Below are 72,089 nucleotides of genomic sequence, written 5' to 3' on the forward strand. Positions count from 1 at the left end.
GGAACTCCCAGTGCTCCGCCCTAACGGCCAGATCTCAGTGCAACGGGTATAGCAGAGATGGAGCGGTGTGTGTCCCCAGTCTGCCCAGCCATGGTGTTAACACCAAAATCTACAATCAAGAAATACAAGAAATACAAGTATTTCCTGATTTATCTGTTTATTTGTTTTTATTTTACTTATTTGTTTATTTTGTCTATTTATTGTGTTTATTTATCTTCTTTTGTTTTATTTAATTTTATTTATTCATTTATTTATTTGATTCTTATCTTATTTTATTCATTTATCTATATTTATCTTTTATTCTATTTTATTAATTTATTTACTATTTATTTATTTTTATCTATTTATTCATTTTTATTTTATTCTATTTTATTTATTTTTATTTATTTATTTATTTATTTTCATCTTATTTTATTAATTTATTTACTATTTATTTATTTTCATCTATCTACTTATTTTTATTTTATTCTATTTTATTTATTTTTATTTATTCATTTATTTATTATTCTATTTATTTATCTATTTATTTATTTATTGTATAGCAGTGGTTCTTAACCCCTGGGTCACGACCCAAATTTGGGTCGCCAAGCCATTTTATTGGGTCGCTAAGGGTTTGCAGAAAATAATTATTTTCCCACTACAAATATATTATAATTATATACTGTAATAATTAAAATACATGATGCCTAGTTTTAGGATTCTAAGCAGACCATGATTAAATAAAAACTCCAAAGCAGAAAATTTATTTGAAGTGTTTTGAGATTTCAATGTATATCTATGTAGGCTTGGGTCGCGATGCTTGATTTGTGCAAAATTTTGGGTCGCTGCCAAAAAAGGTTAGGAACCACTGTATGTGTAGCAATCACTGCGTATTTCAGTCTGGGAAGGATTAAGTTGTAAAAAATTGTCGTCATTTCCTCAGCCATGTAATAAAACGATACTTTTATATTTCTCAACAGATTACAGATATCTCCAATTGCTTTCTTATTGTGTATGAGAGGGAGCCAAGATAAGAGGGATGGAGTGGAGGGAGGGAGGGAGAGAGGGGTGGTGAATGGGAGTGGAGTATGTGGGGATGAAATGGGTGGGAGTGGATTTATGCCTTTGGCTACCTCCCTTGTAAGGGGGAAAAAGCCCTTGGTATATGTATATATACATATATATATATATATATATATGTGTGTGTGTGTGTGTGTGTGTGTGTGTAGGTGTGTGTGTGGGTGTGGGTGTGTGTGGGTGTTTCAGGCGATAGGTCGTCTTTGTAATTATGTAGATTAAGTAATTTTCTTCTTTTGCCTTTGTAATAATTTCAATTCGCATTTTTGTAGTCCATCTTTTCAATTGGCCCATTTTTCCAAAACTTTACACTTCTTTGTGTTAAAATTAATTATCTACTCATGTCCTCATTCATACACTATTCAGGTCCATTTGTAACCTTATACAATCCTTATACAGTGTGTGTGTAATACACCATGGTCTTGGATCACGTGTTGAACACGTGATCGACAGCTATTTCCCTCCAGGAAGAGAGCTCAGAGCTCGTATGACCGATCTATGGGTAATGCTGTGTGTGTGTGTGTGTGTGTGTGTGTGTGTGTGTGTGTGTGTGTGTGTGTGTGTGTGTGTGTGTGTGTGTGTGTGTGTGTGTGTGTGTGTGATTCACCATGGTCACCATGGTCTTGGATCACGTGTTGGACTCGTGATCGACAGTTATTAACCTCCCGGATTAGAGCTCAGAGCTCGTATGACCGATCTATGGGTAATGCTGTGACCTTACACGCCCACGAGAGTTGGAGTAACAACCCACAGCGCAGCGATACTGAATTTATTTCAACCCTGGGCGGAATTCGAATCCGGACCGCCGTAGTGGCAGCCGGAAACTCTACCAACTGCGCCACGAGATATGTGTGTGTGTGTGTGTGTGTGTGTGTGTGTGTGTGTGTGTGTGTTAATTTATGCCCCTACCAAACAAGGCAGAAAAAAGTAATACATACTTACATTTACCAAGGCTTTTTCCCCCTTACAAGGGAGGTAGCCAAAAAGGAAAAGGAATAAATTCATTCCCACCCATTCCATCCCTGAATACACTCCACACCCCTCCACCCTCCCTCTTATCTTAGCACCTCCTGGATGACGGGTTATCCCTGCACCTTGTCCACTGCCCTGGGTCAGAAGCAGTGTCGCAAGACACAGCACATCCACAGCAAGGCCGCTTCATTAAATCGGCGACCCCCCCCCCTCTCCGTCCCCCATGCATAAAAGGCATTTGTATTTCGCGGGTAAATTATCTAAATGCCGGACAGTAATTTAGTAAAATTTATTTATTGTGCCAGATGTTAACTATGATATAGTAACATGCAAAGTAATATTCTATTTAATTGTATTCATTATATATTTTTCTCATAAGATTGTTGTTGGCATGGCGTGATTTAAGGTAATGTTGAATTTTAATTCAAAGTGCTCATCGTGATAATAAGTAGCTGGTGCCTTTATTGTAAACATTATTATCTTATCTCCATTATATTAGAAATTTATTTTGATGAGATCAGAAATAAAAAGTACCATGACTTTTTAATATATTTATTCGTTGTGATTCAAACGCTCGAATGTTGGCTTATTCATGAATTGGCAACTCACCCCAGTGTCAGTTGTTTTCGTTCGGGGTGCACAGCAGATATAAGTCGAAAGATTACTGTTAGCAGCGCACTATAACACGTCTCCTGGTTGTAAATACACAAAAGAGAAAATGCCTCTCGTGTACTTCAGAACAAACCTCCTTAAGTCGCAAGTTACAAGAGAATTTCAGAAACTACTGTCAGCAAAAGTAGCATCGACTTTACAGAAACCAGAAGAGGTAAGACAAACGTTATGAAATCATAGTAGTAGGCCCGTCGTCTCGACAACATACAAGCTTGAAACTATTGATTTCGTGATCTTTAATGTCGAACTTGGTGATGACAATTATTTTGTCGAACTTTAAGAGGAAGATGGCAAAGTAATAATTCTCATATCGTTAATGTCATGTTTGAACAATTGCACTAGTGTCGAGTCATCACACTGGTAATTTTTAGAACAGAAAGATGCGCCAATGAACTATTAATAACCTTCCCTTTTTTCGACGTATGCGCCAGTGATGATAAAGTAACAAAACATTCTAGATTTTAAGTTCGAAGTAGAAAGTTGCATAACTGTCCACGTGCATGGCCTTCAGAGTCCTTTTGCTCAGCATTTTTACCAAACCAGTTGTTTTGTCAACGGAGTCGAGACATTGAGGCGACGGCGTCCCGTAATAGTGACTTACCTCTCTCTCTCTCTCTCTCTCTCTCTCTCTCTCTCTCTCTCTCTCTCTCTCTCTCTCTCTCTCTCTCTCTCTCTCTCTCTCTCTCTCTCTGTCTGTCTGTCTGTCTCTTCCTCCCCCAACTCTCTCTCTCTCTTTCTCTCTCTTTCTCTTCCTCTTCCCCTCCCTCCCCATCTCTCTCTCTCTCTCCCTCCCCCCCCCCTCTCTCTCTCTCTCTCTCTCTCTCTCTCTCTCTCTCTCTCTCTCTCTCCTCTCTCTCTCTCTCTCTCTCTCTCTCTCTCTCTCTCTCTCTTTTTTTACCATATATCTTCCTCCCCCAACTCTCTCTCTCTCTCTCTCTCTCTCTCTCTCTCTCTCTCTCTCTCTCTCTCTCTCTCTCTTTCTATATCTCTTCCTTCCCCCAACTCTCTCCTTCTCTCTCTCTTTCTCTCTCTCTTCTTCTTCCCCCTCCCTGTAACGGGATGGGTGTAACGGTATCGTTACATGATCTCCACCGAGCGTTACTTGTAGACACAAGATGTAACGGGGTCGTTACATCATCTCCAGAAAGGGGTTACTTGCACACACAAGATGTAACGGGGTCGTTACATCATCTCCAGAAAGGGTTACTTGGTATACACCTTTTAAGTTTAGTTCTTTATTCTTCACACTTTAAGAAACTTAGATTACACGTTCAACACAGTCTTAACACTTGGGCACGTCACAAGAACCGACGACGGTCCGCGTCTTGCTAGAGAGTTTTGCTCTCCGGAAGTGCCGAATGGACAAGTTCTTGAGTTGCCTTTAATCGTGATCTTAACATTAATCTCTAGTTTGTCTGTTGTCCCACATGGTTGGGGCAACTGCATTAATTACGTATTAATCTCTACTACCATACATGTTAATTATATATCCAGGGGAGGACCGTCAGTATACGTAATATCGTATGTCAGTACTGGGTGGCTACTAGATTGATCGCGTGTGTTCGTGTGTGTGTGTGTGTCGTTTAGTGGTTGACAGTGCTGTTCACACGAGCACGAAGTGTTGAGTCGGCTAGTTTGAGAGGAGTGCTTAGGTCAGCGTTGTGATGCTTGACCGTCGGCGAATAGTAAGTGAGTGAGGAAGTGGGTTATATGACTGGGCGATACTACTCGTCATGTATATGAGGCGTATACATCCCTCTCCATCTCTCTCTTTCTCTCTCTCTCTCTTCCTCTTCCCCCTCCCTCCCCATCTCTCTCTCTCTCTCTCTCTCTCTCTCTCTCTCCTCCCCCTTCCTCCCCATCTCTCTCTCTCTCTCTCTCTCTCTCTCCTCTTTCTTCCTCTTCCCCCCTCCCTCCCCATCTCTCTCTCTCTCTCACTCACTCACTATCTCTCCCTCTCTTTTCCCATCCACTGTCATATCTGTCTCAATCCCTACTCCCGCCATCTCTCTGTCTGTCTCTCTCTCTCTCTCTCTTTCTCTCTCTCTCACTTTCTCCTGCCATATATTTCATTCTTTCCCACCCGCTAAATCATTTTCTACCTCCCTCCGCCTCTCTCACTCTCACTCTTGTCTCTTTTTCTCTCTCTTCCCCCTCTCTCCCACTTTCTCATTTATTGTGTGTGTGGACATCTAAACGTATCATTTCAACGAGCGCCAAATGAGCTACCAAACGTTGAGATTGATAAATAGACGAGCAGCGGGCTGCGCCCGACCCTGCTACGCAGGAGCTCGGCCCTTCGGGTGAGCTATCTTTGCACGCAGCCAATCGGTCGTCGCGTTGCTATGACGTAACCACTCTCTCAGCCAATCAGGGGCCGGAGGGGACGTGTCCCCTTAAGGCAGTGTTTCCCAACATTTTCGAAATGATTACCCCAAAATTCAATTTCGCAGTTATCAATTACCCCATTGAACATATACGTGGTAATATGGGATTTTTTTTTTTTTTTTGTCAGCTGATGAACTGCATGGGCTATATAACCTGCTGTTGGCTGTATATATTTAAGGATCCAACACAAACGCAAAGTTTTCCACTTTTAAGTATATCAACATCAACCATCATAAATGCAGAATGTTCAATACAACAATAATAATACATATTATTCAGGCTACCTCTTCTCACACAGAACATCCATTACCCCAAGAATATGGGTCCATTACCCCCATGGGGTAATTTACCCCGGGGTTGGGAGACATTGCCTCAAGGGATGTCCGGTTTCCGGTGTGATTTAGATCGATATCAACAGGGACTTTTATTAGTATGTAGATATTCCTCAAACGTCATCTATACTTGTCCGCTGAAGAGCAACGTGTACTCGGTGTGATAGACGTTGCGCTTTGAGAGGTTACTTAAACGAGGTGATAGGATCCATATGTATTAATCTGCATCAACAATAATTTAGTATTGTTAACGTGGATTTTATATCAAGTTAAGTTTTCGTAACCGTGGTTTTTATGTGACATGAAAACGTCGCACATGTAAAGGTATATGTTTTTTTTAATTCTATGCTAAAAGACTTTTCTAAATATCATAATTTAATACAAGATTTGTATTTATTTCATAGCTTCTCTCAATCTACATTCTACCTCCACCTCCACCTCCATTTCTCCCTTTCCTGCCACATTCGCAGCTAAGTACCTAAAACTATCCACTTCCTCCAGTCGCTCTCCCTTAATCCTCACTTCCAGTCTGCTGCCACTTTCACCCCTTGTACATCTCTTCACCTTACTTTTACTCACATTTATCTTCAACTTTCTTCTTTCACATACTCTCCCAAACTCTGTCACCAACTTCCTAGATTCCTCCTCTGATCGTGCTACAAGCGCAGTATCGTCCGCAAACAACAGCTGGCTCATCTCCCACTTTTCTTCATTTTCTTTAACCATCTCCAATCCCTGACCCACCACCCTTGCATTTACCTCTCGCACCACCCCATCCATGTACAAGTTGAACAGCCAGGGCGACATAACGCATCCCTGACGAAGTCCCACCTTTACCTCGAACCATTCACTCTCTCCATTTCTAATCCTGACACATGCTCTACTACTCTCGTAAAAACTCTTGACAGCTCCTAGAAGCTTTCCTCCTATCCCGTATATCTGCAAAACCTCCCACAGTGCCTTCCTGTCTACCCTGTCATAAGCCTTTTCCAGTTCCATAAAAGCCCAAAAAACATCCTTACCTTTTCCTATAGCTTTCTCACATATCTGTCTTACCACAAAAATCTGATCTGCGCAACCTCTACCTGTCCTAAATCCACACTGTTCCTCACCAATTACTCCCTCTATTCCTCTCAATCAAGATATTCCCATAAGCCTTCCCAACTACACTTAATTAACAGGCTAATCCCTCTGAAACTACTACACTCACACTTGTCCCCTTTTCCCTTGTAAAGTGGAAATATACAGGCACTCCTCCAGCCCTCCGGCACTCTACCCTCTCTCAAACATTAAATAACCTCACCAGCCAGTCCATCATCACTGTACCTCTTTTTTTTTTTTTTTTTTTTTTTTTTTTTTTATTTTTTTTTTTTTTTTTTTAGACATTCTGCATAGTATCCATTGAGACCAGGTGTCTTACCTGCTCTCATCATCTTAACAACTGCCTTCACTTCATCCTTCCTTATTGCTCCTCCGTTTTCCTCACCCATCATGGTCATTTTCTTAGCACTTCCCACTGGAACTGTCTTTCCCTCTCTATCCTCCTTCACATTTAGCAACTCACAAAAATACTCTGCCCATCTCCCCCTTACTACTTTCTCTTCCATTATCATCTCTCCATCTGCACCTTTTACCTTTTCTTCTCTACTTGATTCGCCTCCTCTTCCTCTTTTAATTTCTTTCCAAACATCTTTTTATTGCTTTCAAAATTTTCTGTCATACTCTTACCCCATTTCACATCTGCTCTCCTCTTTGCCTCCTTTAGCTTTTCCTTTAATTCTCTTTTCTTTGTACCTCTCGTATGACTCCCTCGTCCTATTTTGTAACCAATCTGTGAAAGCTCTCTTCTTCTCTTCTACAACCTTCTTTGTTTCCTCATCCCACCATTCACTACCCTTCCTTCAGTTTCCTCCTGTCTTTCTTGTTCCACACACCATCTTTGCGCACTTTGTGACTCCCTCCTTGAACCATCCCCATTCCTCCTCCACACCTACCTCTACCCTATCCTTCACTCCCTCCTACTCCTCTCTCTCAGCTTCTTCTTGTACTCCTTCTCCTTTTCCTTTTCATTTAAAGAGTTCACTCTAAGCACCTCCCTACCTTTTGTCCTTTTCCTCTTTCTCCATCTATCCTCCACTCTCAACTTACCTTCCACCAAAAAATTATCTGATATTCCCCCACTCTCTCCCCTTAGAACATGTACATCCTTAACTCTTCCTATTTTACTCCAATCTACCACTACATAGTCCATTAACGCTCTATCTACCACCCTTCCATCCACCACCCTCTCCCATGTGTACTTATGCTTGACTTTCTTCCGAAACACTGTATTTGCTATCATCAACTCTCTTTCTAGACACATCTCCACCATCAACTCTCCACCACGATTCTTTCCTGGAACTCCACATTTCCCAACCCTAGCATTAAGGTCTCCCAATACTACTCCATTGACGTTCCTCCCTAATCTATTCAAAAAGATTCCCTTTCTTCTACACTCTTCTCACTACCAGGCCCATATGCGCTTACAAAATTCCACATCTCCTTTCCCAGTTTCACCTTCATCCACATTATCCTTGAAGAAACCTTCCACTCCACTACACGCTTACCTATCTCTTTACTTACTAGTATAGCCACCACTTCTCTCCCTCGCCCTCTCTTCACTTCTGAGAACCTCCCAATTACACTCCCAAACTCACACTCGCCCTTCTCTCTCAACATAGTTTCACTCAAAGCCAACACATCCATCTTCTCACAAACATACTACCTATCTCTTCCCTTTTACTCTCATCTGTACCACATCCACGCACATTAAAAGACCCAAACATTAGGGTGCTGGTTGGAAAACTCATAGACCCCCTGTGGGGCTACAGGGAGAAGGATGCCTGTTCCCAATCCCCGCCCCGTTTTTCTCGCCCTTTACGATCCAAGTGGGAATACTTGGTGGCAGTATTCTTTTCCCCCCACCACAGGGTACGCGAAAAAGGAAATGACATTCAGAGAAATGGTACAGGACAGCAACAAGGGTTTGGGGTACAGCATAACGGAGGGACAGTAGCAGTATAATAAAAGTTTCATCATTTCTCTGTGAGCAGAGTCCTTCTCTATCACATACAAAGTGATGTGTGGCTCTGGTCCGTAGAGGCGCCCCATATAGACCCTAAAGTATCAACTGCATGCTACTTTGTCATAACATGCAGCCAATACCCCCAGACGGATGCATTTAATGTATTATACATGTAACAATACAATTTAATTTTACATTATAGTTACTGAAGGGGTAATATTTAACATGCTTCTTAACACATTGAACAATTGGTTTGTAATTCTGTATTATAAATGAATTAATTCAATAGTGAGTCCAAACACAGCTGGGCGTCAATTACCTCGTTTAGGCTACTGCCTAGTTTAGGTCACCTTTCAAGGCAAGAAGAACATTACTTGGCCAAGCCGGCTCCGGCGAGGAGACTTAGCTTGTAACAGTTATAAGTTCAGTTGATAGTACCTCCCCATCTCTACATTTTTCCTAGCTTCCTTTTCCCTTCCTCCCTCTTCTCTCTCTCTCTCTCTCTCTCTCTCTCTCTCTCTCTCTCTCTCTCTCTCTCTCTCTCTGATCTCTTTCTCCATCTGTCTCCATCTATATAGTCAAATCCAACAGTCAAGCAGCCTTGAACCCGCGATATCATGATTTGGGTATTTGAAAGACATCACTGCCAATAGTCATTTGTTTCATTATATATATATATATATATATATATATATATATATATATATATATATATATATATATATATATATATATATATATATATACACGTGTGTGTGCGTGTGTGTGTGTACACATATGTATGTACACATACAGCTAAAGAAGGTCATCTCCCTTTCCTGGGCATTTTAGTCACTGCCAACAAATCAGGATTCAACACCGCAATGTACATCAAGGAAACAAATACAGGACTTTGCCTAAATGGCAACAGTGATTCCCCGCAGCAATACCTGAAGTCAGCCATCAACGCTTACATCCGTAAAGCATTCACACACTGCTCATGATGGGCAAACACGTACACGGAAGTAGAAAGAATTACACAAGTCTTAGTCAGCAATGGATGCAGAAAGAGAGGTGAATAACTCGATCAAACAAACCGTGGACAAATTGTTCTCCCAGCAACAGCCCCTGCTGGCCAGTCAAAAATATAAATGGTAATTATAAACCTTACTACAAAACCTTAATGTCAACAGAAGAAGGAAGAATAAAGGACATAATTAAGAAGAACCTCATATTTAATACAATTAAAAATAAACTATCCGTAATTTGGGTAGCCTCTTTACCATTTGCGGACACACCCCTGTAAGCATACGGGAGAAGTTAACCATCGAAATGCCCGTTCTTCTTCTTCTTCTTTACGTTCTTCTTCGCGTTCCTCTTCTTCTTCCTCTTCGCGTTCTTCTTCTTCGCGTTCTTCGCGTTCTTGTTCGCGTTCTTCTTCTTCTTTACGTTCTTCTTCGCGTTCCTCTTCTTCTTTACGTTCTTCTCGGCCTCGGGGTGGAACCCCAACACGGGATCCCTATCGTGGGATTAGAGTGCGGGGCGCTGCGCCCGAAGGCCGCTGTTTGCGCAGCCAAGCCCCCGTCGAAGCCAGAGATGGCGAAGCCTGCGGCTTGTATTATGAAAAAAAGGGCAACTCGTAACCAGGTACCAGCTGATCAAGAAACCAACGACTTAAGTCCCCAAGTCACTTACAGACATGCAGCCGGTTTTGAAATGTTCAAAAGGTACGGGAGTTTCGGGGTGTTTTGCGTCACAAGGCTGGGGTCACGCATTCCCGTACATAGCTCCCGTCAGCCTCGTGTAGCTAAATTTTGGTTTCCCCCGTATGAACATTATTTTTCACTGGAGACAGGAGACTGGAGACTAGTACGGGTAGCCTACGGCTGAAAAATAATGTTCATACGGGGGAAACCAAAATTTAGCTACACGAGGCTGACGGGAATGTGTGACCCCAGCCATGTGCAGCACAACACCCAAAACATTTCAAAACCGGCTGCATGATGGGGCGGAAGGCTATGACCTCCGTACATTTACCGTCATTATTATTTTTTTTTTTTTTTTTTTTTTTTTTTTTTTTTTACACAACAGGAAATGAACAGCTCTTTCAAGGGATACTGACGTTAGGGGCTGCCGACCACAAAATTTAGCTGCAGGAGGCTGACGGAAGCTATGTACGGGAATGTGTGAACCCAACCTAACATACAACGGAGAATGGGCAGTCTTACATCGGAATGACAAAGACTAAACTCTCGAGACGCCTAGACTCGTTGACACGAGGCTAGTTTAGTAGCCGTTAGTACCAGCGACTTGTAAGCTATCCCTTCTACTTGCCCAATGTCAACGAAAAGTTAGTCAACTTGCCTCCAAACTATCCTGGTCGGAAATTGATGGCGTCTTCTTTTCGTTATTTCAGTTTATGCTGGTGCATCGCCATAGACCTTTCTACCCAATGTTAACGAAATTCCTTCTTTGTGTCACAGTTAACAAACTTGTAAAACATTTTAGGTTGACCTTTGCATTTATCAATAACACAGTTTTCAAAGTTCTTATCATGTCGGCGCGTTCTGGTGTAATCATGTCAAGTGTTCTTGCCCTTTGGTCTATTGATCTCTCTCCATTATGTTCTTGTGTGTACGTGTGTGTATCTACGCCGCGTGTACTGTACAGATGTATGTACATGAGTTATCACTAGGGTGGCCAGACGTCCTATACCAGTGGTTCCCAAACTTTTTTCTGTCATTTCCCCCTTGCACCCAGTTCAACCATCCAGATTTCCCCCTTTCATGTGTATGACGGAAAGAGTAGTTAAAACACACTGCGACTATTTACTATTTTATTTTTCAAATGTACATATATACTGTTAAACAGGCATTCTCTCTCTCTCTCTCTCTCTCTCTCTCTCTCTCTCTCTCTCTCTCTCTCTCTCAGACATGAGAAAAGTCATCTGAGTTTTTTTTAGTTAGTAGGTAGTGTAATTATTTCCCCCCTGGTAGGTTCGAATTTCCCCCCAGGGGGAAATTTTCCCCAGTTTGGGAACCACTGTCCTATAGGGAGGACAGTTTTCCTTTTGAGCTCTTTTCCTCCATCCGGCGCAGCCTCACGCCGGACGTGTATTTGTCCTCCTTTCTTGGGGTGTGACAAAAATAGATAGATAAATAAATAAATAACCCTAGGTATACAATAATACATACATACATATACCAAGGCTTTTTCCCCCTTTCAAGGGAGGTAGCCAAAAAGGGAAAGACATAAAATCACTCCCACCCATTTCATCCCTAAATACACTCCACACCCCTTCCACCCTCCCTCTCATCTGAGCACCTCCTGGATGACGGGTCATCCCTGCACCTTGCCCACCGCCCTGGGTCAGAAGCAGTGTCGCAAGACACAGCACATCCACAGCAAGGCCGCTTCATTTAATCGGCGACCCCCCCTCTCCGTCCCCCCTTGCATATAAGGAGAGGCCGGGGAGAAATCCCTTCGGGCTGCGTCAAAATTTGCTCACACATACTACCTCACCCCCCACCACCCCCGCCCATTCCTCCTCATGTATACAATAATGCCGTACAATTAAATTATGTGGGAGTACCCAGGCCAAGGTCAACGTCGGAACTCGGCACCCGAAGTAAACAGGAACTGCACAAGACCAATGTTGTGAACGTGTGATTGCATGATTTACATCTCATACATTGGGCTGCAGTCCTGGTGTGGCCACGGTGCAGTGTGGTTTGGTAATTGATTTATGAGGTTAAGGAGTCTGAAAATGCCGAAAAGAAAGAGGGCAAAAATACAAAAATTAGAGGGCAGAAATACAAGAAGAAATAAACCTCCAGGCAATCAGTGTGAGGATACAACTAGGTTTTGTTTGTGTTGTAACTTAGTAAGAAATACCCGGTATGTGTATTTTGTCGGTTTTATTAGAAGTGAAAAATACGATTCACTTCCAAGTTTATATATATATATATATATATATATATATATATATATATATATATATATATATATATATATTACTGTATATTATAATCATCGATATGCAGTGTCCTCCTCTTTGGAAATTTGTAAATGACCACCCTAGTTATCACACTGACCTTCCACGGGCATCACCAGCACTGATAGTTGAGTTCATTTGAATGAAAACGACTTCGGTTGTAATGTTTTATTTTTCATATCTCCAAATATCAAATTATATTTCCGTCATATATAACAAGGATTAATGATGAACTGTTGAAATGTTCTTAGATAAGTCTAGATATCTGTAAGCGAAATCATATTCTAATTATTCAAATGGAGGTTGGAGGTAGGATGTGGGAGGGAAAATAACCCAGTTTAACTTCTTAAAAATTACAAACATGGCCTGTGAATATTATGATCCCCTACAAAGTTGGAAAAGAATTTGTCCATACCATTTATTACTATCAAGATTTTGATAACCACTGTAAGATTGTAGTAGCTCATCTGTATATGATTGCCCTCGATTTCTTATGAAAACACATAAGACAAATTTCATGTAATTTACGTGACCGTTAAAGAATTTTATTATTTATTTTATTATTTATTAAGTATCCCAGATTGAATAATGAAATGTCGATGTTTTCGTATATTACAAATATTTCGGGGGACTACAATACGATAGTTTTGTGATACCGTCTATACCGCGGCGTACCTTTTAATTCATATTGCAGCGCCGGTTTTCATATTTCTTCGTACGCAATCGTTTACCTTGAAGATAGCTTATCTTCTGGAGAAGAGTCTAGACTGCGCCGAATAAGATTTACATCACTGCATTCTTTACTGTTATTGTTGTTACTATTATTATTGCTGTTCTTATTGTTACTATTATTATTATTATTATCATATATATATATACATATATATATATATATATATATATATATATATATATATATATATATATATATGTGTGTGTGTGTGTATATATATACATATATATGTAAATACATATATATATATGTATATATGTGTGTATATATATACATATATATGTGTATATATATATACATATATATATGTAATATATATATATATATATATATATATGTATGTATATATATAAAATATATGTGTATATATATATATATATGTATGTATATATATATGTATATATATATGTATATATGTATATATATAAATATATGTATGTATATATATATAGATATATGTATGTATATATATATATTATATATATATATATATATATATATATATATATGTATGTATGGAACCTATCGCTAGATAGAGTTTGATAATTACCTCGTTACCGTTGTAGCAATGAAACCTAATGCTCTGTTTGCTTTATTCCTGGCGCGCACACACAATTAAGGGACATTTAGACGGTCAAACGGTTTGACAAACCCGGTTTGTCGAACCGTGTGAATAGGGTATTTGGTTGTCAAACACGTTCGACAAACGTGTTTGACGACCAAATACCCCATTCACACGGTCAAACATCACTTCAAACACTTGCCTGACAAACCGGGTTTGTCAAACTGTTCGACCGTGTAAATGGCCCTTTACAGGGCAACTTGGGCGTGGAGAGCACAGAAGTCGTATGTCGACATCGCTATGTTTGTCACTATGTGTTGCAATTCTGCATTGAATAGTGCGCATATTTTTATATCCGTCGCATTCAATGGCTATTTAACGTGAGAAAACACACTAAAGATCAATCAATCTTAATATTTTCCAGTGGTGGACAGCGATAAATTTTGCGATAAAGCGATAATGATAAAGCTATAATTTTTCCGCTAAGTCCTATAACGATAAAGCGATAAATTTCTAAGATACCTTAAAGCGATAAGTACTCTTTTTTTGCTACTTATGCATTTAAAAACCTCTTTTTTACACTTAAAACACCATATTTGTTTGCCGCGTAACAATGAGCCTGTAACCTCACGCCGTAACGGTTTTTCGTCTTCTACTTTATCGCTGGATTTATCGCGGGAAATTTGAAAGCGATAAATATAAGCGATGAAATTTTCCGGTCTTGCGATTAACGATATATTTTCGGTTAAAGCGATATTATCGCTTTATTGCAACGCCCACGACTGATATTTTCTCCCTTGAAATCCCGAGATGGAGAATATCCTACTCATCTTATCTTGTGTTCCAGTATTTTCTCCTTAGCCCGGCCATACAGTTTAAACTGACAGTTACAACTGTTCAGTTATAACTGTCAGTTTAAACTGTACGTGTGTGGCCGGCCTTAGCCGAGCCTAGCCGTTCCAGGCCGAGCGAAGCCGAGCCTAACCGAGCTTTTCCGAGTATAACCGAACCTAGCCGTGCCAAACGTAGCCTAATAAAAGGGGTCTAAATTAAGATGTCCTAGACACCGGTGTACATAGGAGATTGTCAAATAACCTTGGGGTTAGTCATAATAAACTAATAATGTACCAGAACGAAATGAACGAAGAACTACTCTGTGCTTAGTAACCGATTCGTTAGAGAATGTAATATTCTACTGCTGTTGTAAACTTAAAACTGATGCTTACGCACGTAGACGATAAGGTGACTGAGATTGTGTTCTTTAGGTCTTTTATCACGCACCGGCTATCCCTCTTGTAAGGGGAAAGATACAGAGCAGATATGACGATCCTTATGAAGATATTGGACTAAGGAAGTGGGATCTTTTTTTGGTATACTGGTTTCATAGGTAAAGCGGTCATATGCAAATCATTGTCTCCCTACTTTAGCTCTTTAGGACCCCTGAGGGGATACAGCTGTTTCAAAGAGGGGCCCACAAACACCAAACCTAGTAAGAATTGGATGCCAGGCGATTTTATTCAGTGTCGAAATGGTTCACAAAAAGCCCAGTCAACAGCATCACATGAGCGAGAGATCTGTGACCAAATGGGTCGGGAGTCAGTAACGGGTGCCAGGTATGGAGATGCATGGGGAGGAGTGGGCGACCTTGCCTTCTCTTGTCTTGACGTGCATCTGGTACCAAGCGGTGTAGATGCTCTAAGTATTCTATATTTGACTTTTGTAACCACGTAGCATCAAGATGAAACTGAGCGGTGAGGCTTCCAAATTTGGATGGTGTGTGTGTGTATTCACCTCGGATCTGCTGCAGTCTCTCGAGACAGCCAGACACCACCCTACGGCAGTGAGCTCAGAGCTCCTTATTAGCCGATCTCTGGGTAGGTCTGAGACCACTCACACACCACACACCGGGACAGCAAGGTCACAACTCCTTGACTAACGTCCCGTACCTACTCGCTGCTTGGTGAACAGGGGCTACACGTGAAAGGAGACAAACCCAACTTATCTCCGCCCGACCGGGGAATCGAACCCCGGTTCTCTGGCTTGTGAGGCCAGTGCTTTACCAATCCGCCACCGAGCCGTGTGTGTGTGTATGTGTCTGTGTGTGTGTGTGTGTGTGTGTGTGTGTGTGTGTGTGTGTGTGTGTGTGTGTTTATTTACCTAGATGTATTACACGGGAAGGGAGCTATGCTCGTGGTGACCCGTCTTCGTATCTTTCAGCATCAAGATTTTTATTAAAATCTTGAATTTCTTAAAAGTGTGTATTTTCCTAGTTGTATTTTACGGGAAGGGGAGCTATGTTCGTGGTGTCCCGTCTTCATATCTCGTTTTATCTAGACTGTTTTTAAATTCGTGTATTGTTTTTGCACACACCACTTTCTGTGTGTGTCCATGTGTGTGTGGGGTGTGTGTGTGTGTGTGTGTGTGTGTGTTTTGTTTGTTTTGGCAAACCCATCCTCAGACGTCAATGTATTATTGGCTCAAAGACATACCAATCCAGGAGCTGGCACTAAACACCTTTGTGGACAGACTCTTATGAACAGACTAACCATAGGAGTTATTGAAGACAAAGAACCTCTTCCTGGGATGTCCATATGGACTAGGTCTTGTAGGAACGATGAGACTAAGTTCAGCACGGAATATGGATGTATCCTCTGTTCGAAACGAGTTCAGTTATGAATTTCAGGAGTGTAGTAACTCGCCACTCTTCCTGAATTTAAAATTACCTACTCTTGGTGCCCAGAAACATCCCAACCCCCTCTCCTTCTCACCATACTCCAGGTAGGGCAGTTGCCCTGTCAGTTGTGATGCCTCGCAAAGTTTCTCCATTGGGTTCGCTTCTCTGTACCTCTCTTCATCTTCTATCGTTTCCGTTGTCTCTCCTCTCGTTTCTGTTACTTCTCTGATTCCATCCTTCCATCTCTTCCTGGGTCTCCCTCTTGGCCTTGTCCCTCAAAGAAAGGAAGAAAGAAGATAAAACGAAAAGGAATGTGGATCATATAGAGGGAACTATCCGGAAAGGTTAAAGTATTAATCTGGGTAAATGTTTTGGCGAGTCTTATGCTCAACCTTAGAGGGTTTTCTGTTTTCATCCTCATCACGTATCCATACCATCTCAATTGACTTCTCTCCACAAATGTTAATATCCAGTATTAACCCAACCCCCTCTGAGCATAATGAAAGCGTCCAGCGTTGAAAAAAAATTGTCTCAAGTGCAACATGAACGCAGATGGACATACATGCTCTATCTCTCTCTCGAATTTAAAGCTTTAAGAAACGAGGACACCATTGAGGTTAGACGTTGTAATTTACGGTATATGCTTAGATGTGCGGAAGAAGAAAGGAGTACAGAAAATTAGAGAAAACAAATATTCTAAGTATGAAGTGAGCAAATGAAAACAAGTACTTTGTAAATTGAGACCAGGATGGACGAAAAAGAATCGAACTGAACAAGCTTATCAAATGAAGGAAGAAATTAGAGAAAACGAAAAGGAACGTGGATCGTATAGAGGGAACTATTCGGAAAGGTTAAAGTATTAATCTGGGTATAAATGTTTTGTCGAGTCTTATGCTCAACACTGGACTAGGAATGGTTGGTTGGTTTATGAGTTTAAGGCTCAAAAGCCAAAAACTGGAGCATCAAGGGCTATTCAGCGCTATGTGGACAAGGAATGGCTGATTAACTTGCGAGAGGCAAGATAACGACGAAGACCGCGAAATCGTCGCTTTTATCCTTTCATGCATTCACTGGAAGAGGTAAGTCATTGCTGGGAACCGGATAGAAGTGTGGAACTCGAACCCCGTACAAAGATGATACAAGTCCTTCACACTTGCAATTGTATGGTAATAATCTTCGATTTTGTTCCTACAGAGAATCTCTGTGTCCGTGATGACCGAGATGGAGATGATGCGTGGAGGCTCTTTCGATCCATTGTGCGAAATCGAAATCTCGTCGATCGGCAAGGGAAGCCACGAGCGGAACCAGCCTTACGTAGAAACCCTAACGGACTTCGTCTGTGAACACATCGGAGTCGAGCCGAAAAGGTAAGAGGAAAATGCCTCTTGAGTATAAGATTCCGTTGACCATTTTATTATACTTTTCCTAGTTGTATTTTGTGGGAAGAGAGCTATGCTCGCAGTCACCCGCTGTCGTATCTTTCCGCTTCCAGTTTTTTCTTAAAGTCATGTATAGTTTTAGTACTCACGTGTCTGTGTGTGTGCGTGCGTGTGTGATTCACCATGGTCTTGGATCACGTGTTAGACTCGTGATCGACAGTTATTAACCTCCCGGATGAGAGCTCAGAGCTCGTATGACCGATCTATGGGTAATACTGTGACCTTACACGCGCACACACCCCCAACTCCCCGCCCATGAGAGTTGGAGTAACAGCGATAGTGAAATTATTACAGCCCTGGGCGGGAGTCGAACCCGGACTGCCGCGATGTCAGGCGAGAACTCTAACCACTGTGCCACGAGGTTGTGTAAGGACAAGTGTCTGTGTATTCAGACTTGCCTTTGGATCACGTGTTGGACTCGTGATCGACAGCTATTTCCCTCCCGAAAGAGAGCTCAGAGCTCGTATGACCGATCTATGGGTAAGGCTATGACCTTGCACACACACACACACACACACACACACACACAACTCCCCGCCCACGATAGTCGGAGTAACGACCCGAAGCGCAGCGATACCGAAAGGATTTCGACCCAGGGCAGGATTCGAACCAGGTGCTGACGCACCTCCGTGCTGACAGTCCAGTACTCTATCAACTGCGCCACCGTGTGTGTGTATGTATGTTTTTTTTTTTTTTTTTTAGTCTTTTCTCGGTGCTGTGTGAAACGTGTAGATAAAAGAAGTTCGCACAAACGTACACGCACACATGTACACATATTCATACACACGTTCTGTCTCCCACAGTCACATGGATACGAACACACGCAGGCAGGCAGACGCGCACACACCGACTTGCTGGCGTAGTGGTACTGAGCTCGCTTGGTAACTCAGCTGTCTGATTTTCGATCTCTGCCAAAGGTTGAAAAACATCACAGCACTGCAAGCTGGTACCCTGCGGTTGATGTGTGTGTATGTATTCACTTGGTCTTTGGATCACGTGTTGGACTCGTGATCGACAGCTATTTCCCTCCTGGAAGAGAGCTCAGAGCTCGTAGGTCCGATCTATGGGTAATGCTATGACCTTGCACACACACACACACCCAACTCCCCGCCCACGAGAGTTGGAGTAACACCCCTCAGCGCTGCGATACTGATATTATTTCAGCCCCGGGCGAGGATCGAACCCGGACCTCCGTAGTGGCAAGCCAGAGCTCTAACCACAGCGCCATGAGAGATGTATGTGTATATGTGAATGTATATGTGCGTGCGTGCGTGTGTATTTACCTAGTTGTATTTTACGGGAAGGGGAGCTATGCTCTATCCCGTCTTCGTATCTCATTTTATCTAAACTATTTTTAAATTCATGTATTGTTTTTGCACACGCTACTTTCTCATCTAACTTGTTCCAACTGTCTATTACTCTGTGAGGAAAGCTGTTCTATTTCAGATCTCTTCTATAGCTGTCTTTCTTGATTTTCTTTCCGTGTCCTCTATTGGAAATTACGTAAAAGGTGACGTCATATTGAACTCATTTATTGAATTCTGGAGGTTTAATTTCATTAAAGTAATAAATTATGTATATTTAAATTATTGGATAAAATCTGAATAATTAATAATTTTAATAATCAGTTGCTACTGATAATTTGTAGTCTATTGAAAAATTTAAATATTTGAAATAAATACCGAAAATTCTGGTCGGTGAAAAGGATAACAATGGTCGCGTAAAATATAGATAATGCTTACTGCTAGCAGCCAGCTTCATTCGAATCTCTGATTCTGTAAAATCAAGATGCTGAGAATTTGTGTCAACAAAAATTACTGAAAAAATCAATTACATCACAGTTTAAAATAACGGATAGGCTCAATAAGACGAAAGAGAGTACCGTAAGTACATACTCAGCCGAGTTAAAACCAGTCTATCAAGAAGGTAAGATTGAACTTTCTCATTTTGAATTAGTCTAACTAAAGTAATAAATTGTTTGTTTGTTTGGATGAGGAAAACAGATCCTTTTCCAATATATTTAAAGAGAAGTCCATTAACATCAAGACTCGGCATAATCTATCTAACTCGCCGTAGCTAAGTTTACCTCCGTGAATTGATTCAGTATTCGAGCCTGAAAGTGGGCGTATTTGTTTATAGTAAAAGAGTACCCGGTAATTGATTTACTTAGCCGATTATTATTGAAAGGCTTAACATTCGTGAGTAAATTAAGTTGTCTTATATAATAGCTTCAGGAGTTCAATTAAATGAGTTGGTCAAGTTCGCCTAGTATATACTAGGGCCTATTTGTTCTTAGTTGAAACCTTGTGTCCAGGTTGAAGTTTGTTTATTTGAATTATGGCCTATGTTTAGTGAAATCGAATTGTTTTAGTTTATTTACAGGCTAGTACAACCTGAATATTTTTTGTACTTTGTATAAATACAGTCTAATCATGACTAATGATAATGAGGATAATGTAAACCTTGATAAAGCTGGATTTGAGACTGCATTGGCTAAATTGAAACTGAAAAGAAAAGTTACTCTGATTCTTAATAAATTAAAGGATTCACTCAATAAAAAGACATTAAGCATTTGTTTCTGTAGTAAAAAATTAATGTTATTGATCAAGTTATAAGTGAAATTAAAGTTAAAGAACAAATTTTAGATCTTGTAAAGGAAAATGAAGTAGATGTTAAGAAATTTGACACATTCACTAGTGAAGTAGATAAGCAAGTAGGCTATCATATGGAAATAGATGAAAGTCTATCAGAATTTCAGGATTTTAAAACGGCAGGGAATAAATCCAATAATCACTCTGCAAGCTCAATAGATGCTGATAGATTTGTTGAAACACTCGATAGGCTAGACCATTTTGATACTAAACCGCCTCCCTTATCATGTGGCATTTTTGATGGAACAGAAAAGGATAAATATGCCTTTTCTTCTTTCCTCAGTCAGTTTAAAAATGTCATAGGTAATAAGGAGAGTGTGTCCCAGGCAGTGAAGTTTAGTTATTTACATAGTTATCTTAGGGGTTATGCTTTGAAAATCATTAGCCATTTGTCTATCATAAATGAAAATTATGATACTGCACTAAAATTATTGAAGGATGAATTTCTGGATGTACCCTTTATAGTGGATGAAACTTTCAGAAGAATCCTAAGCGCTACAGTTCCTCAAGGATATGACAAGGAGTTTTTTACATTAAAGTCATTCATCACTGAAATAAGAGCCTACATTTTTTAATTAAAGTCTAATTATGGCTATGATTTTACAGTGAAAAACTCTCCTGGAAATTTACTATTGAGTCATATTCTCTTTAATAAGTTGCCTACAGCATTCAAAAGGGAACTGGTTCATAAATACAATACCAACTATCCTACCTTGACTGAAATCTTTGAGTCATATAATGACATTATTAAAACTGATTAAGACCTGTAAAACTACATACATATATACATATACCAAGGCATTTTCCCCCTTACTAGGGAGGTAACCAAAAAGGAAAAGTCATAAAATCATTCCCACCCATTCCATCCCTGAAAACACTCCACACCCCTCCACCCTCCCTCCCATCTTAGCACCTCCTAGGTGACGGATCATCCCTGCACCCTGTCCACTGCCCTGGGTCAGAAGCAGTGTCGCAAGACACCTCCACAGCAAGGCCGCTTCATTAAGTCGGCGACCCCCCCTCTCCGTCCCCCCATATAAAGGAGAGGACAGGGAGAAATCCCTTCGGGCTGCGTCAAAATTTTGCTCACACACACTACCTCACCCCCCACCCCACGCATCACAACATCCTCGACTCACCCCCGTCCTCTGTCCTCTCCCGCCCTTCCTCAACAGACATTCCCCTCCCCCCAGAAGCCCCACCCCCACCCCAGGATGCCCCCCCATGCTCACCTCCTCCACATCTGCCCCCCACCTGTAAAACTACTTTGCCTAAATCTGATCAAATCAATAAGGCCAAAGAAAATTCAAAAAATGCACCCAAAGAAAATAAAAGTTCTCTTCAAAATTTTAAGACCAGTCAAAATAAGGTTGTTCCCTCTAAAAACCTTATTTGTAAATTGTGCAGTGCATCAGGTCACTCTTTGGGACAGTGTGAAAAATATTCAACTCTTAAGGATAAGACAGAGAGAGTACAGGAGTTAGGTCTCTGTGCTCATTGTGCTGCATCTGGTCATAAAGAAGATGAATGCTTTGGCAAGCAAAATAAATTAAAATATGGTTGTAAACACTAATTCTCATGGCCATATAGCACCCCTTTGTCCTGAATTTAAAGGGCCTATTACTAGTAGTAATCATCTTTGTTTAACATCTCGACAAAAATCCGAAAATGATTACCGTACATTTCCCCTACTGTAACTTTGGAATTCATTCGTGGTAAACAGAATAAGAAAATCAGATGTCTAATTGATACAGGGAGTCAGCGATCTTACATGTCAGCAAGAGTTGCTAAAAAGCGGTGCACGGATTTAGACTCGTTGAAAATGATAGATTTCAATATAAAAACATTCATTGGAGCTGAAGTTAAGAGCTTTAAGCAAACCTTAATAGGTGTTAAAATGAATAAGATAATTCAAATGCCATTTCTTATTGACCCTTCACTCAGCATAAGTTTTGTTGTACCTGGTATGAATGAAGCCCTAAAAAATATAAAAGATCAAGGTTTTGAATTGGCTGATGAAGCCTTTGGATTTAATCAGGATAATGAATTAATAGAGGTGGATGCATTTATAGGTGTAGACTTGCTTCAATTCCTTCCAGAGCTGCATGGTAATTGGAAATAAAGTAATTCCTATTGGTAATGTCAATCATTTCTTGACTAGGAAACAGGCTTCTCAAATTAGTAAAAAACGGCAAGTAATGAAGTTAAAAATTATCAATGTCAGAAGTCTTCTAAAGTTCATGACACCTCAGTTAATCTGATACTTACATACATATACCAAGGCTTTTTCCCCCTTACTAGGGAGGTAGCCAAAAAGGAAAAGGCATAAAATCATTCCCACCCATTCCATCCCCGAAAACACACCACACCCCTCCACCCTCCCTCCCATTTCAGCACCTCCTAGATGATGGGTCATCCCTGCACCCTGTCCTCTGCCCTGGGTCAGAAGCAGTGTCGCAAGACACAGCACATCCAAAGCAAGGCCGCTTCATTAAATCGGCGACCCCCCCTCTCCGTCCCCCCATATAAAGGAGAGGACGGGGAGAGATCACTTCGGGCTGCGTCAAAATTTTGCTCACACACACTACCTCACCCCCCATCCCCCCGTCCATTCCACCTCATGCATCACAACATCTTCCATATACAACCATTCTCCATTCACCCCTGTCTTCTGTCCTCTTCCGTCCTTCCTCAACAGACATTCCCCTCTTCCCCAAAGCCCCCTTCACCCCATCCATCCATCTCATCCTAGGACGTCCCCTCATGTTCACTCCCTCCACATCTGCCTTCCATACCTCCTTTACTAGTCTTTCTTCACTCATTCTGTCCATGTGTCCAAACCATCCTAATACTCTTTCATCAACCCTATCTCCCAACTCCCTTTCCACCCCTGTTCTCCTCCTCACCTCCTCATTTCTCACTCTATCTAGCCTAGTAACCCCCATCATACTTCTCAGACACTTCATCTCAAACACATTCAAGCTCCTTCTCTCTTCCTCTCTTATGTTTCATGTTTCTGCTCCATACAGTGCTGTTGGCACAATCACTCCTTCATACAGTCTCCTCTTAGCATCCATTCCCAAATTTCTATTCCTCATCACACTTTTTATTCCACCAAGGCATTTACTCGCTTCTCTCAATCTACATTCTACCTCCACCTTTACTCCACCTTTTCCTGCCACATTTGCACCCAAATATCTAAAACTATCCACTTCCTCCAGTTGCTCTCCCTTAATACTCACTTCCAGATTACTGCCACTTTCACCCCTTGTACATCTCATCACCTTACTTTTACCCACATTTATCTTCAGCTTTCTTCTATCACACACTCTCCCAAACTCTGTCACCAACTTCCTCAATCCCTCCTCCGATCCTGCCACAAGCGCAGTGTCGTCCGCAAACAACAGCTGGCTCACCTCCCACTTTTCTCCATTTTCTTTAACCATCTCCAATCCCTGACCCACTACCCTTGCATTTACCTCTCGCACTACCCCATCCATGTATAAGTTGAACAGCCAGGGTGACATAACGCATCCTTGACGAAGTCCCACCTTTACCTCAAACCACTCACTCTCTCCATTTCTAATCCTGACACAAGCTCTACTGCTCTCATAAAAACTCTTGACAGCTCCGAGAAGCTTTCCTCCTATCCCGTATATCCGCATAACCTCCCACAGTGCCTTTCTGTCTACCCTGTTGTAAGCCTTTTCCAGATCCATAAAGGCCCAAAAAACATCCTTCCCCTTTCCTATAGCTTTCTCACATATCTGTCTTACCACAAAGATCTGATCTACACAACCTCTACCTGTCCTAAATCCACACTGTTCCTCACCAATTACTCCCTCTGTTCCTCTCCTAATCCTCTCAATCAAGATCCTCCCATAAGCCTTCCCAACTACACTTAACAAGCTAATCCCTCTGAAACTACTACATTCACACTTGTCCCCTTTTCCCTTGTAAAGTGGAACTATACAAGCACTCCTCCAGTCCTCCGGCACTCTACCTTCTCTCCAGCAAACATTAAATAACCTCACCAACCAGTCCACCATCACTATACCTCCTTTTTTAAGACATTCTGCATGGCATCCATCCAGACCAGGTGCCTTACCTGCTTTCATCAGCTTAACTGCTGCCTTCACTTCATCCTTCCTTATTTCTCTGATACTTAATCCAATTAAATCATATTTTAATCCTCTAGAAAACATTCTAAGTGATTCAGATGTTGAAAATGAGATAGAATATCTCTTTAGTTTGGAATCTATTGGAATTAGTAAGAATGAAATTTATAGTTCAGAGGATCAAGAACAAATTGCTAGATTTAATGAAGCTATTCAGTTTAAAGATGGCCATTACCAGGTTAAGCTTCCTTGGCATTCGGAAAAAATAGAACTGGTCCCTTCTAATTTTCAGGTTGCCAGAAAAGTTTTAGGGAGAGTCTCAAAAAATCTTAAAAAGTCAAATCTTTATGAAAAGTATGAAGAGGTCTTTGATAAGCAGCTTCAGGATGGAATCATAGAGCAGATTGAAATAGACTTTTCTAATGAAAAGGTGAATAATCACACTTGGATTCCACATAGGCCAGTCATCAAGATGGAAGAGCAGGTCTCAACTAAGATTAGACCAGTTTTCAATTGTTCACTAAAAACTTATAAGAATCTACCTTCTTTGAATGAGGCTGCATATACTGGAGTTGATCTAATGGAGTCCTTGCTTAAACTGTTATTTTGCTTTAGAACTATTAATATAATCTTGCTGAGTGACATCAAGCAGGCCTTCCTGTCAATTAGGCTCAGCCAAGAGTTTGACAAGAACCGCTTTTGTTTCCTTTGGGAAAGGGATAAATTGACTGCTTATAGATATAGAACTAGTATTTGGATTTACATCATCACCCTTCATTCTACATTATGTAATGAAGAGACATGCCAGTAAATTTCCTCTTGACAAATGCACTAACATTCTTTCCAGTCAATTCTATGTTGATAATTTAATACAGGTACTAATTTTAAGGAAATGACTGACCTTTATCTTCTTTGCTATGAAAGAATGGCTCTTGGAGGTTTTATTTTAAGATCTTGGAATTCAAATTCACTTGAACTGAGACAACTGATAGAAAGGGATGGCAAATTGGTTGAACACTCAAATGAGACAGAAAATTCTAGGTTACAGATTTAATCCTAATATGGATGAGATGCAGCTTGCACCTGTTGAATTTCACTCTGTCAGTACTAAAAGACAATTGTTGTCCGAGACTTCAAGTTTATTCGATCCACTGGGGTTAGTCTTACCCATTAGTATCAAAGGAAAGTTATTGATGAGGAAGGTATGGCAACACAAATTAGGATGGGATGAAAAATTGCCTGAGGACATAATAAATGAGTGGGATAATATCAAACCAGACTTGAGAAAGCTAATCAAGTCTCCTTTAATAGGCAGGCATTAAATGAGAATGAAGAGTATGGACTTAATATTTTTAGTGACAGCTCACAAAATTGCTTTGGGTTTGTTGCTTATGGTACCAGTAAGGAAAGTAGTTCCCTCTTATTTGCTAAAGCAAAAGTGGCTCCTGCTAACAAGGAAAAAGAACATAGTATCCCAGTCTTGGAGCTACTTGGAGTGATTCTTGCTTTAAAGTGCATCTCCACTATTTTGAATGCCTATTCCAATATAAGATTCAACTATATTAATATTGCTGTTGATGCACAAGTTGTGCTCAACTGGTTAATAACCAGACTAAACTAAAATCTAAGTTTGTCAAAAATAGAATAGGTGAGATGGATAGTAAACTACAACAGCTTGAAAGGGATTATAACATTCCCATTAGTTTTAATTATGTCAAAACTGAAAATAATCCTGCTGATCTCTTAACAAGAGGATTAACCTACAACAAATTCATCGATAAATTTGAATTTTGGCTCAAGGGACCAGATTGGATGAAATATGATTGAAATACCTGGCCTAAATACCCATTGTTGAGTCTGGGTTTTAATCAGATAAATCAAAATATCAATACTCACAATACCATGCAAGGAAAGGAAGTTGAAATCAAACCTATTTTTGACATTAATAAGTTTTCAAACTATAATAAAGTTATGAAAATCACTGAGTGGATTTGTATGAAGAGTGGTGAAAACTCTCATGAGAAGGCATTGGATTATTGGATCATGATAATCAGTCAGTCAGTTTTGCTAATGAAATTAGCTTCCTTAAACAAATGGATACACTCATGTCAAGCAACTTCAGAAGATTCAGAAGTGCCTTCCTTAGTATTGAATTTAAACTTGTTTCTTGATGAAAAGGGCATCCAGAGATCACGAGGATTTCCAAATCACTTTATTTTGATTATAATGTTCACAATCCTGTACTTTTGGGAAAAGATCACCATTTCACCGTACTTTTTACCAGATTTTGTCATGCTCAGGTACAACACATTGGAGTTAGTACTACCTTAAATTTCCTAAGGTCCCAAGGATTCTGGATACCAAAGGGTAGATCTTCTGTTAAAGCTTCAATTAAGGACTGCAAAATTTGCCAGAAGTATAATGCAGTTGCCTATAATTACCTTAAAGTAACCAGTATGCCTAAGCAGCACATGAATCTGATCAGACCTTTCAATCATGTGGGAGTTAATTATACAGGTCATGTGTTTTTGAGAAAAGATAATACTAATGCTTTGAGTAAATATTTTATATTGATTTTCACTTGCCTTAATATCAGGGCTGTCCATTTTGAGTTGTTGCCTGACATGTCAACTAAGAATTTCATTCTGGCCTTTCAAAGATTTTGTAATCAGTATACTAATCCAACTTGTATAGTGATAATGCCCGATCATTTGTGAAAGGGGGAGACATATTAGAGAAAACTCTCGAGTCGAATGAATTTTTGGATGAACTCTCAAAAAACAAAATCAAACATGTAAGAATCCCAGTATATTCAGCATGGGTTGGAGCAGCATGGGAACGTCTTATCAGAACAGTAAAAAACTGTCTGTATAAGGCAATTGGAAGATCTAAATCAACATATTTTGAGTTTCTCACTGCCCTTTCAAACATAAAAAATGCCATTAATTCTAGACCTCTCACTTATAGAGCCAGTTCAGAAGAATTTTAATTTATGACTCCAAATTCATTCCTCAAACTTAAAAACATTGGTTCATTGATGTTCAAAGATGAAACTGATATTTGGGTTAATGATGAAAATCAGGAAAATCTTGAAAATGCACTTTGCAAGCAGAATGAGATGTTTGAGGAATTTAGAAGATTGTGGTATGAAGACTATCTTCTGAGTTTAAGGGATCATGCAAAAAATCTCTACGAGAAAGAATGGTCTGACAAGATAAAGAAAGGAGATGTAATTTTGATTAAACATCCAAATAAACCCAGACCCTTTTGGTTAATGGGAATAATATTAGAGATAATTATTGGGCATGACAATAAGGTTCGGATTGTTAAAGTGAAACAAAATAATGGAGAAATTGCCTTCCATACAATAAAGAACTTGTATCCCATGGAATTAAATATCACTCTTGGAAGTCAAAACCCATCACGACCTTCAGAGGTAGATACTGGAAACAACTCAATTCAAACAAATCCTCAAGCTCCATCTGCAAATAATAGAGATCTCAAACCAAAAAGAAAGGCTGCATTAAAGCAGCGTGAACCTATGAAAAATAAACTTGATTATTCATAAATTATAAATTGGGTATTAGGTGTTGGGTAAAACGCTACACCCTGGTTCAGGGGTGAGGATGCATGTGTTTAGGTGGTGGTTTAAATACTGCACCCTTAATCTAAGGGTGAGAATAAAATGTTTTATTAAAGATTGATTTGAGGCATTAAATCTTATTGATTTATTATATTTGTATTTATATTGATTTGGACACAGTTAAGGTTTCATTGTATTGCATTTGTTACACATGCAATCTCTTGTCTGGAGTATATTAGAAATTATGTAAAAGGTGACGTCATATTGAACTCATTTATTGAACTCTGGAGGTTTAATTTCATTAAAGTAATAAATTATGTATATTTAAATTATTGGATAAAATCTGAATAATTAACCATTTTAATGACCAATTGCTACTGATAATTTGTAGTCTATTGAAAAATTTAAATATTTGAAATAGATACCGAAAATTCTGGTCGGTGAAAAGGTAAGCAATGGTCGCGTAAAATATAGATATTGCTTACTGCTAGCAGCCAGCTTCATTCGAATCTCTGATTCTGTGAAATCAAGATGCTGAGAATTTGTGTCAACAAAAATTACTGAAAATCAATTTCGGAGGAACATTTACCCCCAACTGTAAAGAGAAATGTAATTTTTGCAGGAAAATTAATTTTTCCCTGATACAAACCTGAGGTACTCCTTACAATAGGATACTTTCGCGTAGCACGAATATTTCTACTGCGAAATTAAAATCCTCACTCTGTGGGTCTGGGCACAAGTCTCGCACACTATAACCATTCTTTGAGCCAGGTATGAATTAAGCACAAGGTTTGTCAGGCAAGGAGAAGGAACTGTTTAGAGGGGTGGTTGAGGAGGGCCATTAAAGGTAAGGAGTACCTCAGGTTTGTATCAGGGAAAAATTTTCCTGCGAAAATTACATTTGTTCCGAAGAATACAAACTCTTCGGTACTCCTTACAATAGGAGACTCGGACTTAGGAGGGAAGGAAGTTGTTATCTAGCCTGGGAAACCGCTGTAAGGAAAATCTAGTGTGCTAAGACTATGTTGACCAGACCCCTATACATTCCCCTCACTTTGAAGTGCACCCCTTTCTGTTCCCTGGAGTGGAGACAGACAGGTTATAATCACTTTTGTACCACTGAAGGGCTTGAATTGATTCCCTTGGAATGCTTGAGAGCCCGCGGGTGAGGTAAGGGAATGTAAGAGTATGAGAAGGACTTTGGAAAGTTATCCCTGCAGTTGCCGAGCCAGAACCTGGATGAGTTGTCAGGGTCGGCTGTGTGCTCTTGAGGAGGGGTATATAATTTTCAGGACTTCTTGGGCGGCCACTATGGGGCCCAAAGATAAGTTCCCTAAAGATTCCCGCATAACTTCTTTGAGGTAAAAGGAAGTGAACGTATTCTGGCTCTTCCATATACCTGCTTGAAGAACCTGGTTGACTGACAGATTCTTTCTGATGACTAGGGAGGTCCCTACTGCCCTCAGGTCATGGGCAATCTGTATGGTTCATGTCGCAGGCTCTGCGGATGACTTCCATTGTCCAGTAAGAAATGGAATTCTTAGTGATGGGCTACCTTTAGTAGAGATGAACAACCTCTTTAATTCTGGTCGAAGATGTTCGGTTCTCTTGAGGTAGGTCCGGATGGCTCGTACCGGGCATAGAACTGTTTCAGTCTATTCTCCCCCTGCAAATTCGTCTAAGGACGGAACACTAAAGGACCAGAATCTAGGGTCGGATTTGGCAGGATCTTGGTTTTTGGCAATGAATTGAGGCATGAAAGTGAAGGAGACCTCTTTCAATCCTTTGGAATGGGCGACTCTATAAGAGATGGCATGTAACTCCCCTACTCTCTTGGAAGATGCCAGGGCTAGCAGAAAAAACTGTCCTCTAGGTGAGGTCCTTCAGATGTGCCTCTCGGAGAGGTTCGTAAGGGGGACCCCTCAGAGAGTTCAGGACTAATGCCACATCCCGCGGAGGAGAACTGATTTCCCTGGGGGGGCATGATGTTTGAAGTGCCTGAAGAGCATGGAAATTTCCGGTGAAAGGGCTAGGACCATGCCCTTCAGAGAAAACACCTGATTTAGAGCTGCCCTATAGCCTTGTACTGCCGAGAGGGAGATCTTCTTGGACTTCCTGAGGAAGTGGAAGGAGGCGATCTCAGGAATGGTGGCTCGATCTGGGACTAACTTCCTGGAGTGGCACCATTTTGCAAAGGCATTGCATTTCCCTTGATAAAGGTTAGCTGAGGAAGAGCGAATAGGAGCGGACATGTCCTCTGCCACTTCTCTGGGAAAACCCTTCTTTAGGAGGATCCGGACCATAGTCTGAACGCGTAAAGATTGAGTGCTGAAGGGTTCTTGTGCCAAGGCCCGTTGATGGGTGGATACAGAAGATCTGGTCTTCCCTGAAGGGCCAGAGGCTCTTCTACTGCTAGCTCGAGGGCGTCTGGAAACCATGGGGCTTCGGGCCACCAAGGAGCGATCAAAGTCATCCGAAGGTAGGATGCGTGTCTTGCTCTCAGGAGTACCTTCTGGAGCAAGGGAAATGGTGGGAAAGCGTAGGAGTCCAGGTTGTCCCAACTTTGCAGAAGAGCGTCTTCTCCTGCTGCCAGAGGATCTGGGAAAGGGCTGAAATACATTGGGAGTTGGTGATTCCATCTCATTGCAAAAAGGTCCACTAGAGGGGAGCCCCATTTGCTGAGGATGAAGTTCGCTACCTCTCGATAGAGGGACCATTCTGTGTTGATTATCTGACATTCCTCTTCCCCGGGATGTAGCGGGCTTTGAGTGACACCTGGAGATTCTTGGCTAGGTTGAGGATGTCCATCATCAGAAGGCATAGTTCCTGGGAGACCCCCTTGCTCATTCAGGTAGGCTACTACCGAGGAATTGTCCGACATTATGCCCACTACTTTTCCTGAGACTTGATCCTTGAAGTGACGGAGAGCCAGGAGTACTGCTTTCAACTCAAGCCAATTGATATGGGCTGTCCGCTCGACTGTGGACCAGGAACCGCTGATGTGATCGTCATTGAGGTGGGCTCCCCAGCCCTCCTTGGAGGCATCGGAGAACAGGAGGACTTCGGGGGGAGATGGGCCGAGGGGCATCCCCATGAGAAGGTTGCATGGGCCTTCCACCAGAGAAGAGAATCCTTGACTTCTTCGGTGAGGGAGGTGTGTTGTAGGGGTTCTCCCTCTTGCGGGGCCCACTGAGACTTGAGGAGCCACTGTAGCGGTCGCATTCTTTGTCTACTCCTGGGGATTAATTTCTCTATGGAGGCCATATGGCCCAGGAGGATTTGGCATTGTGTCGCCGTCAGGAACCTGGTCGATAGTGCCTGTGCAACTAGAGAAGCGAGATTCTGGATCCCCTTTTCTACTGGGAAGGACTCCATTAGGGAGGAGTCCAGGACCATACCCAGGTACGTGACTCTCTGTCTTGGTAAGAAATCTGACTTTTCCGGGTTGACTACTGTGCCCAATTTCAGGACAAAGGTTAGGACCATTCTCAGGTGTTCTTGGCATAGCTGGGCGGAATGTGCAAGGATCAGCCAGTTATCCAAGTAACGGAGTAGTTGAATTCCCCTGGAGTGGGACCACGCTGAAACGAGGTTGAACACACTGGAGAAGACTTGGGGTGCTGTGGAAAGTCCGAAGCAGAGGCAGGGGAAGTGGAAGGTGTTGCCCCTGTGGATGATTCTGAGGAATTTCCTGGAGGAGGGATGCACTGGTATGTGGAAATAGGCATCTTGGAGGTCCAGCGATACCATGAAGTCCCCTTCCCTGATAGACGCCCTTACGGACTCTGGGGTGTCCATTCGGAACTTCGTCAGGGAGAGGAACTTGTTGAGTGGAGACAAATAGATGACTGGTCTCCACACCCCTGTTGTCTTTTCTACTAGGAATAGCCTTGAGTAGAACCCTGGGTCCTCTAAAGCTCTTTTCTGGAGCAGAACGGAGGATTCCTCCGCTAGGGCCCGCCCGCGAGCCGAGTCCGGGTGGAAGCTGCTGACTTGGATGGGATAGGGGGAGAGGTTTGGGACAGTGGGAAAGGGAAGACAATAGCCTGTCTTAATGACTTAGTAGGTCCAGTCTTCCGCCCCGGCCTCTTCCCATGCTCTCCAGTAGAGGGAGAGGCAACCCCCTATCTTGTGCGGAGGGGCTGGCGAATTCCTAGGATTCCTGTGGGGGAGTCCGGAGCCTCTATAATGTTTGCGTCTAGGATCTCTAGTCGTAAAGGGACGGGGCTTTCCTGTCTGCCTTTTCGACTTGGAGTGGAGGGGTAGGGAATCAGCATGCGGGTTAGAAGGGGGGCCCCTCTTCAATGGAGCATAAATTTCTCTGAGGAGGGGATCACTGGGGTCTCCTAGGACGGTGTCTCTCCTGCGGGACTCAATGTTGGCCCAAGACGTTAAGAGGCAGGCCGCTTGATGCTTCAGAGCTCTGCTCGAGCTTTCCCATAGAGCCTGGAGGTTGCATTCCCCTTGGGGTTGCAGCCCGGGTAAAAACTCCCTTACTGAAGCCAAGACGCGTTCCAGCCAGGAGTGCACCGCGAGAGAGAGAGCCAGGCCCTGAACGAGGTCCCTGGATTCTCTGCCGGAAAGGATGACGTTTCTTCTGAGCAGTGAATCCACGTCCGCTTTGACAAGCTCTGGTAACCGAGCCGGGATCAAGGCTGCTTAAGGTTTGTCCCTGATGGGAAGTAGAAGCGTTTTTGCTGTTCCACTGGAACAGAGCGCCAGCGCGGTTTTTCGGTTGCCCGGTTTGTGAGTGCGTCGGAGGCCTGGTTCATGGCTCGTACCGTCTGTGTACTCCATGGGAGTTGGTTTTGTTGTTTGAGAATTGCCCGTCCTGAAGATTTCAGACTCGAACGTGACTTCCACTTCTTGTGGAAGGCTCAGTTGATTAGCTCTCCTAACTTTAGAGAGGATCTCTGAGCAGGAGGGTGTAACAACCATCGGGGATTCCGACTGGGAATCCTGCGAAGTTTGGTAACTTGCCCTCTCATCCCCGGCGCTGTGGACGTCGTCGCCGTCGTAGCTGGCGCCTTTGCGGTCAGCGAGAAACACCGCGTCTGCAACCTCGTCCCTGATCTCTGTCCTCGTGAGCAAAGGGCATGGAAAGGTCACCGTTGATCACCCGGCTCTTCCTACGGTGGGTGTTATGCGTACTGCGGGATTCCTGAGTAGAAGAGACTAAGGGGCTCTTTGTCTTTGAACCCGGGTTCTTTGTCCGTGCCGGCGTCGAGTTTCCGGGATGCGTCGGGGGCAAGCCGCAAGCGACCACATCCGGGAAAAATGTCATACAGGAGCGGTAGCTAGAGGTAGCCTGAGGCGCATGTCCGCCTACGCTAACCGTCCTGGTTGAAGGAAAAGAGGACAACTTGGCCTGAGAATGACTCGAAGTGGACGTTGTACCACCTTCCTGGCTACTACGCTTTGGAGGAGGGACCGTCGAGTATCCGGGATGGGTCGAGGGCAAGCCGCAAGCGACCTCATCCGGGAAAAATCTCGTACAGGAGCGGTAGCTAGAGGTGGCCTGAGGCGCATGTCCGTCTATGCTAACCGTCCTGGTTGAAGGAATAGAGGACAACTTAGCCTGAGAATGACTCGAGGTGGACGTTGTACCACTTTCCTGGCTACTACGCTTTGGAGGAGGGACCGTCGAGTTTCCGGGATGGGTCGAGGGCAAGCCGCAAGCGACCTCATCCGGGAAAAATCTCGTACAGGAATGGTAGCTAGAGGCGCATGTCCGTCTACGCTAACCGTCCTGGTTAAAGGAATAAAGGACAACTTGGCTTGAGAATGACTCGAGGTGGACGTTGTACCACTTTCCTGTCTACTACGCCGTGGAGGAGGGAGAGAATTGCTCGTCTCCTCTGAAGCCGTAGTCTGCCTTCTCTTGTTTTTGGGGGGTGAAGAGGGAAGCCATTTTCTATGCTTGCGCACCTTTTCCCCTGCATGTGCTTTCCTGTGAACATGAAAGTACACGGAACACTATCATCTCACTGAATGCACGTCTCACACGGGGATGAAGGTGAACACTTAAGAGCTATACACTTGAAACACCAAATGTGAGGATCCACTTGGGCTGGCGGTAAGGGGGTGAGACAAAGGTATCTCCCTTCGGCGAAGGCACACAACCCATCTTCAACAACAATACTGGAACCAGATTCCATACTTACAGTGAAGGGTAGGATACCCGGTGGCGGTTAAGGGAATAATACAGGAAAGGGAGAAGCACTTAATAAATTCCAGGACACAGGATGGCGTAGGGAAACCCCGATGAAATTGAAGGACGACGAACTCCTTAGCGTCCTGGGAGAGAGCTGGCGACAATCGAAGCGGGTTGCTTGATTTTCGGCACATACGTAAACATAGAACCGGTTCGCTGCCGCGCTAATAATGGAGTTTGACTGAGAATCGGCCCATTAAGGGGGAAACCGATAAAAACTAAACATGTATAGTAGAGAGATGTTAACGCGGTCACTACTGCGAAGAGAATGGTTATAGTGTGCGAGACTTGTGGTGGAGGGCAAGGGCCCCCCCCCCCCTTGCCCCAATGGTGCCCCTTACTGAGGATAAGCGTTGCCCAGACCCACAGAGTGAGGATTTTAATTTCGCAGTAGAAATATTCGCGCTACGCGAAAGTATCCTATTGTAAGGAGTACCGAAGAGTTTGTATTCTTCGGAACAAACCTCTCTTTAAAACAAAAGAGGATTACATCACAATTGAAAATAACAGTTGGATAGGCTCAATAAGACGAAAGAGAGTACCGTAAGTACATACTCAGCCGAGTTAAAACCAGTCTCTCGAAAAGTCTTCGCCTTTTCAATAAATTACATCTAAATATCAAGAAGGTAAGATTGAACTTTCTCATTTTGAATTAGTCTAACTAAAGTAATAAATTGTTTGTTTGGATGAGGAAAACAGATCCTTTTCCAATACCTCTTGTATTTCTGTCATCCCATTTTATTAGATCCTCTCTATCAATAATTTCTATGCCTTTCATGATTCTGTAAATAGCTATCAAATCTCCTCTCTTCTTTGCTCTAGTGTCTGTAGCTTAAGTTTTGCTAGTCTCTCTTCATATGATAGTTTTGAGTGTCTGTGCCAATTTTGTAATTGTTCTTTGTATTCTTTCAATTTTTTTTTTTTTTTTTTTATAAATATACATTTTTTGTACTTGGTGACCACATCGTTGCTGCATATTCCAATCTTGGCCTTATCAGAGTGATTAGTATTTTCTTCACCATTTCTTCATCCAGGTATGTAAATGCCACTTTGATCGTTCTTATCAAATTACAAGTTTCACCAAAAATCTTATTTGTTTCTCAGGTGACATATTATTCATAACAATGACTCCCAGGTCCTTCTCATTTTAAACTTTTTTTTATACTTTCTTCTCCCAATTTATATGATCCTGTTATTCTGTTTTTGCTTTTTCCAAATTCCATTATACTACACTTTTTAGTATTGAACTCCATCTCCCACTTCTTACTCCATTCCCAGACTTTATTTAGATCACTCTGTAGTGATTCACAATCTTCTTCCGTGTTCACTTTTTTTTAATAGTTTTGCATCATCTGCAAAGAAGCTCATATAACTTTCAATTTCTTCATCCATATCATTAATATATATAGCAAACATTATTGGGGCCAAAACTGTTCCTTGTGGAACACCACTTATTACTTCATCCCAATTTGAGTGTTTCTCTCTTATCACTACTCTCATTTTTCTTTCTTGCAAAAAGTCTTCCATCCATTTAAGCAGTTTGCCCTGTATTCCTCCTTCGGTTTCGAATTTCTTAAGCAACTTCTTATGTCGTACTTTGTCAAAAGCTTTTTTTAGGTCTAGAAATGCACAATCAGCCCATCCATCTCTTTCTTGTATTATATCTATTAGCCTTGAATAGAAACATATTAAATTGGTGACGCATGATCATCCTTGTCTGAATCCAAATTGCCTTGGATTTAGCACTTTTTTTTTTTCTTCTAAATATTTTACCCATCTACTTATGACAATTCTTTCACAAATTTTTCCTATTGTACTTGTTAGAGAGACTGATCTATAGTTGGTAGGGTCTTCTTTATTTCCCCCTTTATATATAGGTACTATATTTGCTTTTTTCCAATCTTCTAGAACTTTTCCTTCTTTCAAGGAACTGTTTATTATGCTATGTATTTTGTCTGCCAGTTCATTCCTGCATTCTTTCAAAATCCAGTTTGCTATTTCATCTGGTCCATGCGATTTTCTGACATCAAGATTACTCAAGTGTTTCATTATTTCATTCTTTGTTACTTCTATTTCTTTCATAGGGGGGACTTTCTCTTTCCATTCAATCTCTTCAGGTTGTATGTTCTCCCTTGTAAACACTGAGTTAAAAGGCTTCTTCATAATTTCCGCCATTTCTATTTCCTCTGTGTATTCAACTCCTTCTTGTCGTAATTTCTCAAAATTTTGTTTCTTTTTCAGTTTGTTGTTTACATACATATACCAAGGCTTTTTCTCCCCTTACAAGGGGGGTAGCCAAAAAGAAAAAGGCATAAAATTATTCCCACCCATTCCATCCCTGAATACACTCCACACCCCTCCACCCTCCCTCTTATCTTAGCACTTCCTGAATGACAGGTCATCCCTGCACCTTGTCCACTGCCCTGGGTCAGAAGCAGTGTCGCAAGACACAGCGCATCCACAGCAAGGCCGCTTCATTAAATCGGCGACCCCCCTCTCCGTCCCCCCCATTGCATAAAATGAGAGGACGGGGAGAGATCCCTTCGGGCTGCGTCAAATTTTGCTCACACACATTACCTCACCCCCTCCATCCACCCGCCCACTCTACCTCATGCAATCACATCATCATCCATATACAACCATTCTCCATTCACCCGTCCTTCCTCAACAGACAATCCCTTCTTCCCCAAAGCCCCCTTCACCCCATCCATCCACCTCATCCTAGGATGTCCCCTCATGTTCACTCCCTCCACATCTGCCTTCCACACCTCTTTTACTAGTCTTTCTTCACTCATTCTTTCCATGTGTCCAAACCATCCTAATATTCTTTCATCAACCCTATCTCCCAGCTCCTTTTCCACCCCTGTTCTCCTCCTCACCTCCTCATTTCTTACTCTATCTAGCCTAGTAACCCCCATCATACTTCTCAGACACCTCATCTCAAACACATTCAAACTCCTTCTCTCTTCTTCTCTTATGTTTCATGTTTCTGCCCCATACAGTGCTGTTGGCACAATCACTCCTTCATACAGTCTCCTCTTAGCATCCATTCCCAAATGTCTATTCCTCATTACACTCTTTAATCCACCAAGGCATTTACTCGCTTCTCTCAATCTACATTCTACCTCCACTTTCACTCCACCTTTCCCTGCCACATTTGCACCCAAGTATCTAAAAGTATCCACTTCCTCCAGTCGCTCTCCCTTAATGCTCACTTCCAGTCTGCCACTTTCACCCCTTGTACATCTCATCACCTTACTTTTACCCACATTTATATTTAGCTTTCTTCTATCACACGCTCTCCCATACTCTGTCACCAACTTCCTCAATCCCTCCTCTGATCCTGCCACAAGCGCAGTGTCATCCGCAAACAACAGCTGGCTCACCTCCCACTTTTCTCCATTTTCTTTAACCATCTCCAATCCTTTGCCCACTACCCTTCTCACACTACCCCATCCATGTATAAGTTGAACAGCCAGGGCGACATAACGCATCCTTGACGAAGTCCCACCTTTACCTCAAACCACTCACTCTCTCCATTTCCAATCCTGACACAAGCTCTACTACTCTCATAAAAACTCTTGACAGCTCCCAGAAGCTTTCCTCCTATCCCGTATATCTGCATAACCTCCCACAGTGCCTTCCTGTCTACCCTATCATAAGCCTTTTCCAGATCCATAAAGGCCCAAAAAAACATCCTTCCCCTTTCCTATAGCTTTCTCACATATCTGTCTTACCACAAAGATCTGATCTACACAACCTCTACCTGTCCTAAATCCACACTGTTCCTCACCAATTACTCCCTCTGTTCCTCTCCTAATCCTCTCAATCAAGATCCTCCCATAAGCCTTCCCAACTACACTCAACAAGCTAATCCCTCTGAAACTACTACATTCACACTTGTCCCCTTTTCCCTTGTAAAGAGGAACTATACAGGCACTCCTCCAGTCCTCCGGCACTCTACCCTCTCTCCAACAAACATTGAATAACCTCACCAACCAGTCCACCATCACTGTACCTCCCTTTTTCAGACATTCCGCATGGCATCCATCCAGACCAGGTGCCTTACCTGCTTTCATCATCTTAACAACTGCCTTCACCTCATCCTTCTTTATTTCTCCTCCATTCTCCTCATTCATCACTCTCACTTTCTTCGCACTTCCCACTGCAGCAATCTTTCCTTCCCTATCCTCCTTTACACTTAGCAACTCCCTAAAATATTCTGCCCATCTTCCCCTTGCTGCCTTCTCTTCCACTATCATCTCTCCATCTGCACCTTTTACCTTTTCTTGTCTACTTGATTCGCCTCCTCTTCCTATCTTAATTTCTTTCCAAAACATCTTTTTATTACTTTCAAAAATTTCTGTCAAACTCTTACCCCATTTCACATCTGCTCTCCTCTTTGCAACCTTTACCTTTTTCTTTACTTCTCTTTTCTTTTCTTTGTACCTCTCATATGACTCCCTCATCCTATTTTGTAACCAATCTGTGAAAGCTCGCTTCTTCTCTTCTACAACCTTCTTTGTTTCCTCATCCCACCATTTACTACCCTTTCTTCTATTTCCCCCTGTCCTTCTTGTTCCACACACCATCCTTGCACACTTTATGACTCCCTCTTTGAACCCTCCCCATTCCTCCTCCACACCCAGCTCTACTCTACCCTTTACTCCCTCCCACTCCTCCTTCAGCTTCTTTCCGTACTCCTCCTTTTCCTTCTCATTCAAGGAGTTCACTCTAAGAACCTCCCTACCTTTTGTCCCTTTCCTCTTCCTCCATCTATCCTCCACTTTCAACTTACCTTCCACCAAAAAATGATCTGATATTCCCCCACCCTCTCCCCTTAGCACATGTACATCCTTTACTCTTCCTATCATAATCCTATTTACCACTACATAATCCATTAGCGCTCTATCTACCACCCTCTCCCATGTGTACTTATGCTTGACTTTCTTCCAAAACACTGTATTTGCTATCATCAACTCTCTTTCTAGACACATTTCCACCATCAACTCTCCACTACGATTCTTTCCTGGAACTCCACATTTCCCAACCACTCCATCGATTGGACCATTTCCCACCCTAGCATTAAGGTCTCCCAGTACTATCACATTGACATTTCTTCCCAAAACCTCTATGCACTCATTTAGATCTATCCAAAAGGCCTCCCTTTCTTCTACACTCTTCTCACTGCCAGGCCCATATGCACTTACAAAGACCCACATCTCCTTCCTCAGTTTCACCTTCATCCACATTATCCTTGAGGAAACCTCCTTCCACTCCACTACCCGTTTACCTATCTCTTCACTTACTAGTATAGCCACCCCTTCCCTCCCTCGCCCTCTCTTCACTCCTGATAACCTCCCACTTACACTCCCAAACATACACTCACCCTTCCCTTTCAACTTAAGTTTCACTCAAAGCCAACACATCCATCTTTCTTCTCACAAACTTACTACCTATCTCTTCCCTTTTACTCTCATCTGTACCACATCCACGCACATTAAAAGACCCAAACCTTAGGGTGCTGGTCCGAGGCCTTCCAGCCCCTCTTATGCCTTCTCTTATTCTTTTAGGAATTTCCCCTGTGGGGCTACAAGGAGAAGGATGCCTAGTCCCATTCTTCTCGCCTCTTACGATCCAAGTGGGAGTACTTGGTGGCAGTATTCTATTCCCCCATCACAGAAAAGGAATACTCAGAGAAATGGTACAGGACAGCAACAAGGGGTTGGAGGACAGCATAATGGAGGGACGGTCGTAGTATAAAAGTGTCATCATTTCTCTATGAACAGAGTTTTGCTCTATCATAGACATTTCTATAACAAGTATATATTTTCCATTTTTCAGGCCTTTTGTTTTCTTCAGTTTGGTCCAAGCTTTATCTCTTTTGTCTTTTAACTATCTACAACTTTTGCTGTACCAGCACTTTATATATTCTTTTTCTTGTTTTTGTCTTGGGACATACTTTTCCACTCCTCTTTTGTAAATGTTTGTCAAAATATTCCATTTATCTTCCACTGTTGTTTCTTCTTTGTATATTTCTTCCCAGTTTTCTTTTTGAAAGAATTCTCTTATTTTATCAAAGTTTGTTTTTTCATACATCATTCTTCCTCTTCTATATTGTTCATTTCTTTTCATGTATTTTTCCTCATTTAGTTCCAGTTCAATCAATATGTGGTCACTTTTACTTATTGGTGTTTTATATTCAATCTTTTCCACTATTCTAGGTTCAGATGTGATTATTAGGTCTAGTCTTGATGGTTCTTCATTTCTATACCTAGTGTTCTCCTGTATCCACTGTGTCATTGTATGGTCAATAATCATCTCGAGTAGAACATTTCCCCATGAGCCGTCTCCACCCTTTACTGTCATCTCTTCCCAGTAGACTTCTTTGCAATTAAAGTCTCCCATCATAACTATTCTTCCTCCATCTTCTATTATCTTTGTGTCCTCTAACATACTTTTATGTTCACTCTCTTCCCACAAGGCTGTTTTTGGAGGCACATAATTTATCACGAACTTTCTGCTCTTATCTCTGTCTTCCACTTCGATCATAATCATCTGTACTGTATTCTTTCCATATGTGACACACCTCACGTTTATATCCTTAGTCAGGAACATAACTCCACCCCCTTGTTTTGTCTCTCTGTTTCTAATCCAATAATTATAATTATATGCATCATTACCTATACTGTTGGGTGGTAGTGGACCTTTTAATTTCGTTTCTACAATTCCCATTATGTCCGGTTCTTTTTCCTTCAGATAATCATTCAGCTCATTGAGTGCTGTTATTAATCCATCTATATTTGTGTAAAGACACTTTTAGTTTTCTGCCACTTCCATTGTATTCTCTGTTTCCCTTTTGTTTTTCTCTAGTATGTCGTTTTTCCTTATTTTCATATTCACTACTGTCAAATAGAATTTCTCTTTTTCTGACTGTTCTGTTCTGGTTTTTTACCTTAGCTTCGTGTCTTTTCTTTTTTTCCTCTTTATTAATTTCTCTTTTTATCCATACATTTTTATATTGTTCACTTGTTGCTAGTTTCCCTGTTTTTGCTCAGATATTCTCTGCCATGGTTTGTGACCTGAATTTAAACTTAATTGGTCTGGACTTATCTGTACTATACTTCCCGACTCTGTACATCTCTTCAATTTGTTTCATGATTTCAGGTTCATCTTCCTGAATCAATTCTAGTAAACTGCTTACTTTTTCTTTTTTCTCATTCATTCTTGTGGTTCTATTTGGGTTATATTTCTCCTCCATTCCTAATATAATTATACATTTCTTTTTATCTGCTAAGTCCCTTACTATATTCTCCTTCTGTCTCATCACTTAGAGTCTTTCAGTTTGTTCTTTCCCCGTCTGGGGTATTGGCTGCTTGTTATTGTGGCAAAGTAGCATGCAGTCGATACTTTAGGGTCTATATGGGGCGCCCCTACGGACCAGAGCCACACATCATTTTGTCTATGATAGAGGAAAACTCTGATCATAGAGAAATGCTGACACTTTTATACTACGACTGACCCTCTGTTATGCTGTCCCCCAACCCCTTGTTTCTGTCCTGTACCATTTCTCTGAGTATTCTTTTTCTGTAGTGGGGGAATTCCCTGTGGTAGGGGAAAAGAATGCTGCCACCACTTGGATCGTAAGAGGCGAGAAGAAAGGGATGGGGATTGGGACTAGGCATTCTTCTCCTTGTAGCCCGCAGGGCACATTCCTAAAAGTAAAAGCAAAGGCATAAGAGGGTCTGGAAGTTCTCGGACCAGCACCCTAAGGTTTGGGTCTTTTAATGTGCATGGATGTGGTACAGATGAGAGTAAAAGGGAAGAGATAGGTAGTATGTTTGTGAGAAGAAAGATGGATGTGTTGGCTTTGAGTGAAACTAAGCTGAAAGGGAAGGGCGATTGTAAGTTTGGGAGTGTAAGTGGGAGGTTATCAGGAGTGAAGAGAGGGCGAGGGAGGGAAGGGGTGGCTATACTAGTAAGTGAAGAGATAGGTAAACGGGTAGTGGAGTGGAAGGAGGTGAAACTGGGAAAGGAGATGTGGGTTTTTGTAAATGCATACGGGCCTGGCAGTGAGAAGAGTGTAGAAGAAAGGGAGGCCTTTTGGATAGATTTAAACGAGTGCATAGAGGGTTTAGGGAGAAGTGTAAATGTAATAGTACTGGGAGACCTTAATGAGGGTAGGAAAGGATCCAATTGATGGAGTGGTTGGGAAATGTGGAGTTCCAGGGAAAAATCGTAAGTTGATGGTGGAAATGTGTCTAGAGTTGATGATAGCAAATACAGTGTTTTGGAAGAAAGTCAAGCATAAGTACACATGGGAGAGAGTGGTGGAGGGAAAGGTGGTAGATAGAGCTTTAATGGACTATGTAGTGGTAAATAGGATTATGATAGGAAGAGTTAAGGATGTACATGTGCTAAGGGGTGAGGGTGGGGGAATATCAGATAATTTTCTGGTGGAAGGTAAGTTGAGAGTGGAGGACAGATGGAGAAAGAGGAACGGGACAAAAGGTAGGGAGGTGCTTAGAGCTCTTTAAATGAAGAGGAAAAGGAGGAGTACAAGAAGAAGCTGAAGGAAGGGTGGGAGGGAGTGAAGGATAGAGTAGAGGTAGGTGTGGAGGAGGAATGGGGATGGTTCAAGGAGGGAGTCAAAGTGTACAAAGATGGTGTGTGGAACTCGGACAGGAGGAAATAGAAGGAAGGGTAGTGAATGGTGGGATGAGGAAATGAAGAAGGTTGTAGAAGAGAAAAAGCGAGCTTACACAGATTGGTTACAAAATAGGACGAGGGAGTCATACGAGACGTACAAAAAAAAAAAAAAGGTAAAGGAGGCAAAGAGGAGAGCAGATGTAAAATGGGGTAAGAGTATGACAGAAAATTTTGAAAGTAATAAAAACATGTTTTGGAAAGAAATTAAGAGAGGAAGAGGATGCGATTCAAGTAGAGAAGAAAAGGTAAAAGGTGCAGATGGAGAGATGATAGTGGAAGAGAAGGCAGTAAGGGGAAGATGGGCAGAATATTTTAGGGAGTTGCTAAATGTGAAGGAGGATAGGGAGGGAAAGATAGCTGCAGTGGGAAATGCTAAGAAAATGAGTGAGGAGAATGGAGGAGAAATAAGGAAGGATGAAGTGAAGGTAGCAGTTAAGATGATGAAAGCAGGTAAGGCACCTGGTCTGGATGGATGCCATGCAGAATGTCTTAAAAAAGGAGGTACAGTGATGGTGGACTGGTTGGTGAGGTTATTTAATGTTTGCTGGAGAGAAGGTAGAGTGCCAGAGGACTGGAGGAGTGCTTGTATAGTTCCACTTTACAAGGGAAAGGGGGACAAGTGTGAATGTAGTAGTTTCAGAGGGATTAGGTTCTTAAGTGTAGTTGGGAAGGCTTGTGGGAGGATCTTGATTGAGAGGATTAGGAGAGGAACAGAGGGAGTAATTGGTGAGGAACAGTGTGGATTTAGGACAGGTAGAGGTTGTGTAGATCAGATTTTTGTGGTAAGACAGATATGTGAGAAAGCTATAGGAAAGGGGAAGGATGTTTTTTGGGCCTTTATGGATCTGGAAAAGGCTTACGACAGGGTAGACAGAAAGGCACTGTGGGAGGTTATGCAGATATACGGGATAGGAGGAAAGCTTCTGGGAGCTGTCAAGAGTTTTTATGAGAGTAGTAGAGCTTGTGTCAGGATTAGAAATGGAGAGAGTGAGTGGTTTGAGGTAAAGGTGGGACTTCGTCAAGGATGCGTTATGTCGCCCTGGCTGTTCAACTTATACATGGATGGGGTAGTGCAAGAGGTAAATGCAAGGGTAGTGGGTCAGGGATTGGAGATGGTTAAAGAAAATGGAGAAAAGTGGGAGGTGAGCCAGCTGTTGTTTGCGGACGACACTGCGCTTGTGGCAGGATCAGAGGAGGGATTGAGGAAGTTGGTGACAAAGTTTGGGAGAGTGTGTGGTAGAAGAAAGCTGAAGATAAATGTGGGTAAAAGTAAGGTGATGAGATGTACAAGGGGTGAAAGTGGCAGTAATCTGGAAGTAAGCATTAAGGGAGAGCAACTGGAGGAAGTGGATAGTTTTAGATATTTGGGTGCAAATGTGGCAGGAAAAGGTGGAGGTAGAATGTAGATTGAGAGAAGTGAGTAAATGACTTGGTGGATTAAAAAGTGTAATGAGGAATAGAAATTTGGGAATGGATGCTAAAAGGAGACTGTATGAAGGAGTGATTGTGCCAACAGCACTGTTTGGAGCAGAAACATGGAACATAAGAAAGGAAGAGAGAAGGAGCTTGAATGTGTTTGAGATGAGGTGTCTGAGAAGTATGATGGGGGTTACTAGGCTAGATAGAGTGAGAAATGAGGAGGTGAGGAGGAGAACAGGGGTGGAAAGGGAGTTGGGAGAAAGGGTTGATGAAAGAGTATTAGGATGGTTTGGACACATGGAAAGAATGAGTGAAGAAAGACTAGTAAAGGAGGTATGGAAGGCAGATGTGGAGGGAGTGAACATGAGGGGACGTCCTAGGAGGAAATGGATGGATGGGGTGAAGGGGGCTTTGGGGAAGAGGGAAATGTCTGTTGAGGAAGGACGGGAGAGGACAGAAGACGGGCGAATGGAGAATGGTTGTATATGGAAGATGTGATGCATGAGGTGGAATGGACGGGGGTTGAGGTAGTGTGTGTGAGCAAAATTTCAACGCAGCCCGAAGGGATTTCTCCCCGTCTTCTCCTTTATATGGGGGGACGGAGAGGGGGGTCGCCGATTTAATGAAGCGGCTTTGCTGTGTCTTGCGACACTGCTTCTGACCCAGGGCAGTGGACAAGGTGCAGGGATAACCCGTCATCTAGGAGGTGCCAAGATGGGAGGGAGGGTGGAGGGTTTTCAGGGATGGAATGGGTGGGAATGATTTTATGCCTTTTTCTTTTTGGCTACCCCCCTAGTAAGGGGGAAAAAGCCTTGGTATATGTATTTCCTTTTCTGCATGAGGGGACATCGCCAATTTAATGAAGCGGCCTTGCTGTGGATGTGCCGTGTCTTGCAACATTGCTTCAAACCGAGAACAGTGGACAAGATGCAGGGATGACCAGTCATCCAGGAGGTGCCAAGATAAGAGGGAGAAAAGAGGGTAGAGGGGAGTGGAGTATGATAGGGATGGAATGGGTGGGAATAGTTTTTATGCCTTTGTTTTTTGGCTACCTCTCATGTAAGGGGGAAAAAGCTTCTGGTATATGTATGTACTCTCATATGCCTGTCTTTCAAGTACCCATTGTTATTGTCACTAAGTAAAACATTACCACAGTACTTTAACAACTTTATTTCCCCCTGCCAGAGTCATCTTCCTCTTCAAAGATTTAGAGCCACACGAAGTAGGATTTGACGGGAATGTGATGAAGTTGAAGTAGTGCTATGAAGAGCTCCCCAATAACTTCAAAGGAAACACACAAGATGGTCTTTACTGCTGCTACAGGAAAACAAGATATCTGTATATAATGATGATATTGTTATATCTTCAATAAACACTATAAACAAGACTGGTGTTTTTATGCTTACTTGTGTACTGTAAATAATGTTTTATGTCCTAAATTGTTGAAGACAAATCTTGTCATTCGTACTGTGAAGATAATAGTCACACCTTAACATAGTACATTATCCCCTTTAATGAAGCTGTATATTATTTTTTTCTAGATCAAACACTAATATTCATTAAAAAAGAATAAAACCCTTTTGTGATGTGGTGTGTGGCTAGTGCTGCAGAACCAAGTTCATGTGTTCAAGCTTTGAAAGCTCCATTGATAATTACAGTAATCTACGTACCAAGGGCTGTAGCAGTCTAAAGGGAAGTACCCTCTCCCATTCTTTCATCTTAGCTCCTCATGGATGACAAGACATCCCTGTACAGTGAGTCCTCCTTATACGGCAATTCTTTATCCGGTAAATTCACAGTTACGGTATTTGGCAATTACTACCCTCGATTCTATTTACGGTAAGAAAAATTCACAGATACGGTATTCGCTTGTGTTTTGGAGGTACATACATATACCACGGCTTTTTCCCCCTTACAAGGGAGGTAGCCAAAAAGGGAAAGGCATAAAATCATTTCCACCCATTCCATCCCTGAATACACTCCACACCCCTCCACCCTCCCTCTCATCTGAGCACCTCCTGGATGACGGGTCATCCCTCCATCGCTTGTGTTTTGGAGGTACATACATATACCATGGCTTTTGCCCCCTTACAAGGGAGGTAGCCAAAAAGGGAAAGGCATAAAATCATTTCTACCCATTCCATCCCTGAATACACTCCACACCCCTCCACCCTCCCTCTCATCTGAGCACCTCCTGGATGACGGGTCATCCCTGCACCTTGTCCACTGCCCTGGGTCAGAAGCAGTGTCACAAGACACAGCACATCCACAGCAAGGCCGCTTCATTAAGTTGGCGACCCCCCATTGCCTAAAAGGAAAGGACGGGGAGAAATCCCTTCGGGCTGCGTCAAATTTTGCTCGCACATACTACCTCACCCCCTATCCCCCCCTACCCATTCCACCTCATGCAATCACATCATCCATATACAACCATTCTCCATTCACCCGTCTTCTGCCCTCTCCCGTCCTTCCTCAACAGACATTCCCTTCTTCCCCAAAGCCCCCTTCACCCCATCCATCCACCTCATCCTAGGACGTCCCCTCATGTTCACTCCCTCCACATCTGCCTTCCATACCTTTTACTTGTCTTTCTTCACTAATTCTTTCCATGTGTCCAAACCATCCTAATATTCTTTCATCAACCCTATCTCCCAGCTCCTTTTCCACCCGTTCTCCTCCTCACCTCCTCATTTCTCACTCTATCTAGCCTAGTAACCCCCATCATACTTCTCAGACACCTCATCTCAAACACATTCAAACTCCTTCTCTTATGTTCCATGTTTCTGCCCCATACGTGCTATTGGCACAATCACTCCTTCATACAGTCTCCTCTTAGCACCCATTCCCAAATGTCTATTCGTCATTACACTCTTAAATCCACCAAGGCATTTACTCGCTTCTCTCAATCTACATTCTACCTCCACCTTTTCCTGCCACATTTGCACCCAAGTATCTAAAACTATCCACTTCCTCCAGTTGCTCTCCCTTAATTGTCATCGGAGTTGAATGAGTTAATGCTCACTTCCAGTCTACTGCCACTTTCACCCCTTGTACATCTCATCACCTTCCTTTTACCCACATTTATCTTTAGCTTCCTTCTATCACGTACTCTCCCAAACTCTGCCACCAACTTCCTCAATCCCTCCTCTGATCCTGCCACAAGCCCAGTGTCGTCCGCAAACAGCTAGCTCACCTCCCACTTTTCTCCATTTTCTTTAACCCATCTCCAATCCCTTGCCCACTACCCTTGCATTTATCTCTCGCACCACCCCATCCATGTATAAGTTGAACAACCAGGGCGACATAACGCATCCTAGCCGAAGTCCCACCTTTACCTCGAACCGCTCACTCTCTCCATTTCTAATCCTGACACAAGCTCTACTACTCTCATAAAAACTCTTGACACCTCCCAGAAACTTTCCTTCTATCCCGTATATCTGCATAACCTCCCACAGTGCCTTTCTGTCTACCCTATCATAAGCCTTTTTCAGATTCATAAAAGCCCAAAAAACATCCTTCTCCTTTCCTATAGCTTTCTCACATATGTCTTACCACAAAGATCTGATCTACACAACCTCTACCTGTCCTAAATCCACACTGTTCCTCACCAATTACTCCTTCTGTTCCTCTCCTAATCCTCTCAATCAAGCTCCTCCCATAAGCCTTCCCAACTACACTTAAGCTAATCCCTCTGAAACTACTACATTCACACTTGTCCCCTTTTCCCTTGTAAAGAGGAACTATACAGGCACTCCTCCAGTCCTCCGGCACACTACCCTCTCTCCAGCAAACATTAAATAACCTCACCAGCCAGTCCACTATCACTGTAACTCCCTTTTTCAGACATTCTGCATGGCATCTATCCAGACCAGGTGCCTTACCTGCTTTCATCATCTTAACTGCCTTCACCTCATCCTTCCTTATTTCTCCTCGCTCTCATTTTCTTCACATTTCCCACTGCAGCTATCTTTCCTTCCCTATCCTCCTTCACATTATGCAACTTCCTAAAATATTCTGCCCATCTTCCCCTTACTGCCTTCTCTTCCATTATCATCTGTCCATCTGCACCTTTTACCTTTTCTTCTCTACTTGATTCGCCTCCTCTTCCTCTCTCTTTTCTTTCCAAAACATTTTTATTACTTTCAAAATTTTCTGTCATACTCTTACCCCACTTCACATCTGCTCTCCTGTTTGCCTCCTTTACCATTTGCTTTACTTCTCTTTTCTTCGTACCTCTCATATGACTCCCTCATCCTATTTTGTAACCAATCTGTGAAAGCTCGCTTCTTCTCTTCTACAACCTTCTGTTTCCTCATCCCAACATTCACTACCCTTTCTTCTAATTACCCCTGTCCTTCTTGTTCCACACACCATCTTTGCACATTTTATGACTCCCTCCTTGAACCATCCCCATTCCTCCTCCACACCCAGCTCTACTCTATCCTTTACTCCCACTCCTTCAGCTTCTTTCCATACTCCTTCTCCTTTTCATTCAGAGTTCACTCTAAGAACCTCCCTACCTTTTGTCCCATCTATCCTCCACTCTCAACTTACCTTCCACCAAAAAATTATCTGATATTCCCCCACCCTCTCCCCTTAGCACATATACATCCTTAACTCTTCCTATCATAATCCTATTTACCACTACATAATCCATTAGCATTCTATCTACCACCCTTCCCTCCACCACCCTCTCCCATGTGTACTTATGCTTGACTTTCTTCCAAAACACTGTATTTGCTATCATCAACTCTCTTTCTAGACACATTTCCACCATCAACTCTCCACTACAATTCTTTCCTGGAACTCCACATTTCCCAACCACTCCATCGATTGGACCACTTCCTACCCTAGCATTAAGGTCTCCCAGTACTATTACATTGACATTTCTTACTAAATCCTCTATGCACTCATTTAGATCTATCCAAAAGGCCTCCCTTTCTTCTACACTCTTCTCACTGCCAGGCTCATATGCACTTACAAAGACCCACATCTCCTTCCCCAGTTTCACCTTCATCCACATTATCCTTGAGGAAATCTCCTTCCACTCCACGACCCGTTTACCTATCTCTTCACTTACTAGAATAGCCACCCCTTCCCTCCCTCGCCCTCTCTTCACTCCTGATAACCTCCCACTTACACTCGCCCTTCCCTTTCAACTTAGTTTCACTCAAAGCCAACACATCCATCTTTCTTCTCACAAACATACTACCTATCTCTTCCCTTTTACTCTCATGTGTACCACATCCACGCACATTAAAAGACCCAAACCTTAGGGTGCTGGTCTGAGAACTTCCAGACCATCTTGTGCCTTCTCTTTTTCTTTTAGGAATATCCCCTGTGGGGCTACAAGAAGGATGCCTAGTCCCAATCCCCATCCCTTTCTTCTCGCCTCTTACGATCCAAGTGGGAATACTTGTTGGCAGTATTCTTTTCCCCCACCACAGGGAATTCCCCCATCACAGAAAAAGAATACTCAGAGAAATGGTACAGGACAGCAACAAGGGGTTGGAGGACAGCATAACGGAGGGACAGTCGTAGTATAAAAGTGTCATCATTTCTCTATGAACAGTTTTCCTCTATCATAGACAAAATGATGTGTGGCTCTGGTCCGTAGGGGCGCCCCATATAGACCCTAAAGTATCAACTGCATGCTACTTTGCCACAATAACAAGCAGCCAATACCCCAGACGGAAAGCAGCCAATACAAAACATCACATGTACACACAGGTTGGTAACAAGGATAAAATCAAACAGCATTCTAAGCACCCTCTTTTAGTGTACATTATACATTCAACTAAAAAAAATTAAGATACTGGCACTTTGCACGTGACATCTAACCATATACATATACATCTATATACAAATTACAGGCTGCAGCTTTGAATTTTCATTGGAATATAATAGTATCTACATTTAGAGTACTTATCAATCTCCAAATGCTTCATAATGTACAATGCCGACATTAAACGAGTTGATAAATATAATAATCATAACCATTAAGTGAAATTTGGTTATCCTAGTTCTTCCCATACAACTGGTAAGCTTATATCCACACTTGGGAGTACCCACCAGACCTATATCCTTAACTCATTTGTGGCAAAATATAATCTTATCAATAATGACTTCAATATCCATTTCAAGGGTGAGACTAGTGCTTAGAGTAAATAAATACGAAATTCTCATCAGGGATTCTAAAGACCGTACGAAAGACTATGTACACAAGACAGCCCCAGTCTGTCCTTAGCTACGCGTGGTATACATGTCTGCATCCTCTGGATTGCTCTGCCCGTGATCAACGTTTGGGTCAAGTTTCACGATGACATCTTTCCCTTCTTGAGTGATGGAGGCTTCAGACTGCAAGACATAAAACTATATTAGCATAATTCCCTAAAGAATAATGCAGCATATGTTAATCAAATATTTCACAAATCCAAAAGAAGAAAAAAAGTAGTATTCACATTTGAGCATGCACTTAAATGTACCCAACAAAAAATTAACATCAACTTGTCTAACTACAATAATCACACCCACAGAATCCAGTAACTACAATTAGATTTTTAACGAGTTAACCATAACCATTATGTATTTATATGTAGTGTGTGTGTATGTGTAAGTCTGTGTGCACATATATATACATAACCTAATGATAGAATGATGCACTCTTTGGATATCTGTTGCTTTTGATCTACAAGCTAAGGAAACTTAAGTTTCAATTTATACTATTTCAAAAGACCCCATTAACCTCTCATGCAATAACTGGACTGTAAATCATATGCAGTTCCACCACATAAGCACTTATGTCCAATGTTAATACTTGTTAACAAATTGGGTGTTAAGGGCCTATTTCTGTCTTGCAGTAAATGATAGATCCATACACAGTACAACACACCATAAATGACTAGGTAAACATGCCACAACTGACTTGGTAAATACACCAAAAGGTAGTGTACACTTGCGGAAAATTATAATGTTCCAACTTGCTTCTCCAAGAGCTGCATCAAAGTGAAACCTTCAGTTTTAAGCCCGTCTTATACTGTATGTTACTCAACCACTTTCAATATGCAACAGCGTTTAGATGTTGCTATAGTATATCATACATAGATCACCACTTCAGGAGTCTTGGGGTAGCTCAGGGATTGTGTTCTCACTTCACACATAACTTGAGTTCAGATCCCCAGGACAGATATGACAATGGATACTGGTAATAAAGCTTCATATGTGAACCTTAAATGCATGTTTATAACCTGTCTGGCTTGTCTAATGTGGGCATACATACATGCACTGGCTTGTTGGTGTAGCGGTACAGAGCTTGCCAACAAACTTGGCAGTCTAAGTTTGATCCCTGTATTCATCTGAAAAACACCACAACACTGATTGCTGGTACCCCCACTGCTTGACAAGGAGTTAGGTGTTTGTGGGCATACATATGTAAGGTTGTAACATTATCTATGGACTGGACCATTTGTTAGCTCTGAGCTTTCATCCAGGTGGGCAATAACTGTCAATCACGAGACCCTGGTGGTGAATCACCCACAACCTCAAAACCCAACACTTCCTACCACAAGGTATTCCTCTAACTTTACATGGATGCCTTCTGTGAGCCCACCCTCACATATCTGGCATAGAGGAACCCACTCTCAACCCTAATGTTTCTCCTTATACCAAGACATTCTGACAGGTAAGCGGAGTAGGAAACATGGGAGTCTTTGAAAAAGCATACCTGCGAAACTAGTCAGGAATAAACTCGAGAATGAGACTCCTGTGTTTCCTACTCTGCTTACATTACTCCTTATGTTCTCCAATGCAGTGGGGATTGTCCAAAATACAGTGTGACAGGCTGCCACTCAAGGGTCTTAGAAGTGAAATATATATTTTCTGTGCTCCATCAGTTTCTGTAACTGATGCTACAAATATCGGTAACACAAGCTTCAATAACTACAAAAGGAATTGGAACACTCAGTTTGTGGACATTCTACAAGTACAGTGTAGATTACGGTCTAGGGACCAACCAACGATGGGAACCTGCATGAGGTGTGCCCATAAGACAGACAGCAGGGTACCATCTCCCTGTCACTTGTCTTCAAATCCCATCAATCCCCTCACTTCAACATGGAGATGCAGTTGCACAGGGCTTGTGGCCTCTGGACTAGAGCCAAGAGCTCTCCTTATCAGCTTCAATTATCATCTTTTTTTATACAGAGAGCTGAGAATATGCAACTTCTCCCTTCCTCTTATCTCTTACACAGAAAATTACCCACTTTTATAAAAGATATCAGTCTAATATCTCTTTATGGAAGAGATATAGGAGGGCCTGGGGATTGTTGAAGACAGCTGTGGGATTGTATGTCTCCAATGAGGAAACTTTGAGGCAATTATCACTATCACAAAGACCAAAAGACTAGAAAAAATAATTGTGCACCATGGGGCACACCATAAAATTCCTGGCTACTCATAACTTAGAACTTCATTCCACTTAGCCACCTGCTCTAAGGTTGGTGAACCAAATACGTAAAGTTGAAAAAAGTTACATGGATCACACAAGTAGAAATTAGTTCCAGGAAATGTACTTCTTCTGAGATTGTCATGACTGCTTAACATAATGAAAGCAGCACCCCAATACTTAATGCATCACTGTATTTTTCTTTTTATGATTTTTTCAACATTCTTTCCCCATAAATAGGTATTGGGATGTTGACAATACATTCCTTACCTCTTGCCCTACTCGGCCAATATTCATCAAAACCTCAGGAAGGAAAGAGTGAATAATGTTAACATTTGACTGAACTGTTAGTACATGTGCATCATGCATCTTGTCCCAATTTTGAGAGTAACATCACCAACCAATAAACATCTTGCATATTAGTATTTTACAGGTGAAATCCCATCATAAATAATAAATTGTTAATAGATTATGAGTAACTATACTATAATGAAAGCCACACAGCAATATCCAAGAAAGCATCATTCCATTGCCAATGCCTTAAACACAGAAATAACTTATATGAATTGCTAGAAATTAAGATGAAACTTAAGTTAGAGTAATTCTAACACTTTATGACATTTAGTACCGATTTTGGCACTTCATGATTTTTGTTTTGCCTGATACCAGATAATTTAATTCAGCTTAAGAGGTTCTTGTCATAAAGAGTTAAAATATTTTGAAAGCTTTCAAAAACATATACATCTTCCAATGAAATAATACAACTGTGGTGTAAAAAAATTTCACTGTACGAAATTATTTTCAAGAAGCAGAATCCATGTTTAAATGGTACCTACCCTTTCATTAAGATTATTTACCATCGTAATGCTGAACCAATTTCTAGAAAGGTTACATTTTCTAGTATCCTTTTTTAACACTTCAAGAGATATCACAATTTTTTCTCGCCATTTTTATTTATCTAATTTATATTTTTATTTAATTGGAAAATTGATGATGAAAGCTTTCAGTTAACACAAGTAAGAGCTGTACTCTGAACCCCTCCAGAATGCAAGAATTACTTTAAACCTACTTTCTGAGTACCATTACAGTAAACCTAACTTTAAAATTGTTCAACATCTGAATATGAACCCCTTCCACATCATATAGCAATCTTCCTTTTATTCTGGCAGCCATCAGGCTATTATTTATCTTTATGACATCCCCCTCAGTAAGATTGGAGATCTATCCTAATTAAACCCTTCCATACAAAGAGGCACTTGTTATGTCTTGTTGCCACCATGACATCTTATTATCTCTAAGGTACCTTTTTATTACCAAAGGATACAAGAAAATTATATGGAAAATAATGATAATTCAAGGGACCAATGGCAAGTACCTACAAGTAGAAGTCCTGCAAAATTTACTTTCAAGAGAATTATTTCCATCACCTCCAAAACCTGTCAACGCCCTAACCTCCATCAAGAGCACCTAACAAGTCTACAGACCAGGTACAAGGTTTCTCTCAATCATCGTCAACTGAATTTCCCCCTACTACTAACCAGTGACATAAACCGACCTATACTAATACAACACTGAGAACATTCACTGTTTCTTTCCCGAAAGATCTGTTAACAGGTCCAAAGACTTATGTCAGCTACTCTGGTACTCCAGATTTCTGGTCAGTGAAACTTGAGGCAGCAATTGTTATTATGAAAAATTTTCCCTTGGGTTTCAATGACTAGAGATCCACAATCCCACAGTGGCTGACCAGTCTTCAGGACTTCCTACTGATCCCTCTAGAAGGAAGATGATATTTTGTCTGTACTGTGAGATTTTCTTTAAGTCACTGGCTTACTAGTAGGTGAGGAGATGTCAGCTCTCCTTATATGAAAATGATGGAGGAAATACAAGTTGATAAAATGAGATCTAGGAACTGGTCCGTAGAAGTGAGTGTGTTAACAGGTTTTGAAAGTAGGCAGCTGGAAGACAATACTCTTTGATGTCCGTTTTCCAGGATCATAACATGCAGATACTTCTCACTGGTCCTTGATACGGAGAACTACTTGGGAAAACAACTACATGTTTTCCCTATCAGATATACTTCGGCACTAAAACCCCAATTTCAAATCCTTTTGCAATTTTGCATTCTAATCTTTTTCCACTCAACCATTTCTTACTTTCAAGTGGGTTTAACAGGTCTAGTAAGTCTTTTCAAAGCCCCTATGTTCTCATATTCCCCTCCATCCACCCCATTATCCTCTAGGTCTACTTTCAGATTATACATCTATCTTCCCTTTGACATACTTCTATTCCTTCTATCTAGCACTTCCTTTCTAATTTTTTCCACAGTCCTCTATTATTTGATCATATCATTGGAGTCTTCTCTCTTCATCATTGAAATTTCCCTTGATTCAGCAATTTCTTTTAATATATGTTAATGCCTTCCTAACAGCATAATATACCGACACTTGCTCATTCATAATTTCCCCAATCAAACAGAATCCTATGAGTTATTTCTAAATCTAGATCTGTTCCCTGATACAGTTAAACCAAGGTTCAACACCTCTCCTTGCAAACTTGTACAACTTTCATAAAACTTCCAAGTACTGAAAATTTTCTTTTTGTTCATTTTCTGTCCTCTATCTTCCACAGCCCTTCCCTAATATTTTACTTTCTTTTTGACCTCTAATTTATTGGTGTCAAATGTCATCCACAAACATGCACCATGAGGTTTGATTCCGACCCAATGGTCCACCATAGTGTATCCACAATTACAGACGCTCCTCAACTTACGTTTTAGTTACGTTCCGAACGGAAGTTGAAAATTAACGTAAGTTGTTACTGTACTTTACATCCGTAAATTCTATTACCGTATCTTATAAAACACCCCTAAATCATTAATTATACACATAACATTGTAAAATAATAACATTAATTTCAAATAAATTGAATTCAAGCAACATAAATTGAGATGGTGGAGGAGGAGGAGGGATGAGGCAAGGCACGTTCAGTCTGTCGTTTCTGCCATGTAAACAATGGACGCAGCGTCATGCGTAAGTATCGTTTGAACTACGGAGAGCACGCTAAACTAAAAAATTCACTCAATCTTTTTTAGTCGGTTCAAACATAAAATCGAAAAAACGTAAAACGAATGAACGTAAGTAGAGGAGCGTCTGTATATCAAACACATCTGAATGCAAAATAAATCCCTGATATAATTCTACCTTAACAATAATCTAGCATCTTAATACAACACTACATATTTTTGTTTTCGATTTCTTGCATGGCTCTTTCTCACATACTTCTCAGCTGCCCTTGTGCATATCCACACTTTTTGACATGGTGCCTTGTCATAAGTTTCTCAAACCACACTTTTCGACATGACGTCCTGTCATAAGCTTCTCACGCCACACTTTTTGACATGGTACCCAATCATAAGCTTCTCAAGAAAGTCTTTCCTCTGCTCAGCATAAATCCGGAAATAAAAATTCTATCACCGTTTAATTCCTTAATCTTCTCTCAGCTATTCATGTACAACTTCAAACTCTTCCCTTTGTCACTGTTCAACAGTCCTGAGTATCTCCCTAAGAAGATGCTAATAGAATATTTAAATTATATAACCAGTTCACACTATGTACCATCTACCACTGTATAAATAAAGCAAGTTGGTCTCACTGATCACATTCACTACATCAACACAAATTCTAATCCAAAAATGTAATTCTTGTGCATTTCTGGGGTTTGGTTCAGTTTTCATTATTTCCTATCCCATCCACCAATTGTTAAACTTAATATTAATTCTAATTATATAAAGCAGAGGATCCAGTTATGAAGAATAGCTTACTAATATTATGTTAACATATAAAAGTGAAATATATGGGGTATCATACAAAGTATGGTAAATATTTATGCTTTACACAATCTATTTGGTTGTCCAGATATTCTGGTTCATTGTCTTATGAAAAAATTCATTTTTTTTTTTTAAAGATAATATACATGAGCTTTATGGAGGATATTAATGAAGTGTGTGCTGAAACAATATAAATGTAAGTATTATGTGGTTGAGCACTTTGTTCTGTATATGTGAAGCAATGAAAATATTAGGTCATTATTATTCTATGATGACATATAGAAATTCCATTAGTCCACCAACTCCTCAGGATTATTGCTTATAGTGACGTACTAACAACATGATGACATGCAGTCAGTATTTTAGGAGTTTTAGGGTATCTCTATAGACCAATCACACATCATTTGTCTATGTCCGAGTAGTCTCTACTCATAAAGGAATTACGATATTTTAGTATTACTGCTGTCCCTCCTTTGTGTCGTCCCTTTGAACCCAACTTTTACCACTTCCATGACTCCACCTCTTTTCTGATCTGCCTAAATCCACTTTGGTGTCAGTATTCCACCATATCCCAATGTATGAAGCCTATTGGTATATACAGTATACATTGATTGATGTCCTATAAAGAAACTACAAGGGATGAAGTGAGAGGACATTGGATCCCCCTGTACTTTTCTACTAATTGTCAGAAGAGAAGGTATGGAGGGACTCCCAACCAGAGCTCTAATAACTGCATCATTAAATGCAGGTAGATGTGGTACGGATGAGAGTAAAAGGTATAGACTGGTATTATGTTTGAAAGACAATAGATGGACATATTAGCAATAAGTGAAACAAAACTAAACAAGAAAGAAAAGTTTGAGTCTGAGAATGTGGTGGTACTATCGGAAAGAGATGAGATAGGTTTAATGCATAGTGTGGAGAGAAATTTGTTTAGGGATAATGTGGATGAAATTAAAATAAGGAATGAAAGATGTGGGCTTTTGTGAATGAATATGGCCCTGGCAGTGAGAAAAGTGATGGAAAGCATTTGGGGTTGCTTTAAAGGAGTGTGTAGACAGTTATGGGGGGAAATGTAAATGTGATAACAGGGGATTTCAATGCTAGAGTAGGGAATGAGTTGATAAATGGAGCAGTAAGAAGGATGAGAGGTAGGAAATACTAAAGAAGAAAAAAAAAAAAGTTAGAGATGCGTATTGAAGGAGAAATGATGATAGTGAACAGAGTTTATGAAGAGTGATAAGTATAAGTATACATGGGCCAGGGTGGAAGGGAGAGTAGTCATGAGGATGTTAATAGACTATGTCATTGTACCCAAAAGAGGGACTGGAAGAGTTCTAGGCATAAATGTCTTCAGTGATTTCAGTGGATTGTCAAATAATTATTTAATAGAAAGGAAAGCAAGTGGAGATTATATGAGGAGGAAGAAAAGTGAGGGAGACAAAATTGTTGAGGGTGAGTATACAAGGACAAAGGGACAGGCTACCAGAAACTGTGAGAGGTATGAGATGTAGTCTAAGATAAAGGAAGACTAATACCATGGTGAAAATGGAATGAAGAATGTGATCTGAGGTGGTGGGGCTACATCAGGGTTGAATAATATCTACATAGTTGTTCAATATGTACGATAGGGTGACAAGGGAGGCATGTGCAACAATGCTGGGCAGGAGTTTGGAGTGAGTATAAGTGGAGGGATGTGGAAGCTGAGCCAGTTGTTTGTAAATGACACTAAGCTTGCTGATGAGTCAAGAGATAGACTGATGGTGGTGGTGGGTTGGAAGCAAGTTTAAAGGGTAACAGGCCAGAGGAAGTTGAAAGCTGTAAGCAAGGAATGAGTGCGTGAAGGTGGAGGTTAACTAAAGAGCAAAGGAAGCAAGTAACTGTCAGGAGAATGAAATGTGACCTAGGAAATAGGTATTTGAGGATAAATTAAAAGAAGACTGAACATAGGAGTGATGGTGCCCACAGTAATGTATGGAGAAGACTTAGAATTTGAATATAAATAACCATTGCCTCGAGTTCCACCAAATAGAAAACTCAGCCCTACAATGGTCAGTAATGATCCCCTGGCTCTCCCACAGATCTCCCTGGGAAGAAACTTTGGACTGTTGTCTGTGTTGGATAGGTCTGGGGCCATTTCTCTATCAATTGAGAGTAGGAGGAAGAAGAGAGCAGTTGTCAGTTTTCCATGTATGAAAAGATGTAGCACTGTTTAAATTGATAGAAATATTGGTCCTAGTCTGGAGACCAAATGTCAGTCCTGTACCTCCTGATGGGGTTGACAGGTTTCAGAAATGGACAGCTCTGCTGTCAATATTAAGAGGATCACCAAACAGGTAACCATTATTTGTCACTGGAATTTGGCGGAGGTAGAAGGGATGAACCTAAAGATGGTGACCATGTAGTGAGAAATGTAGGGTGTGTGGAATTAGCAGACAAGGTTGATTAAAGAATACAGAGGTGGTTTGGGCATATGGAGAGGGAGAGAGAGAGAGAGAGAGAGAGAGAGGCAAAAAGACCATGGAAAGCAGAAGTGAAAGGAGGGAACTTGGGAAGACAAAAAGTGAGGTGAATGAATGAGATGAAATGGACAGTGGATGCAAGAGAAGTCTGTCAAGCAGAGAATAGTGTGTGCTAAAGATAGGAGTGAATGGAGAAAGGGTTGTAAATGAACAAGGAAATTCTACAGCCCAAAGGAATGTTATGTGCAACATAAATTTTTTAGAGTGGATAGGAGAGGGGGAAGGGACTGTCATATAATGAAGTGGTGAGGGTAAACCAGCTTTGGCTGATGGGACCTCCTATGAAAGTATTGTTTTGCTGCATTGCCTAACCATGAAGTGTGGCATAGGACAAGGATATCCTTTCATCCACAAGGGAGGAACAATGAACAAGTTTTTGGATGGTTATGTGTTTCAACTTTGTTACCCTGTTATTTGGGGAAAAGAGACCTCTTGGTATATGTAAGTACTGATGCTTGATTTGAACACAAGAGAACAATAAAAAGCGAAGCTTTTTAACTGAGAAAACTTTTGTAGAAAACTTTACTGGAGGTTTAAGTAAGGTTATATTTGACCAACAATTTTACAGAGAAGGAAGGAAATCTTCCACACTAGCCTCTTGGTTACCATAATCGATAGAGACGAAGTCAATCAAACTACGAAAAGTTGTCACAACCGAAATCCATCTGGAGCTAAATTCTGGAAATACGGTAGAACTTATCCAAACTGAGACACCAACAAAAATTAGTCACTTAAGGCAAACTCCATCCCAATCAGACAATAAACAACATGAACTGGATGGAAACTAGCAACATATTGGAAGACCTGAAATACATTCACTGAGGAAGTTCTTTCCTGAAATAGTAACTTGAACTTGTAACAACACCAATACTCAGACTGGATTAGTTTGATTCTTCTTTACAAGGCAGCACTTCAACGCTTAACAGCTTTCTTAAATAATGCAAATAATACATCAAATCAACTGATCAAGCAATCCACAGCATGGAACCCAAGGTCCCCAGGGACCTTGTAATGGCCTCCAGCTTTGTTCATTTGTCACTCAAGGAGGCTACGTTGAACTAGATAACCAGTTTGATGTGGAATGTAGTATTAAGGAATGAAAATCTGCCAAAGTGGAAAAACACTCCAACATATGAAAACAAAACAGTATTTACAAATACTGGTGAACAAGTACAAACTATTAACACCATAATGGTTACATTCAATACAATTCTGCTCATACAATCTCAAATGTATGGGAGTTCTGAAACATTCCTTCATAACTATATAATAGTATCTCTAAATTTTCAGGAAAGTCATTAATATTTACACTGCTCAGTTATCATGTTACCATTATGTACATTACAATAACCTATCAATGACAAGATAGGTCCTCGATACAAGACTACAGTGCTGACTCTTCCAAACTGCCATATTAAGGAATGATGTAAGTATAAATTATTTCCATATATACTAGTGGAATTGAAATCACATACACATGTAGCTATGCTTGCTAGCTTGTTGTGGTGGAGGTTAGGAGTGATGGCAGTTTGAATCCACCTAACAAGCAAGCTTGTAGCAATGGCAAATTACATTAAATTCCCCAATTCAAAATGGCCTCCACAAAGAGGCATCATCTTAATCTCCTACATGAGGAGGAGTTCATGATATTAAGCTGAGTAAATCTTTATTCAAAGGCATAGTAGAAGATGATGATGATATGGTTTAACGTCACACACTCCCCCCTATCGGGAGGCTAGGACAGTGCCCATCACAGAGGGCTTTGTGGCGTTGAATTTAACGAATCATGCTCTTGGTTCAACTTCGCCGGTGGCAGAAGAAACGGGAAAAATCAAAAGACTAAAAGAGTCCCAAGGAGCAATGAGCTTCTTCCTCAACTCCAAACCCCAGTGTCATAATCCTATGACGCCATGGGTTGTACACCATCAACAACACTGGATACCATCATGAACTCGTGAGCAAGTGGTTAGGAATTCCAACCCCAGGACCTGATGTGGGCTTGCTGCACCCGTTCCCAACAGCCCTGGCCAGGTAGGGAGGCCATCCAATATCGGCCTGAATAAAAACCCAGTGGCTTGTCACAACTGACAGAGATTTCTCACATCCTAAGGTAAGGTGTGGGATAGCGAGTATTTTTCTATCTATAACATTTAACAGACTAGCTAAATACAAATGGAAACTAAGATCAATCACTATGCTGTCCCAGATCTCTTGCTTGAGACTCACAACCTTAAGGAATACATGTATACCACCAGTTTAGCATATGTCAAAGGTGATTTTATGTATGTTCACTGCTACCAACAAAATACAAGTACCCTTCATTATCACTGCATTGCAACTGCAGTTCAACAAAGGCAGCTGGACTATTGCAAGTCACCCTCACACATAACATCAATAATGATGACCATAGGAATGACGATGTCAGATAAATATTCTTAACAAGGACACTAAGGGATGTGTCTCATCTATTGCTAGGAGCTTGTCAGTTGTAATTCCAGCACTGGAGCCTGGGGCAGGCAAGTTTAGCAATTTACTAGTGAAGCAGTTGGCCCACTGAAAAAATGTCAAGAACATGACATGTGCGAGTTAAACTACACAAACAATTCTAAGCCTTGGGCAAATATGTAGAAACACAAAACCCCAATAAAGAAAAAAAGAACCATTTCAGGACAATTTGTAATTGGGGTAGAGGTCTTCTGGCTAGAGCCTGAGAGGAGAATCTATTTCCTCTAGATATAGTATGAAATTCACAGGGTAGCCCAGTGGATATAGAGTTGAACTCATGACCAGGTGGTCATGAGTTTAATTCCCAGGACCTACTGGGTGCTTCTTGCGTTGGTTCCCGAAACCCTTGGCAAGGCAGGGAGGTGACCCAAGAATCGGCCTATCACACCTTACCAGCATGCCGCAATTGACAGGGCTTGCCATACTATGAGTTTACTCAATTTCCATTTCATGAGTGGTCAAGTGAGTTTATAGTACCATAGTCCAATGACACTGTGAGCTAATAAAAAATTTGTAGAGAAGAGCCACCTACACAGATAAATACACATTTCATAAAACTGAATAACATTACACAAAACTAACACCATTACTACGTGTGCCTGCATGGATTAAACAATGTGAAGCAACCTCTCATTCCTTGCAGAATCAAAATGGACTATGTAAAGGAGTTACAACCAGATTAACAAGGTCTCTGAAATATAAATACTGGTACCAATGCAGCTAATAAGAGTGAAAGTGCACTATTACTGAATCTTCACTTAATCTGACTTAGCGAATCATGGCAAAATTGGGACTCCCTGCCATGAACTACAAATATTAAAATATAAATCATGTACTAGGCTACCTCCATTGTATGGGGGGAAAAAGCCTTTGGTACATGTATGTACTATAATAAAATATTCCTTAAAATCTATACATTTTCAATAACAACCAAAACTGCCTTCTCTGTTGTATGAACTTCCTTCTACCAAGTGGTTTACTGTGGCCAAAAAAATCAAGAATAAGCCTTCCCAGCCAAGCAGGTAAACTTAGTGCAACCTAATGCAAGGAATGGTATTCAGCTGTTTGTTTTCCATGGACTGAAACAAGAATGCCTTAAAGCATTGTACTCAAATATCAAAATTATTAAGTCATAGACACACTTGGTATGGAAAACGTCCAAGCATCAATCTTCAGCAAACCATCCTCAAATACTGCAAGAATCTTTTCACTACTAACCAGCAACACAACTTCATATGACTGATTACTGCCTAATTAAGTTTAGAACCTCTACATCAACATATGGTTGAAAAGTGGCTATAGGCCTTTGAATCCAAACCTAATTCCAAGTGACTTGAGCAATGAAATACATACAAACAGCAGACCTTATCCAGAACATGACCTTTGTCTTCTATACGATGTTAAGAGGAATAGACCAATGCTAGACAGAGGGCAAAGAGGTAGTTAGAAAGCCTAAATTAAATTACTGCTACATTAACCATAATAGCACACTCCAAATTGTGGACTACTGAAGAATCATACTTGGTATTTTAACACTAATACAATCTGGTATGTTAGCAAAAACGTCTGGTGTCCAGCTAATAAGATCCACACCGGCAAAGCCAGTCAGTTCCCGAAACATAATAAACTGACATCACTTTGAGAGTCGTGGCAAATATATGCTTTTGACTCTGCAAAACCCCTTATAAGGGGTACTGAAGGCCTTTGTATATGTATTCTGATCTATACATATATGGTAAGAATAACATATTGTTATTTCATGGTATGAATAACCAATTATTATTTTATGGTATGAACAACCAATCATTATTTTAAGTATAGACAGATACATACAAGGCTCTTTAAAGGATTAATAATATCATTAAAATCATCATGTTAAAATCAACTTTGGATTAATGATCACAGAACTTAAGAATCACTGGTAAAATTATCAATAGCAAATAAAGATTAAGATATGACTGAAAATAATTTCAAAAGGTGTAACACTACTATCTACATGAGAACACCTGAAAGATGGATAAAGGTGTAGACACATTTCTAGCCAACAGACAATTAATTTTGAATGGAGAAAAAAAAGAAAAAAAAAAAGAGAGGGTGTAATTCTTAATCATTGCCAATATCACCCTACAGTAGCCACAGAATCATGTGTATGCATCACCCCTTAACTGCAGAACAGAAGTATGTGGGAACATAAATGAGAAAATTTCTGTTCACATCAGAGAAAGTTCTGCAGCTAAGAAGGATGTAGGAGTGATGAGTAGAGGAGCTGCAGCAGTCTCACAGTCCTCAAGAATACCATTATCATAATGTGAGGCACTGTGCACAACAGGAATTTACCCTGAACCAGCCTCGTCGCAGCTTGTCAACTGCTCCTGTCGTCCCCTGCTCCTCTTCCTTCGCCTCTGTTTGGACTGCATCTATGGATGGTGCAGCCTCTTTGACGAACACCTCTTCTTTTTGCCCATGAACAGACTCTTCTGTTGCTAGATCACTCTTTGTTTCTTGTACGTTCTCTGATGATTCTGCTTTTGAAAAAAAGTTAGCTATTTTGTCCATTAATGATTGGTCTTTCTGTTGTGATGCTTCACTTTCTGTTGATGACTCCGGTCTTGTATCTTCACTTTTCTCACCCAAGTGCTGTTCCTTTACTTCTTCTGAAGGTGGAGTGCTCGACTCTACCTGAGAAGGAAGACCCACTTCTTTGGAAAGGTCTGTAAAGGACTCAGCTTCTGAGGTTGATGCGGACGAAGACTCTGAAGTTTCTTGTGTACTGACTTTCTCTTCCTTGCCCATTACAAGCTCAGAAAGTCTATCAAAGAGTCCTTTGTCTTTCACTTCCAGCTGAGGGTCACTTTCAGATGATTCCACCTGGACAACACTTTGGCTTCCAGCATCTGAAGACTCTTTCAAAGTTTCTTCTTCTTTTGCAACATTTTGTTCAAGTTGTTTCACTAAATCTTCATCACTTCCTTCCGTTGTGTCCATTTCTGGAGTTCCTTTTGATTCCTCAACAGGTTTCTCATCCCTGGAAAAGAATTCTGAAATTTTATCAAATACAGATGAAGACTTTACCTTGGAATCCTCAGGTTTGGTTTCGTCAGTGCCTTCTTGAACCACTGGTGTTACAACATCAGAACTCGTTGATACCTGAGGCTCTTCAGCTGATTTCTGTGAAGATAATACGACCTCTTCTGCAGCTGTCACTTTTTCTTCAACTGCAGGTACAACAGAGGTCCCTTCCTCTACTTCTGAAACAGATTCTTCCCTGGAAGATGAACTGGATTGATCTTTAGATAAGATCCCGAAGACCTTGTCCAGGAGGGATTCATTCTTGGTGTCCTTTACTTCTTCCGGTGGTTCTGGTTTGGCAATTTCTTCAACTGGAGCAGGTTCTTCAACTTTTCCAGATTCCTGAATGCCTATACTTACCTCTGGTTGTTCTTGTGTTACTTGTGTGTTGTCCTCCTTGGTGCCAAATACATTAATCACCTTGTCCAGTAAAGACTCTCCTTGTGACTCTGTGCTTGTAACTTCAGCCTTTGTTTCCACGGTGACTTTGTCCGTTTTATCCTCGATGATTTCTTCTACTTTTTCCTCTACAATCTGAACTACTGCTGTCACTGCCTCTTCCACTTTTTCCAAAACTTTTTCCCTTTCCTCTTTGATTTCTTCAATCAAAATAGCTTCATCTTTTACTGCCTCTGCAACCTTTGCCACACTTTCTGCAGACTTCCTTACTGACCCTGAAACCCCGATAACAGTCCCAGCAATCTCCGAAGCAATCATCGAGATTCTTCCAACTTTATTCGTCATTTGCTCTACAGACTCTGGAAGACCTGGAGTTACTTCTGCAGCCTTGGAAGCAGCAGCAGCCACATCCTCTACAATTTCAGCAACTTGGAGAACATTTTCGGCCACTTTATCAACTTCAGCAGCAACCTCAGCTACTGCCTCTGCTTGTTCTTCGACCTCTGAAGCCACAGCGGCAACACCCTTGGCTACATTTTCCTCCAATACTTCAAGAGTTTCGATAACAGGTTCTGGCAGTACAGGCTCTTCTACTTTCGCAACTTCAGTATCCTCTGGTTTACTTTTTTCGTCCTCTTTTGTGGTTAATATTTCAATCAACTGATTGATAAGTCCTTTCTTCGGAACTTTTTGTGGCTTAGTCTCAACAGGAAGTTCTTCTGTGGTAGGTTCTTTTGTTTCCTCTGCAACTGTATCTGTTACTTCTAGTGGTTTCTGAGGAGCTTCTAATGACTCCTTGGGTACATCTGCAAGGTCCTTTCCAGCTTCAGTTTCCAAGGGAATTTCTGGGGTTTCTAAAGCTGGAGCTTCAGGTTCCTTGGGTGCTTCTGTTGGCTCCTGAAGAGTTTCTGGCCCAGTAGCTACATCCTGTGATTCCTTGATGGGTGCCTCAGGTTCCACTGTCACTTGTTCCTTTGGTGAAAAAATTTCAACAAGTTGAGTTACCAATCCCTTTCTCTCCTTCACTTCAACAGCACTTACCTTAGCCTCCTCTACGACTACTTCTTTTGATTCTTGAACCGTCTCCTCCTTTGGCTCTTCCGTTACTTCTTTCGGTATCTCTGCCGCTTGTCCCTCAGGCACTTCAGCTGTTGCTTCCTTAGGTTCTTCTAATATTACTTCTTTTGGTTCCTCTACAGCTACTTCTTTTGGTTCCTCTACAGCTACTTCTTTTGGTACCTCTGCTGCTAGTCCCTCCGGCACTTCAACTGTCGCTTCCTTGGGCTCTTCTAATACTACTTCTTTTGGTTCCTCTACAGCTACTTCTTTTGGCACTTCAACAGTCACTTCCTTAGGCTCTTCTAATATTACCTCTTTTGGTTCTTCTACAACTACATCTTTTGGCACCTCAGCAATCACTTCCTTTGGCTCCTCCACAGTCACGTCCGTTGCCAATTCAACAGACGCTTCCTTAGGTACCTCGATGGCAATTTCTTCTACCTTTTCAACAACCCCTTCTTCTGCTACCGCAACAGTAACTTCATCTTTTTTCTCAACAACCACCTCCTTCTGTTCCTCAACTAACTTTTCTTCGGACTCTAAAACAGCCTTTTCCTCTGGCTTTTCTTCAGCAGCTTTCTCTGATCCATCTTGAACCACTTCTTGTGGCGCCTCCACAGGCACTTCCTTCACGTCCTGAGCAACCACTTCCTTTGGTTCCTCAAGGGCAACTTCTTTAGGTTCCTCGGTACTCGCTTCTTTCGACTCCACTGCTGACTTCTCTGTACTTGCCTGTTCAGCAACACCATCGTCCTTTGAGAAGATCTCTATGATCTGATCAATGAGCCCTTTTCTTGGCTTGGCCTTCACAGCAGGCACGTCAGCTTCCTTTACTTCTTCAGTTGTAATTGGTTTCGACTCCTCAACAACCACTTCCTTAGACTGCGCATCCTCTACCTTCGGTTCCTCAGTGACAACCTCCTTTGGTTCCTCTGCGACAACTTCCTTTGGTTCCTCAGGGACAACTTCCTTTGGTGCCTCAGAGACAACTTCCTTTGGCTCCTCAGTGACAACCTCCTTTGGCTCCTCAGTGACAACTTCCTTTGGCTCCTCAGTGACAACTTCCTTTGGCTCCTCAATGACAACTTCCTTTGGCTCTTCAGTAACCACTTCCTTTGGCTCCTCAGTAACCACTTCCTTCGGTGCCTCAATGACAACTTCCTTTGGCTCCTCAATGACAACTTCCTTTGGCTCCTCAATGACAACTTCCTTTGGCTCCTCAATGACAACTTCCTTTGGCTCCTCAGTGACCACTTCCTTTGGCTCCTCAGTGACCACTTCCTTTGGCTCCTCAGTGACAACTTCCTTTGGTTCCTCAACTGCTGCTTGTTTTGATTCTTCAGTGACCACTTCTTTCAGCTCCTGAACTATAGCTTCTACTGGTTTCTCATCATCTTTTGGTTCCTCAACAGTTACTGCCTTTGGCTCCTCAATAGCCACTTCTTTCAGTTCCTCAGCAGCAAGTTCACTTGGCTTTTCAATAGCCACTTCCTCTGGTTTCTCAACAGTATCTTCTTTGGTGAAGATCTTAATGAGCTGATTAATAAGTCCTTTCTCTGGCTTAGTCTCCTTGACTGCCGTAACTGTTTCCTTGGGTTCTTCAACAACAATAGCGGGAGCAGCAGCCTCCTCTGGTTTCTCAGAAGTAGTACCTCCTTCCTCAGCAGGAGCAATTACTTCCTTGGAGTCAACAGCTGTACTCGTTTCCTTGAGATCGACAGCAATTGCGTCACTATCTACTGCTTTGGAGACTTCAGCAGCAACATCAACCTTAGGTTCCTCTACTGTAACAGCAGCTGTTTCCTTGGGATCCTCAGCAGCAGGAGCAGCTACTTCCGTGGAATCCTCAGTAGTTGGGACAACTACTTCTTTGGGCTCCTCTGCAGCAGCACCTGAACTGCTAAGTTCTTCAACAGCAACAGTCACTTCCTTAGGTACCTCTCCGGCTGCTTCCACCTCTTTACTAACTGTAGCCTTTGCTTCTTCAACAGATTTATCCTTGGCACTACTATCAGAGAAGAATTCCACTATGTGGTCCACTAAACCCTTCTTTCTTTCAATCACCTCTTCTTTTGGAGCAACAGGAACTTCCTGTTCTTCCTTTGGTGTGTCCACTGGGGCCTTGACTTCTTCAGTTACTTCCGCCTTGTTTGCTTCTTCAACTACGGCTTTAACTTCTTCTGCAATTACCTCTTTGACTTCCTCTACTGATACCACTGGAAGTTCACTGCCTTCATCTGTTTTAGGTACCTCGGCTACTGCCTCAGCTGCTGGAGCTGCTACCTCTTCAGATACTTGAGACACGGCCTCTTTGGGTTCTTCAACAATGGTGACTACTTCCGCAGGTTTCTCGACTGCTATTTCTTCGGGTTTGTGTTCTTCGACAGCCAATTTGCTTTGGTCACTTACTTCCTTTTCTTTAGAGTCTTCCTTTGAAAAGAGTTCAATGAGTTGATTTATCAGACCCACCCTTTGGGGTTTTGTTTCTTTAACCTGTTCCTTAGGTTCTTCGACAACTTCTGCCTTGGGTTCTTCGACTACTTCCACCTTGGCTTCTTCAACCACTTCCACCTTGGGCTCTTCCACCACTTCCACCTTGGGTTCTTCAACCACTTCTACCTTGGGTTCTTCAACCACTTCCACCTTGGGCTCTTCAACCACTTCCACCTTAGGTTCTTCGACAACTTCCACCTTAGGTTCTTCAACCACTTCCACCTTGGCTTCTTCAACCACTTCCACCTTGGCTTCTTCAACCACTTCCACCTTGAGTTCTTCCACCACTTCCACCTTGGCTTCTTCAACCACTTCCACCTTGGCTTCTTCCACCACTTCCACCTTGGCTTCTTCCACCACTTCCACCTTAGGTTCTTCCACCAATTCCACCTTGGGTTCTTCAACCACTTCCACCTTGGGTTCTTCAACCACTTCCACCTTGGGTTCTTCAACCACTTCCACCTTAGGTTCTTCAACCACTTCAGGCTTGGGTTCTTCAACCACTTCTGCTTTGGGTTTCTCCTGTTCCTCAGCAGCCAATTTACCCTGGTCACTCACTTCCTTCACTTCTGAGTCCTTCTTTGAAAATAGATCAATAAGCTGATTGATCAGCCCTACCCTCTTGGGTCGTGTTTCTTTAACTTCCTCCTTAGGTTCTACTTGTGATTCAACAGGTTTCTCAGAGACTGGCTCCTTTGGTTCTTCGACTGCTGCTGCCTTGGGTTCTTCGACTGCTTCTGCCTTGGGTTCTTCGACTGCTTCTGCCTTGGGTTCTTCAACTGCTTCTGCCTTTGGTTCTTCGACTGCTTCTGCCTTGGGTGCTTCGACTGCTTCTGCTTTGGGTTCTTCGACTGCTTCTGCCTTGGGTTCTTCGACCACTTCTGTCTTGGGTTCTTCAACTGCTTCTGGCTTGGGTGCTTCGACTGCTTCTGCCTTGGGTTCTTCGACTGCTTCTGCCTTGGGTTCTTCAACTGCTTCTGCCTTGGGTTCTTCAGCCACTTCGGTCTTGGGTTCTTCGACCACTTCTGCCTTGGGTTCTTCCACCACTTCTGCCTTGGGTTCTTCGACCACTTCTGCCTTGGGTTCTTCAACTGCTTCTGCCTTGGGTTCTTCCACCACTTCTGCCTTGGGGGCTTCGACCACTTCTGCCTTGGGTTCTTCCACCACTTCTGCCTTGGGTTCCTCGGCCACTTCTGCCTTGGGTTCTTCAACTGCTTCTGCCTTGGGTTCTTCCACCACTTCTGCCTTGGGTGCTTCCACCACTTCTGCCTTGGGTTCTTCAACCACTTCCGCCTTGGGTTCTTCCACCACTTCTGCCTTGGGTTCTTCAACCACTTCCGCCTTGGGTTCTTCCACCACTTCCTCTTTGGGTTTCTCAGCCGTTGCTTCTGGCTCGACTACAGCCTCCTTAAGTTCCCCAACCTCAGCAATCTTTTCTGTCTCCTTCACTCCCTCCTTTGGCTTTCCATCTGCTATTTCTGTGATGTCTTCTGGCTTATCCTTCTTTGAAAATATTTCAATAAGCTGACCTATAAGCCCTTTCTTCTGTTTTGCAATGGGTGCAGCAGCCTTTTCTGGTTCGGCAGAAACCTCTTGTGGTTTTTCTATAACACTTTCCTTAACTTCCTCTGAAACTTTAACAAGTTGTTCAGCAACTGCACCCTCTTCTATTGCAATGGCGACTTCCTTTTGTTCCTCATCTATAACTTGCTCTGGCACTACACCAACTTCATGTTCCACTGATGTCAATTGCTGGTCTGTTACAATAGATTCTTTGGGTAGTTCTACAGCTGTTATCTGTTGTTCCGCAACAGCAGCTTCACGTGGTTCATTAATGACAGCTTCTTTTACTTCCTCGGGTGTTACTTCCTTCTGTTCTTCTACTGTGTCTTTTGTCTCAGGGATAGCTTCTTTAGGTTCTTCTACAGGCTTCTCTTGTTCTGCAACAACAACTTCTACTATTTCTGCAGCAATGGGTTCTTCCTTCTTCTCAGGAACTGTTTCTTGGGGTTCTTCTGCAGCTGTTATCTGTTGTTCCGCAACAGCAGCTTCTACTGTTTCCTCAATAGCAACCACTTTCGTTTCAACAGCAGATTCCTTCACTTCTTCACTAGTAGCTACTTGTTCTACTGGAGCAACGGCTTCTTCCTTCTTCTCAGGAACAGTTTCTTTAGGTTCTTCTACAGCTGTTACCTGTTGTTCCGCAACAGCAGCTACTACTGGCTCTGCAGCAGGTTCCTTCAATTCCTTGTCAGCTGTTACTTCCTCTTGTAAAACTTCTTTCGGTGCCTCGGTAACAGTTTCCTTGGCCTCTTCAGCAGCTGTTACCTGTTGTTCTCCAACAGCAGCTTCTTTTGGCTCCTCTACAGCTGTTACCTGTTCTTCTGCAACAGCAGCTACAGCTGGTTCCTGTGAAACTATGGTGGATGCTTCAACTACCTGTTCTTTCAGTTCAACATCTTTGGTTACTTCAGTAACATCAGCTTGTAGTTCTTTTACTTCAGTTTCCTTCACCTCTGTCAGAGGTACATCAACCACCAATTCTTCAGTTGCCGACTCTATAACCTCTTGGCTCACTTCTGGCCCAGCACCTGCTATTTCTTTCACTTCTCCCAGTACCTGCTCAGAGTCAGTTGGTTTTGACTCTGCTGCTAACGGTTCCCTGCCTAAAGATCCAATTGGTGATTCTTCTGATAATTTTGTAGAATCTACGCTACCAAACCCTTCAAGCACTGAGCTCTGGACAATAGCAGGTGCTTCAGCCTCCTGTACCACTCCCGCTTGTTCAGTGGCTTTCTTTTCCTGTAATCTGAATCCGTATTGTGCCACATCGCTGGCTTGTTGTGCTAGAGTGTCAATAGGGGAGGTGGAGTCCTCGGAAAGCAAGGAACTGGAATGGGCGGGAGTCTGAGTCATTCCTAAAGAGCTTACCTCAGCTGCAGCAGCTTGCCCAGAAACAGCAGCCACGTCAAGAGTGACCGTGACTGCCTCTGGGGCAGCCTGGGTTGATGCTGAAGCCTCTGGAGTTGGCGGGGCTTCAGGAGTAGGCTGGGCTTCAGGAGTAGGTGGTGATGGTGCAGCTTCTGGGGCTGGTTCTGGTTTGCTTGCCAATTCTTTGGCAGGCTCCACAACCAGGGGTGCTTTAGGCTTAACTGGAATGGTAAACAAAAAAGTTACTAACATCTTCGATATTCAAATTTTATATTAAGAC

The 72,089-nt window shown here is 41.8% G+C and overlaps 2 protein-coding genes across 2 annotated transcripts in view; one reads left to right on the forward strand and one right to left on the reverse strand.

Annotated features, from left to right (window-relative positions):
- The first annotated feature begins 2,643 nt into the window (after positions 1–2,643).
- Positions 2,644–45,946, forward strand: LOC143018782 (D-dopachrome decarboxylase-B-like). The gene is made up of 3 exons (XM_076174361.1): positions 2,644–2,854; positions 17,621–17,793; positions 45,745–45,946. Exons 1-3 carry the CDS (start codon positions 2,747–2,749, stop codon positions 45,815–45,817), a joined length of 354 nt encoding a protein of 117 aa, XP_076030476.1. The 5' UTR covers positions 2,644–2,746; the 3' UTR covers positions 45,818–45,946.
- A 4,372-nt stretch (positions 45,947–50,318) lies between these two features.
- Positions 50,319–72,089, reverse strand: part of LOC143018657 (uncharacterized) — a 27,590-nt gene continuing 5,819 nt past the window's right edge. The window contains exons 6-7 of the mRNA XM_076174245.1: positions 64,931–72,030; positions 50,319–50,916 (exon numbers count right to left, since the gene is read on the reverse strand). Coding sequence (XP_076030360.1) covers positions 50,803–50,916; positions 64,931–72,030 — 7,214 coding nt within the window. The 3' untranslated portion in view covers positions 50,319–50,802. The remainder of the gene's footprint in view (positions 50,917–64,930; positions 72,031–72,089) is intronic.

This window comes from Oratosquilla oratoria, chromosome 35 (genome assembly GCF_046742065.1).
Source record: "Oratosquilla oratoria isolate Oo_2021 chromosome 35, ASM4674206v1, whole genome shotgun sequence".
NCBI lineage: Eukaryota > Metazoa > Arthropoda > Malacostraca > Stomatopoda > Squillidae > Oratosquilla > Oratosquilla oratoria.

Excerpts from the sequence above, each read along its gene's own strand:
- LOC143018782 (XM_076174361.1), top strand. The coding sequence starts at position 2,747 with ATGCCTCTCGTGTACTTCAGAACAAACCTCCTTAAGTCGCAAGTTACA. Across the intron at positions 2,855-17,620 it reads CTTTACAGAAACCAGAAGAG|AGAATCTCTGTGTCCGTGAT; the intron begins GTAAGACAAACG and ends TTGTTCCTACAG. Across the intron at positions 17,794-45,744 it reads ATCGGAGTCGAGCCGAAAAG|AGTCATCTTCCTCTTCAAAG; the intron begins GTAAGAGGAAAA and ends TCCCCCTGCCAG.